Here is a 72,089-nt window from a genome sequence, read left to right on the forward strand (position 1 = left end):
TGATGGCGAGGAGCTTCTGGCGTTCAATATGGGTGCCAAGGTGCATATTACATCACCTGAAAGGCTTTGAATGGGGCAATTGATTTGCATTGATGCTGAGAGTAGAAAAAAAAGACATGGGATGCACTTGAAAGCAGTGCAGAAGTGGCAAAGTGCACACAAGAGTCTGTTTTTGATGCAGGAGGCTGGTTCCTACCTACACATCCACATGCAAAAACAATCCTCAGGGATAAAACGGTTTAAAATCTAATAAATGGACTTTGATTTAAGATTTTTTTTTATATTTAGATGATATTCTAGACAGGTATTATCATCTAAGAGTCTCAAGGTTAGTCAGGGTAGAGTTGGTTGTTACATGAACTGACAGCATGACCACGTTTACACTGTGTATTTAGTTATATCCCAGGAGCTCGGTGCTCGTGCCGCGTGGCTTGCACAGTCACGATGTAAAGTCAGCGGGTGTAGGTGGCGAGGTGAAGAATCTAACTCGGGAAAGCTCGCAAGAAAAGTGTCAGTTCACCCGGAGACGGCGGAATTGTTCGCGTGCTTGTGATAGAGGTTCTATTCTCAGACTGGAGAAGTGAGATGATTTTGAGCTGTTCCTGTCACCCACGTGTACAGGGGCCGTGCAAAGGCAGTGTGGAGATCTGAGAGTGATGTTCATCCTGAATCCAGCAGAGCAGGCACTGGTATGAGTAGCTCTTGGCCTCAGTTTCACCTTACCAGACAGTGTCACACACCGTAGTTCATATCTTGGTGTCATATCTAGGTAGGAAAGATTTACATGCATGACATACAGGGCGCAGTTTAAAGATTAGAACTTCATTCTGGGATCAGTCACTGACAGAGCTGTCCCTGTGATAGTAGTCAGGCTTCCTGGTAGAGCATACAAAAACCAGGGAGCTACTGAAGGGGAATCAATGGGAAGGAGGAGTAAAGGAGGAGGAAATTTAAACCTAGTGACTCAAGCTGGCTCCTGCCGATGCTCCTTTCAGACATGTGATCCCAGGCCTGTTTTAGTTCACTTTCCACCTCGCAGGCTTCGATGACAGACTGTCTCAGGCTGAGGCTGAAAGTGAAAAACCGTACTGTCAGTCCAGTCAGCCGGAGGAAGCGAAAACTACCTGAAGCAACCAGTCAAATGCTGTCCAGCAAAGGACTCCTGCATCTGTATGCTCTACCTGCACCAGATTCACAAAGCCATGTACGATTCCTTCATTTTTTACCGAGCACAGACATGTCGCTCCATTACTGTACGTACGGTAAAAGGCTCCCAGACGCTCTTAACCACATAACCCATCAATTAACAATCTGCAGTCTACAGTTTTACACATACATTTTCAGCCATACAGCCTTATGGTATAATAGCATGAGTCACAGCTTACATTTCAATACACTGCATGATATTCAGACACTTTTACAGACGTCTAGCATTAGAAGATCTGATAAAACTATGCTCACATGCCTGTATCGGCCAGTCTTTTCTGAACAGTGCAATTAAATATGAATGGATGTGAATGTGCACCTCAGTAATTTTTGCAAAACTGTATAAATAATGTTTTTCTGAGTATAATAATACACTGCTAAAACTGCACACTCAGCCGCTGAAACCCTGCAACAAGAAGCAAAGCGTAAGGAGTGCAATAGCCTGCACTTTACTTACCCCACCTCAATGGACACACTATTGAGAGGCTCTTGCTCAATCTTGTAGGATCTTGTAGGGACACAGACATTTCATTTCACTCTGAAAAAATTGGGGTATTTGTGTGGAAACACAGACGGCCTCAATTATCCGCCTCCTACTGTGAACAGAAAAATGAGGCCACCTTCTCGCCTGTGTTGGATTATGGTGACATTATTTCTAAACACGACTCAGCCTCCACTCTTAAACCCCGAGATTCAGTTATTCTACCCGTCATTGCATCTCGTATGAAAAAGGCTGGATGCGTGCCTCTAACAGTAAGACGTGAGAGCATTTGGTTCCTGTTTATTTCTAAAGGCCTGAATGGCAACTTGCCATTGTAGTCTATCACCTCCGTATTATACCGGTCCCATGATCAATATGACTCGTAAAGGTGATTGGCTAATGCTAAAGCATTTGTGAAAACTGCTTTGAGCTGCACATACAGTACCTGGATAAATCCACAACACACATTAAAATTTAAAACTCCTATAGGTCACTTTAAGACCATGATTACAAATGACTCTCCTATTGATCGTAGCCGCCTTTGACTGTGTTGTGTGTGTTGTTTAATTTCTCACATGTGGGCACTCGAGATCTAAATAAAGGTTGAATGAATTAATAAAATGTAAGGAGGCGTATTAATCAAGTGAATATGTTCCAAAGTCATTTTACAAAATTGGCTTATGTTGTTCCACACAACTTGATTTGACTTACTTGGTCTCCATGTAATATTGTGTAGGTCTCCCTTGTGCCTCCAATACAGTTGTGACTCATCAGAGAATGGACATGCTCCTTCTGAGGGCGTCCTGTGGTGTCTGGCAACAGAATGTTATTAGTGGGGGCTTTTGGGTCCCATGGGTTGAGGGGAGGGGCCTCTGTGGATCATCCCACAGATACTTGATCAGTTTGGGGTCTGGGAATTTGGAGGCCAGGTCAACGCCTTGTGCTGTTGTTCATGTTTTTTGAGTTGTTCCTAAACAGTTTTTGTGTGTGTGCTTATGGGCTGGGGGTGCCTGGTCTGGTCTAGGTGGGTGGTACATGTCTAAGTAACATACACATGATCAAGAAACTCTACAAGTCCAGTTGCCTTTGTTGCCGTTGTTGACTTTTGGATATACCATGACTTCGATGACGGAGAACCTTCACATGATAATCACTCCCCTGGGAATCACGAGGCATGTTGATGTTGCATTTGCTCCTTTTTGCAGCAAAGATCCTGGTTGAGAAACAGAGACGGTACAGCTGCATCCTTCAGGCTGTGTGAGCTAATCTGGACTGTCATAACAATTTGAGTGTCATATGATTTATGCAAACAAGAAAAGTGTGGGTTCACATCAGGGAAACAGTTTGTTTATATATATATATATATATATATATATCTTCCTTCCATACTGGTAAACTAAATCTGTTTCCTCCTACACCTTAAACAGGCAGTCATTCATCATGTGAACATGGCTGACAGTTTTGATAACGTCCGTCTTTCATTGTATCACCTCGCTGTAACCGTAACCCGAGGAATTTCAGATGGAGCTCCCGGCGAAAGACATGCGTCCAGATAATGGGATGTTCACTCCGTGTTCATTCAGCAAGATATTTTCCTTTTGCTGCAAAGTTTTTTTCTTCTTCATAGCAGACATTCCTCATAGATAAAAAGAAGACGCATTCATCACATAATACCATACCATCATTCCTGTGGAAGAGCTTCAGCTGCTAGAATTTCATTTAACATGATGAATGGGACATTTGAAACTATTTCAGCTGTCTGCACGCTGCAGAACATTTCCAGAAAGTTTGGAGCAAAATTGCTTTAAGAAGCCGTTTTTGCGCTCGTGGATTTTCTTTCCAGAGCTAAGTTTCAGTACAATGTTAGAGACGTGATAGTTGTAGGTTAGAACTCATGCTGTAGGTACTTAGCACTTAACTAATGCAGCTTAATAGTCATCTCACTTTCACACGTCATTTCACTTTGCAAGTAAAGTCTTGTCCCAGATAACTACACTAAATTTAATTCAAGACTTTTTACAAGCTTTTTATATCGCACATAATGAAATTTATATGTTTTAAGCTCATGCTAGTACATTAAGTGAGTCCTGCAAGCGTTCATTACCTGTGTAACTTTTGATCAGGTTTACATTTCTCAGCTGTGTACTGTATAACAACAATTCTGAGATCTATATTTAATCCATTTACATTTCAGACGTTATTTCATTAGTGGAAAATGGACTCAAATCACTGCCGACTTTTCAGATAACTTGAGATCACAAATAAACTTGATCCAAACCTGCCCTCTAGTGACAACAGTTGTTCCAAACAGCGACACTTTCACTGGGCCACCAACGAGGCATTAAAACTTTAGATTCCATTATGCAAAACATGATTTTAATGATTAATAATTAATAATTTGAAGCAGATAGACTTCCAATACATGAGGACTAAACATGCAGAGATCAACCACATATTAGCGTTTTCATGTACAAATAGCAGTAGAACACATTTACTGACCAGTTGAGCAATTAAAGCGGGAGACACGCTTTTTCAGTTACTCCCTTTTAATTCAAAGAAAAACTGGAATATAAAATGATTACAATCTGTATTTATAGACAGGAAGATAAAATATGACATGGATAAAAACAAAAAGTAGGAGGGTTGCATTTACATTGTGCATTTAAACTGTACATTTCATTATTCTTTTCTATTATAATCTCTGTTTACGCTCTATTACAAACTGGGTTAGTTCAGCTATTGTCTGTCGGTACCAGTATATGCTCCAAAGATGCTTTGGGATTCTTAATTTGTACAGAGTTAGGCAGTGGAAAAAATGGAGAATACCTTAGGGACTGTTTGAAAATGATTAGGGAGGGAGGTGAGGTCAGAGAAGGGCAAGGCTGCTGCATTTATTTTTTGAAGAACGCAGGCTAGTTTGTGAGCAGAGTGCTTAATTATTCAAGAACACATTTCCATTTCTGTTTACTCTTTTCTGGGAGCGACTAATTTAAAAATTACTGAACGTTCTCATAAAAAATGCCTTTTGTTGCGCACCATGACTCATAACTGTGTTTTGCCAAATGCAGAGGACAACAGTTGTGTTTCTGTTGCAGGGCCTTGTTTTCTAGAAGCCAGTAGAGCCGTGCATGCGGGGTTTTCATGCAGATTTTTAATCATTTCCAGGGAATGCAAAGGTATCTCAGTGGAGAGAGGGGACGACACATCACAGGCTGGAATCAAACCAACTGGGTACACGGGCCACATTAAATCACGTTTTATTTCCGCTTGCCTTCAGCCTTTTTTTCCCCCCTCTGTTGTCTCCGTATGTTTATGACACACATTCATAAAGTTTTATTTTTGTTGCTCACATCTTCCGGTGTGTATCAGTTTGTGTCCACATGTGCAAAGTTATATCACGTTTGTATTTGTATGCACTCCTGCTGCTTATAAAATGAACTTTGTGTTCTGTGTGCAATAAAGACTATATCATTTTTTTCCATGAGCAAACGGCTGCATAAACTTTTCACTACACTTTATAGAACTACAGTGAAGTTAAAGTTGGCAAAACAACTGGCTCTAAGCAGGTGGATGAGATCTCACTACGGTCATCCTTACATAGAGTCTATGGTTCACTTACTCATTAACAAGGGCAACTTTCTATTCAATAGGAGTTTGGTGTGTTTCCAACTCTTGATCTGCTAGTATGTAAGTTAGCTTTAAGGCTCAGTGCCCTCCATCCCAGCCACAGACTGTATATAATGTTTGTATTTATACAGTCTATAATCCCAGCCCAGTCACTTTTGTACAGTCCCTTAATGTTTAAAGGGTTTATAAGGAGTGGCTCACAAGGCAGTGATTTCTACCACCATCAATAACACAACAAAGAAAAATCTGCGAAAAAGGAACTCTGTCACGCGTTCAGTCAAGTTGCATAAGTCCAAATAAAAATGTCCTGTTGGCTCAAAGGAACACACCTCAGGTTGATGGTTGCAATATATCAGCAGTTATCTAAACAGCAGTCTTGTCAGGTTTACCTTTACCAAAACAGCAGCCTACTATAAATTCTTGCTCACTGCCAGGGAAATATGAAATATAAACACGTCTAAACTTTAATAAGATACACAGCGATCCGTTTTGTTAAGTTCCACAGCGTAAGCTGAGAGCTGGAGTTAGGTCTCTGCTTCAGTTTCTGCACACCAGAGTACTTTTTGTACTCACCTATGTGGTTTTAGTCAAGCATGGTATATTCTAGGGTGCTTTCACACCTACATTTTGTTCTGATTCAGGGAGTAACTGATAATATATTGTTACGGTGTTACGTTTAACCTTGGTTTGGGGTTCGTGTTCACAGGGCAATTGAGACAAAGTTCTGGCACCCCCTCAACACTATGTTCTTGCTAACAGATTTGTGATTGGTCATCGTTTTCCAGAGAAAATTGGATTTCGGGGAATAATCAAATCAAAAACAGAGCATTAGCAGAGAGTGGTGGCACTGGCTTTTAACTGTTGTTGTTGTTGTGGTTCATGTACCAGTGCTCTGTATCAGACACCTCTGTACACTCTTCCAAAGACGCATCAGGTAAACGTCTTGATTATTCAATTATAAGGCAGTTGTATCGGTCGGTGGGTAACCTGTGTTCACAACACAAACGAACCGCTCCGGAGTCCATCGGCCTGAAACCACCCTCAGCTCGGTTCATTTGTTCCATACAGAGTACGATGGCTGTGATCACACCAGCCCAAACAAACTAACCTGAGGGCTAAATGCTCCCTAGGTGTGAAAGCAACCTTAGAAACACATTAAAAAACAAATAATGGCAAATTACCTTGATTACATTCTCTGCTTGACTTTAAATGGAAAAATTATGCTGCTAAAAAGTATAGAATTCTTCGGTTTATGATTGAGTGCCTAATATATCAGAGTTGCTTTCTCATACATTCATGATAGCATTATCTAAACCTTTACCTTTACCTTTGAGCACAGTTTAAATGGGAAGAAAGGGTAAAGCAGGACACTGTGGCAACTGTTCTCTAGTATTGCACTGAAATATTTTGGCACTAAACCCTTATAGGCACAAAGCTAACTCACCAAACAAACATGGCAGTCAGTCCCAACAGCCTATAGGACCATCAACAGACAGGACTCAAGCATCTACGTCACCTCGTCACTAAACGTAGGCGTAATACTGTCCTTATTTAGGTTTGAAGTGAACTCGGGGATTAATGAGGTGTAACTTTCAGCATTCAGAAGAAAACTAGCAGAAGGAGGTCATAGTGCAAACAACAACAACACGGGGCTTCAAACTATCGGTGAAAGATGGTAGAAAAAGCCCCACAGCTCACAGGTGCCACATTTGTTTTAGCAGCAGTGGCAACACTTGACACAAGCCACTACCAACAGATGCATGTTAAATGCTTGTTAAAAACACAGATTTCTGTTAAAAAATAAATACTCTACAATCATGCCAATTTCTGATGAGAGCCTTGGAATGTATGAAAATATTTAAGCATTGTCTGATACAAAATGTATATATTTTTACGTTCATTTATAGAGTTTTTTTTGTTTTTTTTAAATCTTGCACTGATTTCAGTTAGCCAATCATTTTGTAAAATGAAGAGACAGAAGTTAAACACAAAGCAGTTTCAGCAAGGGAGAAAAATAACCTTAAATTAATTTGTCACAAGGCCGCATTCCTGTGAGGACACACACACACACACACACACAGAGACGCCTTGTAAAATTTTGAGTTCAGCCACTCATAAAGTTACTGTAACCTACAGTTTCTGCACAGCGCAACGTTCCAACCAGGTCATTTAAAGGAGAGGTTGGTTGTATTAGAAATACACCCGAGATGGCTCAATGTGTGCCACGTTATGTACATTCATTCATTCATACACATAGTATTTGCAAATTATATTCAAGTGCATCTAATAAGTGAAGTTTGCCCCACTGAGCTGGTTAATACAAGTCAAAAAATGAAGTAAAGCACTTACAAGTCAATTTTGTGCCTATTTTTTTTTTTTTTTCAGCTGATGCTCATTTATCAGACTTAGTGCGGTAAACTCCACCCAGCTGGTACTTCAAGGTGGTTAAAACAAAAACACTGAGATTTGCTTGTCTGAGCCTGGTCTGACTGGTTGTTCCCTTAACACACACACACACACACATACTGTCATATTTCAAAGCCTCTCACTCACTCACTCACTCGCTCTGAAGAACATTCGATCTCGAAGCCAACTAATCATTTTCACATTCAGATTTCAGGCTGACATTTCTGCACCGTCCTTTGCTCAGACACTCACTACAGGAGGGTGAGGTGCATGCTGGGCTCTAGCTGTCGTCTTCATAGTTCTGCGGCTTCTCTGGATGGGAGGTACCTTCAAAGCGCTGGGAGGCAATGGCGGCTTGATGAGACATACTCTTCCTCACGATATCGCCTTTCCTCCACAGAGTGATCTCCTGTAACGGTACAACACAAGACTAATTAGCAAACAAGATGGTGCGACGGAATCCACCAGTTATGATATCACACAGCTATCCTGCAGGACGCTGTAACTGTAGCTCAAAATATTAATAATAAATGTTAATTAAGTGCTTGCCATCATGTCCACTTGTGAATAAATCGTTCATTCTGGTGCAAACATATCTCCCACATGTTAAACCACTGGTTCCCAATATTTATTCCTTATTCCTCTTTATTTGTATGTAAGGAAAGCTAGGCACCATCAGGGAGTACGAGGTTGGATTCATTCAGATTCAGATTCAGAAAACTTTATTCGTCCCTGGGGGGCAATTTAAGGCACATGTGAGCAGCATGACGTGCAAGAACAAGACACTTGCAAGAACAAGACACCTGGGGGCAAAATGATCTTTTCAGCACAGAGTTTTGAGAGGTCAGAGACTACTATATAGCCTAGTTTTTAATGCGCTTACATTTGATTACCCAGTAAGTGTGTCATTATGATTTAATTTAACATGTGCATATCTAATTTTCCTTGTGGACGCCCTGTGATCTCTGGCGTGCTCCCACTTACAGGGGCGTGGACCTTAGGTCAGCGGTGCCTCTGTGAATGCAGATTAATTAATGCGTTCTCTGGTGTTCTGGCTGCATCCTCAGGACCATGATTGGAGACATGCCTACGTGTGACTGGCTGTAAGCTCCTCAGTATTTCATTACTACTTAGTTTGCAACCTGTTGTACAGACTAAACTGAAGGACACAAAGTGAGCTTTTGGTAGAATTTGCAACTTGAAAAAGGCACACTCTCCACACTCATTGCTACTTGACAATCACTTGTGGCGATCGGCCAGTTGTGTAGTTACGTGTCTGAGGAGCAGTATGTCAGTAATGGCACAGCTTGTAACCTTGCATTGGAGCCTTTGATTCTAAATGTTCCATAGCCCAGATCACAGTCTTTCTTTAGATCTCCTATATCTCTGTAATACTTACTTCAATTTCAAAATAAGAACCTCCATATTGTAATGAGGGCTCTCTCAACACTTCCTCCACTGACTCAACATTATACACCTGATTTGTTTTTCTCCTACTCATGATGGGTTAACTTGAGTTCATGAGTAACTTTAGTGCAGTAAACCTTTTGATTGAGGTGTCCACATTACCCTGGAATTATCAGCTAGGGAAAAAGTGTTTGTAGTCACTATGACAGAGCTCAGAATACTAACGGTACTTGTGTAAGTGGACAACAGAGCCACTTCCAATACTGCGGTCTGGGTACCTGCTGTTTAAAATAACGTCTTTCCTCCTCATCAATAAGGACCAGGTTGAGGTAGTACCGCACGGAGAACTTCTTGTTAATGTCCCTCATAGTGGGAGTCATCTCATAGCCCGCCAGAAACAGCCTGATGGGGATGGACTCTCCTGCAGCAAATAGACAAAAGCAGAATTAGTCGCCAATTCAACAAGAACAGAAACGCTCAAAAGACCCCAGACTGTAAAAAGCCATATAATCACCTCTGACTGGTGCACCGTCCATGATTTCATACTTTGCTATGGTGTCATTCTCATGGTAGACATTGGGTCCGGTACCAGTTGTCTCCCGCTTGATGATGTCAATCTCCATATGTCTGATCTTAATCCTCACCAACAGGAAGTAAATCTTCCCTACAATCACATCTTTTAGGTGATATCTGCAACCAGATGGCATGATCTGTCAACTCCACGATCTGTCTTTTGCTTTGACGTTAACACAGTTTTTAACTAAAAACATGAGCTCATGAATTCAGTTACTTGAATGAGTTGTACAAAAAAAAAAAAAAATCTTACTTGGACTTGTTGTACTCAAATTCTATGTGTAGACAGTCCTCGATACCCACTTCCATCTTGATGGAGGAGTTGAGCTCAGGGTAGGTGCTGAGTGTGTGAACCACAATGTCCAGCTCTTTGCTGATGTCGTTCAGTCTTCGGCCTATTGTTGCCCTCAGAAAATAGCTGGAAGCAAATGCAAAAATTTGGCCACAAGATCATATGGCTACAAAATAGCACTATAAATAAGAACTTCTCCTATCTAGCAGAGAGAGCTCTTTTCCTATTTAATATCCAGAAATAGTTGGGTCAGGTTCTTCTGACGTTTGATAAATATCAGCCACGCTGTGTGTGCACTCTGGATATTTTGCAAACTGGAATCGCCTCTACACACACCTTAAAAATCATATTTTATCAGTTTGCGTTATACTTTGCCAGCATACATTTAGTGTAGTGCACTCACATTACTTACAGTCAGCTGTGTGGTGACAAGTTATAAGTTATTCTGACGTCTGTTAAACTGTGGCAAGCAAGACAGGAGATGTTTAGTTTAGCAAGAAAGAGGGAAAAGCGGCTTCGCTGACTAATCAAAGCTCACAAAGTCAGCCAACCTGTACTCACTAATCAACACATGACAAAAAACTCATGTAAATGTAAATGCCTTGTGGTTTGATGGGTGATAGCTAAGAAACAGAGCAGCACATAAGGACAGTGGCCCTGATCTTCTTACCAATAATAAAAGGATGTTACAAGGCACATAAAGTCTATGCTGAGTCACTACTATGTGACGCATGCAGTCATGAGTGTTAGACAAGAGAAATTTTCCTTGTGCTGACATAAAGATTGAGGATAATGTAAATCTGTTGCTGTTTCTTCACCTTAGGCATTGTACTAATAATATGGATCATGCCATCAGCTGACGTCCCTTACGGAGAACACAGCAGAGCTTACCGTAATTTCACGTTTTGTCCAGTATAAGATTCGTAGGGTTTCTCCACATGCGTGAACTCAAAGTCAAACGTCTGTGACTGTGTGATCTCTCCGGGCCGAGCCAAGTCTTTCACCAGAGACACAAACTCATGGTGGTTTCCTCTGTCGTAATACAGCTCTGGAAAACACACATTGAGAGACATTAGTCATGAGGCTGCTGCGGCAGAAGTATTCTTAAATTCTGATAAAGAGTCTGTGCAAGTTTGTCTTTCAGTGCTGATAAGTACATAATACTGTTGTAAACGAGCAGATGTTTGGCTACCGTTTTGCACTCCACGGTAGTTACTTCAGTTTCAGGCTGGCAATTGCCAAGCTGCCATTTTGCTTTCCTACTCTCGATCCAAAGTACTTCTTCTTTTTTTAGAGACAAACAGCAGTGAGATAGAAAAGAGGAAAGGGAGGGGTGCAGCAGTGAAGGAAAAAGGCCATGATACATTCATGCTTTAAGCATCTGGAAGGGACGAAGCCAGAGGGACTCTCTACCATTGTAGCAAACTAACATCACAAGGCAGACTGCATTTTCAGAGATTACAAATGAAATTAACATCATCATAGAACAGTTTAAACTTCCCAAAGGGTGCACACAAGCTTCTGCTGGCCTGAATGAGTATGTTTTCTTAATAAGTTGGCCCTTAGGTTGGTTTTAGACATTGCAACCTTTGTGCAATTTAATTCAAAATGTGACCATTTACTAAAAGCTCACCATGTAAAACCAAACTCATTCTTTACACATACCGTGACTGTATAAGTCCTGACGCTATGAGAATACAAAGGTTGTATTGTTGTACTGAATGTATTCTTTTGTAACAACAATATCAGCCGACTAACTGTACATAGTGCAACCTGAATTCCAATAATGAAACAAACGGCCAAATCTGTGAGGTGAGCAATCAGTAAATCCAACTTTCTGATTTCTACTTATGTAAAACGTACTTTAACTTTATCCTTAAAATGCATGAAAGGAATATACATGGTACAACACTGGTCAGAGGGATTTTTTATGTATTGTCAGTGCGATATTATAGCTGAAATGCATTTTAGATAGCTGTTTACAGAGCTGTAAAGATAAATGCATGGAGTAAAAATACATAATTTCACTTTGAAATGTACTGTAGAAGACATATAAAAGCTGGTAAAACGTAGCTATTGTCCTCAGTTGTGTTTCAACACTGCCAAGTTTAATTTCAGTTTATTCTGACAAAACATCTAATCTAGTAGGTATCACTAGTTGCTACAACAACTTTTAATTAGTACCTGTGTGTTTATCTCAGTTAAGACCACTGTTTTTTTCACCACAGAGGTAACTTCATGTTTATTACCCAGGAAGCCGCCATCTTTGTTTTGATTCCGAGACCGAGCGCAAACTGGTAAACGAGCTAAAAATTATAAGTATCAGTATTTTTAGCATTTAGCATTATTTCACATATCAGCTCTGTCTCTCAAATGTATGCGAACCGAATACAAGAGGGATAAAAAAAACAAAAACTGTAACAACTTCTTAAAAAGTCGCAGCTGTAATTTGCGGAATATTAAAACCGGGGTCAAAGGTCAAAGCTCTCCGACGGCTGCCGTGTCAGCTGACGTTAGCCTGCAACCCACGTCGGTCACGAGACCTGCCACTCCAAAGTGACACTTGTTACGGTTGTTCAGTCTCCTGCTGTGTGTCCGTGGGAAGTTTAAACTGATTCACTCGTTACTTTTTGACGCACAACTTCATAAACTACAACACGCCGCCTGTAGCTAGCTCCCCAACACCTCCTCTGTCAGACTTTGGCTACTTCTCTCTGCGGGCTCAGTGTGACATGCAGGCCTAACAGCCGCTCACCTATCTGGCCGACAAACTCGATCTTGATGCCGTTGTGCTCCAGCCTCTTCCCCGGGTATTTGAGCGTAACGTTGACTTTCCCCGACACCGTTTCCCCATCGTAGAAGACGAAATACTTGTCCTTCCTGCCGTCTTCGCTCTTATGCTCAGCTTTCTTTCTCGTTTCGGCGTCATTCAGAACTATGTCGATCTCCGCACTTTGCCCAAAACCAAAGAAGCTCATTGCTGCTCGTCAGTCGAGTCAAGCCGTGGGACCTCCTGCTGAAATTCGCCCTCTTTCCTAATAAAAAAAAAACACCGTAGTTTGTTCTTCGTCTTGCAGCGAGGTGTCCAGCGACAGCAGCTTCCCAGATTATTGAATATTTCGAGTTACAACCGGGTGACTGCGCATGCGCCGGCAGTCACGTGAAGGAGAGATGTATATCTATCAAACGGTTTTTATTTTCTTGTTAACTTTTGATTCCCTCTGTGCCCGCAGAGCTAATAACAAAAAGACAATTTATTATTTATCCGTGAACTTTCAACAGACTGGTATCCTTTCTTATTATAATATGTCTGCACTTTATTGGCGCAGTATCAACAGGCGGAAGAAGCAACAAAGCCTGTAGGATGGAGAGATTGCAGCCCGGAGTACAGTCTTACAGGCGCTCTGGCCCTGCATCACAGGTTGAGGTCTTAATATGAGATGGCAACATTTCAAACAAAGCATGATGAGTGATATATCTTCTTTTTTTTCTTTTATCTGAAGAATTATTAGAAGCTGGTAAAGGCATATGAAGATGAATATGAATATAAATATGTCCTGGGCACTCAGGTTTGTGTACAGCCAGCTCGGCAGGATATGATCCCCTTTTATTCATCATAATAAAAAGGTCAAAGTTCAATTTATTTATTTATAGATTCATAAATGTATATTTAGTCTCACAATCGCTGCAGAACATTGTGAGACTAGAGGACATTCCTCCAAGACCACGGAGCTGCTTGAATCAGTGTGTAAGTGGGTTAATTTTTTATTTGCATGTTATCATGAGTCAGCTATATAGAATCAGTCACAAAGATTCATTAATTTTAAGTTTGAAACCTTAAGATATAATGAAAATTTAAAGCTGCAAGTTATTAGTCAGGCTGTTTTTGATGTTTGTTGAGTGTCTGAATATGTCGTGTTTCAGAAAATATATCAAGCATGATGACATTTCATATGTTTCTCATTGTTCTTATTTGTTCCTTGCAAATGAAATGCAATAACATTTCTTTTTGGACCAGTTTATAGCACATGAGGCCAGTAGTGCACAGTTTTAAGCACTCGTACAGTACAGGCCAAGTTCACTGTGATTTATGCAATTGCTGCAATGGCTATAAACACAAGTCTGCATCAACTGCATCTTTTGCGTTACCTTTAGATAATGCATTCATTTCAGCTCATTCTTTCAATCCCAGTCTTTCCTCTGTGCAGAAAAAGGACCAGTGCTGTGATGGCACTGCATCGCCACTAGAGGGCAGAGTTTAACCGCAGCAGGAGATTGATCAGCCTGAGTGCCTTCCTCGGTTCAACCCCAGCTCAGAAGGTTTTTGCAGTTAAGCTCCTGACGTTTTGCGCCATTATTCAGCATTTAACAAATTCCCATGCCAAGATAAATCCTCGCCCACACCCTGTAAGCACTGCGTGACTCTTATTCTTACCCCGGATTTTATATCTTGATGGGATGTAAAAGCCTCTCTCTTTGAACTTTGAAAAAAGGTTCCCAGTGACAAGCACGGGAGAGGTGCAGTTCATGCAACCTGCACAGCGTTGACTAAAAAGACCCCCTCAGGAAACATGAACCACGCTGTAATACACACACCACACTTCGTAACTGTATTTCTAATATGACAGTAATAGGGGGAAACGTTATTGCAAATGGCGTGTGAGCGTGTTGTTTTATCTTCTTACAAATTACAAGGCTCCAGCGGGAACAGATTCTCTTAACTGCCTAATTAGTTCTGGTGACTTATGAAAAAAAAAAAAAAAGAGAAAAAAAAGATTAGAACGATCCTCCTTTTGTGAATAGTTTTATGATCCAGCCTGACAACAGTTAAATGGCTTTCCTGGGGCTAAGACGTAACGATGCTCTTTCGTAACACTGACTCACTTTTGGGACCGTAAAACAAAAACTCAAAAACAAACAAAAAAATATATATATAAAGTAATAAAATTATCCCCCAACAGCATGCTGGAACATCTGAGAGCATCACATGAAATCCTACAAGCCCTTCCCCTGTTTGGACAAATGACTAAAAACTTTTAACAAGCGGGGCCCTTCTAGCTGTCCTGAAATGGCTGAAACCAATTATTTCAGCGGAGGTAGGAGCAGTAGGTTTAGCTGTGGCCCTTGTCAATGTGTCAGTTCGTCACATCGCCCTGTGATATTTTCCAAATGGGCGACGTCCTTTCTGTCAAGTGTGATATTTTCTCCCTCCTGTTTCTGTCCTCTCTGCGGCGTCTGCGCGCCCCACGCTTCTGCGGGCAGCTCTCTGCTCCGAAAACCCAGAGCGTGTTTGTGTGTGTTGCGATTAGAAACAGATAAATCAGCCAGTGTGTAGCAGAGATAACCTGTTAGGGGGGCAAAAGTTTGCCTAGTTGACCCCCGCTCAACTCATCACCCTGCTGCCTCCACTGATATTTTAAAGCAACCTTCCTCTGCTAAAACTCCTCACACGTCATATTTTTTTTTATCAAACACAACATTAATTGGCAACAAAGTTAGAAGAGAAAGCTCCTAAAACTAGATTTAGACTCCAGCTTGTATCGCTACATATATTTTATGTTTGTAACTAATCACATTTCCAACAAAAGGAGACGAATGCGTACGTTTTGGGGCCCCTCGGGGTCTGTGGCCTGTTTGCTCGGCTGGTAATCCAGCCTTGGCCCATGTCACAGTGTCGCCAAGTTTCCCTAACACTCTATAAGGTCAGCCCGCCGGTGCTAAGAACAGATCTGCCTGCCGGTCTAAATAAACAGTTTAGTCACATGTGATGTAATCAGACTGGCCTTTTACTGGCTATAACATACATGTATTTGCAAAAGTGTTTCTGGAACACGTCGAGAGTGAATCGGTCGAATGCACGCGTGACGCACGTAGCCATCAAGCACAAGAAGCCAGCCTCTTCTTCAGAGCAACGGACGCGATGAAACTCTGTCTGGCGGTAACTGAATATTGAACATTTATTTTAAGGAGATACACGTACGCCACATGTCAATCCACGCGGCTGTCACTGCTAATAGTATAGCTGCCTCAGCTCCGTATTATTAGCTGATTGCTGATGAAATTATCACTCTGATGATAATTACCTTATTTATCCATAGGCCTCCCCCCCCTTCCCTCCTCCACTATCTGCTTGCATTCGTGCCTTAAAAAACACCTTTCCTCACCTTAAGAAACCCTGATGACTCTTCCTAATGTGATTTTATTTACCTTAGTGTTTAATGACCCAGCTGATTGCTCTTTATTTATTTCTGTTTGTGAAAGCGTGCTGCATAAAGGCAGCCCAGCCCTCTAAAGAATGAAAGAGTTGCGAGATGACACTCATGCAATAGGCGTTAACGTCCTCTTCCTCAAAATGTGTTTTTCTTTTAGTTGGTGCAGACTAGAGCAGGTGGGAGGTTTGTTTTCTGCTTACCTTAAATCTCACCTGAACTTCATTTTTTTTTTTTTTTGTCACAGCTAGTTGGCAGTCGGCTGGGGTCAGGTGTGCAGCCTACACGAATGTGTGATGAGCACATGTGAAATCTCCACATGCACATAGAAGAAACTCACGGTGAGGTATTTCTCATGTACCTCTTAGTACATTTATAAATACGGGGTGGACTAGGTGAACGGTCTTGCGACAGTAAATGTGCTGCAGCATTTTACTGTCGCTGTACAGAGAAACGCTTGTTTCAGTGCTGAGCAAATATAATTGCTCGTAAACTAAAGACTAAACTAAGTTTAAACTATAAAAATGTAGTTTCTCTTTTAAAATACTGAACACTGCTTTTTTTTTTTTAGTGTTCTCGTTTCTTAAAAAGCATTTCAAATGGCACCATTAAAAATGACTTTATGGGCATCTACAAAGAAAGAAGCTCAGCTCCCATGCTGCAGCTTCACTGGTATTTGTATTGCAATTAATGTGCTCAGTGGAGTTAAGTTCTAATCAACGGCTCCACTGCACTATATAACATAAATAATACAACAGTTAGTATTATTAACACTCCCCAATTACAGTCTAATGATCTTCTAATCCTTCTATATACTTTACACATACTGGACCAGGTTTGAAGACAGGTAATGATGTGATTTGCTTATTAAAACACTTTAATGCTGAGAATAAAGAATTCGGCCAACTATCACTATCACCAGCCTGGAGGCCAGACAGAAAGCTGGTCTGGAACACCTCCATCGGGAACTGATAATGCTCCGCCAATCCGACCATATGCGCTTTTTGCAGTGATGGACAGAAGGAGGAGTAACGGTGACATACACATCTCCTGAGCGCTGATGGCTGCAGGATTATTTTCTCTCTATGTGTTGAAATGAAATCCACATGGAGTGTTACCATAATCTGATAAGAATTAAGTCCGGCTACGCCAAGCTACTGTGTGACAGCATAGCTCTGTTTTACATCATTAAGACCCTCTAACATAGGAATCATGCACTGCACAGCTTCCTGAAGACGGCTCAGTGGTCTAAGTTAGATGTTTGAGAGTGACCTTTAAATCACAATCTCAGATGAAGTCTTCCTGCTTCTTTAAAAACCAGCCTCTTCATTCCAAGTTAGCATCCCAGAGGAAACTGATTTTAATTAAATGTGTCCACTGGCCCCGCTGCAAAATACAATATATTATCCACTCGGAGCACATTGATTATAATGCTCTTCAGGAACTTGCTGCCAGTTGGCAACGGCAGCACAAAGGAGCAAGAAGGCTGTTAGCAGCGTGGAGAGTGGGGACGGCTTAGCTCCCACTAATAGATTATGGCTTTAGATCAACAAAGATGCTGTCAGTGGGATATATGATGGACCTTCATGCTCAATAGGATTTCTGCAAACAGCTGGAGACTCCGGGAGCTGTTGAGGCGGAGGGATTGGGAGGGGCGGAGAAATCATGAAATGACAGGGCCGGTAGTACACAGACAAGGGTTCTCATTTCACACACAAAAACAAACGTCTCCAGTGATATTAGAAGTGAGTTTTTATTAATCACAAATAGAGTGGTTCTAAAAGGAACAAAAAAAAAAAAAAAAAACACAACCCCAGCAGGAACCAAATGGACATTCTCCTGTCTGCACGTTCGCTTCAGATATAAATGATCAGCAGTCCTCAGAGGGATCACTGGAGCGCTACCGTCGCTGAGCTGATAGACAGTAGAGAGTGAAGCTTTCCTTAACACAGAACACACACTGGAAACCATCGTCACTCTAATGTAAATACCTTGCTATTATCCACTGGAAAAAAAAAAACAACACATCCTACAAACACACTGTTCAGGACTGCCTCTGGGGTAAATGCAGGCCCAGCACGGAGACGATCCACATGGATTCCTGTTTGTTGACTGCGGCCGACACTTTGCATGAACTCTGGTTTATAAAATGCACCGAACGGCTCCGGCTCCGTTGCGGCCGTGTGACACTTCAGTGAATACGGAGTCAAGTCTTTGTTTGGAACTTGTGTTCATTTCTGAAAGCACTGGAGCAGTGGTGGATATGAATATAACCTCAAAAACAAAAAATAAGAAAAAATACACGTTATAAACCAGAGCTCATAGAAACATCCCTGCTGTGTGTCTATCTTTTTTCTTTTTTTTTTTTGCCTAATAGTGCTATGTGTCTTTACCAAAAATAAGTCCCACTATATATAGGCACTAATATTTTTCATTTCTACTTCAATTTTTTTTCCTACACCTTCAACTCTATGAAAAAAAAAAAAAAAAAAAGCTATTTACAAATTTGCAGATATGTAAAGGAGAGAAGTGGAAATTTGCCGTGACATCATTCCTCTCAAACGCCGGGCTTGTGGTTAAATGAAAGGGGAAATATAAAGCCTCTGATGGTACTGTAGAAAGGTACAAGTGGAAGAAAGTGGACTACTTTGAAGGCAGAAGGCACTTAAGAGGAATGAAAAACTGAACTAATGAGGGAGATATATTGATGTGTGAGCAGCATGACCTGCAACAAGACTCCATCATGAGAACTCGCACGCGGCGCCTCGTGATTCCTTCATTCGACATGCTGACAGCTTCCTATGTGCAAATGTTGGGCAGATCCGTCTCTACCACGACTGACTCGGCTGACATTTCACTGCATTTCTGATTCTAAAACATTCACCACAGCTGAACAAGGGATTCGAACACTGATACGCGTCAGGTGTTTGCGTCTGGTCGGGGCTCAAAGACGCGGCGAGAAGAAGCCAAACATAACAGCTCCTTGGACCGGAGAGCTGTTGTCCCGGATGCCTTTTCGAAAACGGGCACGCGAAGCTCTTGTTCACGTGTTCTGAATGGTTCGATCAAATGTCACCTCTCTTTTTTTCTTTTCTTTTCTTTTTTTTTTTTTAAATCAGTCTAACAAATGGAAAGAGTTTCATATCGCCTCAAATCTTTACATGTTTCACCACTTTACATAACCTCGAGAGGGAAAAAAAAGTAACAAATACCTATTTACAATCAGTACAACTGTTAACCCTCCAGACCCCGGCTGTGTATCACTGTAACACTGATGTAAGGTCAGAATGAGAACAATATGAGCTTCAGTCAAACCTAAAATTTATGTTTTCCGCCCAGTTGAAAACATGTAGAAACAACTAAAGGGTAGCTGTAAGCAGAAGCAAAAAAAATAATAAAATAAAATAACATAAAAACGCTGTAGCCAGACTGGACATTAGTAAGTATCGACCAGGATTCATATCTGAGACTGTGATCAATGCGGTGTCCCTGACTGTGCTTGCTGTAATGTTCGGGCATTTTCACTCACACTGTGGGTACCTTTAGTAATTAGACGTTAAATATAGGCGACTCAGTAGCTAAAATGACTCAGTCCTGATTACAGGCTTTAACAGAGACGTCTACCTTTTCTCTCTCTGGTTATTTAACTTATTTTTACTTCATTAAATAGAGGTTTGAACTCAGTACCATGTCTAGTTTCCTCTGGGTCTGGAAGGTTAACTTACAAACCCTGTATTATTATTATTACTATTATTATTATTATATAGTGTAATACTGAACATATGTATGACAGCAAAACTCTATCCTGACAGCAACTTCAATATATACAAGATTAACAGCAAGCATGGAAGGACACTTAAAATCAAGAAAACGCAGCACTGATTGTGTACAGTGTTTCACAGCATTTGACTGGCACTCTTCAAAGCCTCTTACTAAGACTATCTACAGACATTAACATGGAAGTCTCTCACAACAGAAACTGGGCAGCCCCAGCGGAGAAGTTCAATATGTAAGACCGCTGATCGAGAAGCACACGCTGATATGCTACTACAAGCCTTTTTTTTTTTTTTTTCTTTTTCCATCCGTCTTTCTTCTGATTGCAAAGGTGTAAATGCTTACAGCTTGATGCAAAGTGGTTAAAGTGTTACATGTTTTCATCCACAACCCAAAAAAAAAAGAAAAAGAAAGAAAAGAAAAACACATGTTAGTATTTTACAAATATTTAAAAAAGTAAACCTTTATCTATAGGCATTTTAAAATATATTCCATCAAAAATAGTCTGACAAATTTCAACAGTAGAAAAGAAATGTTATACAAATGACAACAGGTTTGAAGCAAAATGTTTACAGTAGAACGGTGTCGTGATAGACTGACTGTAGAGGAGACAGGCGTCTCCTATTCTACCTGGCAGAACAGAAATGTTTCCTTTTTGTCACCATGATTAGTGATTAAAACCATGCAATAACTGTAAAGTAAGAACCCCATAATTTAGCAAAAGAACTCAGTTGAGGGTGATAACGTTGAATTATTCCATGTCCTCGTGTTTTTGTCTTGTTGTCCTGGGAAATCCTGTCACCTTTGGCAAACTTGAATAGTTGGACTTGGGTCATGCTGAGAGCTCAGAGCATGAACTGCGGCGGCTCCGTGTTCAGACAGGGCAGACCCGCATGTCTTCCACTCAGCACGACGCCCCTCGTCGTCCTCGTCCCTTTTCAGATCACAAACGACGACTTGTGTCGGAAATCGCCCTGCAGAGACCAGGAGCAATATTTGACTGTTCATATACTGTAGACATTTTAACTCCATTTTCCCATCAATATATTTGTGTTTATATAAATCTATATGTATATTTTTAATTAAATTTAGGATTTGTTTTAACACCGCATACACTGAAACATGTTTTGTGATCATATAATGTGCAAGACTCTTTCAATAATTAGTATTACATTTTGCCAGTATGCCTCAAGAGCTGAAATGATTTGTCCTTCATTTTCAACCCTCTACGTGCAATCTGATCTGACTGCCGTCTACAAACCTCATCCTCCGTCCTGACGTAGTCCACTCCGTCTCCCTTAGTTGGAACTTTGTAACTGAAACAAAAACCACATTGGAGTTTTATAGATGACAGGTTACGGGAGGGTTTGTTGACCATGCGAGTAGGAGGTTGTCTTGATTCCTTACTTGTTTCCCGTCTGCTTTTGGCTTGAGAAGTAGCCTTGTTTGTATGCGCAGCAGATCCCCACTGTTATACATAGGAGCACTATGACCACCACCAGCACTCCCAGTATAATCCCCACGATATCAATATCATCTGTGGAGTACAAGCAAAGTTAGACAGAAGAAATTAAACACTGATATGTGGACTGATCTCAGTAGACATATAGTGTAGGATTTAATTACAGTTAATTGACACAATAACAACATATTCCTGCGCCAATCCTGTCTATGTTTTTTTTTATTATTATCTGTGACACACTTACAGACTTCCATGTTCTGAGCAGGACACTCTGCGTGTCCTGCGTCGTTCTTCGCTCGACAAAAGTACTCGCCCGCATCTTCTTTTCTGACCGCGATGAACTTCTGCACATGGGAAATCACAAACATTTCGCCCGATGTGAAACTGATGCTGTCATTTTTTTTGTTCAGTCAGCAGATCAATAGTGGACATTTTCTGGAGACACAGAGACACAGAGAGGCGGCGAGCATGGAGGGGTCTGCACTGACAGAAACTGTGAGTGGAGACGTGGTGACATTCACGCCACATTTTGTGTTCTGCGATAACAAACCTAATGTCATTACCATGTCAGAGGATTTTAAATATGCAAGTGAACAGACTGGGATTCACTACTGTCAGTTTTTGATAAAGCAGTGAATGAATGGCTCAACTCTGGCCAGGAGTGCTCTTTGCATATATCAGACTAAATCCGGCGGGATTGATTGAAGGAAGGGTTTTACATCCCATAAAGGGCATAATGTCTTTTCTGACCAGTGCTTCATTTAGTTTAGTTTTGTCCTATACGTTTCCATTTTTCGTCTTTTCTTACTTATTTAATAGTTTTAGATGCGTCAGCTCCATAAAGGAGGCTTCTGTTTGGTCCAAAGTTCATTCTGTACCACGACACTCAACATACAGCCTGAGCCATGAGAGGGACGGCCACAAGAGGGACAGGGAGTCCTGCAACAGATGGTCTGTCCCCACAGAGCCAGGATCTCAGCATCAGTCTGAGATCTGGGATTACACACGTAGACAGAAGACACTGAGACGGCAGGAATCCACAGAAGAACTGTGGCAAGTTCTCAGAGATGCTGTAGTCAGCCTCAAGTATCTCATTACTGCACTTTGTATTAAATGATAGATTTTACTATTGCATCATAATAATTGAGTCTATTAATTGCGTAAATTGAGGCCTTTTGTAATGAAGTGATTAAAATTGTTTTTTTTTTAACTTTGGAAACTCCAAATAATGTAATTTAATGCGAAACAAAATCCTATAAATATTTCAATGGTTCCCGTCTGTAACTCAGTTGGCTGGCATAACTCTCCCACGTGGGAATACCAGACAAGAGCGATAAGTGAACGGTCTAAAAATAACGGTCAAAATGAGATGAGTACATTTGAAAAAAAAATATACAAACGACGTGTAACGCATTCACATCGACACAGACGCTGTTTTACCAGCGGAGGTCACGTTTTAGAGAACAGCATCAAGGTTGACGGGAGAGCGTTGGAGCCGTGCTGGAGAGCAAGCTAGAATTGAGGAATGTGCCAACGAGGACAGCAGATTCCCCTCGTGGCTCAAGCGCTCTCGCACCATCAACTGTCTCCCCAAAATATCTGCCCCCACCCCTGGGCGTCAGGCCACCGTCCCCACTGCCCCGCCCTTGCCGCTCATGCGTGTCCTTGTCCAAACACATGCGCACGCATACTAACCAGAGTTCCTGCTTCTGCGCTGAGTGTGTATGAGGAGTTGAAGAACTTGACGCTGGTCTTTGGGTCGTCGGGAATCTCCTCCCTGTTCTTGAACCACTGGTACTGAGACTTGGGGAAGCCCTCCTCCTCCACACAGCTCAGCTCAGCGGACTTCCCAAAAGGCACAGATTTTGGGACGCTGCATTTTGGCACCACCGGCTTCACTGTGGTGACACAAAACACATGATGGTAGTAACCATAGAGAGCTTTACACTCCAGATGTAACACTCTACAGTGGTAAACAAGTGCACACCATCCGCGTGATGCTGCTGGCTTATGATTGACTTTGATGCTTTAAAAAACACTCTGACCCTTTATGGTTCGCTGGACTGACAGCATTGACAGGAACGTGATTTTTGGCCCGTGCCAGAAAACGCCACCAAAACACGCAGCGCTTGCTTTCTTTAGCACTGCGATTCAGAGCAGATGCAGTTTCAGAGGTTTCCTCTTATAGCCCTGAACACGCCTTTGCAGCTGGGCAGGTCTGGTCACAACGCATCCTCATATGTATGCCAAAGGGCTGAGTGCGACCTACAACACGGTTTCATCTTACAGCATCCACTGTGTGAATCACTGTGTGTCTCTCTTTTAAGGACACAATGATGGCTTGTTTTCCGATTTTTCTGATATTCACAATATCTTAAATCTTCATACAATATAGGCCTTAAGTACAAGTACAAGTACCTCTTACGACAAGGTCAATCACAATCTCATCAAAGGACTTCAGGTCCTCAGCAGCGGTGACCTCACACCGATACTTGGCCGTGTCTGATCTTGTGGCATTGGTGATCCATAACGTGGCAGGTTCTCTGATCTTCGCTCTGTTCTCCAGGTCACCTGTCACAGGGAAAACATGTCGGTATGAGATATATCAACTGTAAAAAGCAGCAGAGACGAATACACGTTTGTGAATTTTATGCGTTACCTGAGATCTTCTTCTCAAAGTACACGTAGCTCGGTCCCTCGTTTGTGATTTTCTTCCATTCAATTCTAGGGTTGACTGTAGAAATGGACTCAATCAAACACGATAACTCAATACCTGTAGGACAGAGAGACGGGGAGTTATCTGGAGAAAACTCACACGGACTGATCAGCGTTTTTGTGTTTCTGTGCGTCTATTCATAAGCTCTTACTGTCAAACTCATTTGTCCATGGTGACGCTTCATTTGTCTTCAGCACCACTGCTAACACACTGAAGAAGCCTGCAAAACAAAAAAGAAAAAAGTGCAACGTAAGACTCCAGAGACATGAATTTTTTCATGATGCAGCGATGATCTCATGCTGTATGAACAATACCAGCTGACGTCCTCTGATGCTGGGCTCGCTTTAACTCTCTCCTCGGGGATGTCTATAACGCATCCGCTCATCTTAGATTTCACAACACAATTAAAGGGAGCATAAATGCTCATCAGTGTGATGATCTGAACACGCAGGCGCCGTTTGGCCTTGTTCCGCTGCTGTCCGTCTTCCAGCTTTAGTTGGGTTGGTTAAACCATTGTGTGTGTGTGTGTGTGTGTTGAGGGTGGGGGTGCTGTTTCTATGCACAGTGGATAATTGTGCAGGGAGGCATGTGGCCTTTTCAGGGCAAGCTCGCCACGCCAGTAGTTCAACCGCCTGCCGAGTCGCCCCCTCCTCCCCCGACTCACTCTAGGCCTGATGCTGCTGCCCATGTGGGACTAATGGTGCAAAAGCACCCCAGAAAGAAGATCTATGTTGGTATGTGGTGGTGGAGGGATAGGCCTTGGGAGGGGGCACTGCTGAATCATCCTGACAGCCCATGGTCCACAAACAGCTCCACGCAAATTTACTTCCACATGAATGTTAACTAAGGGACACGCTCGCTCATCAACACTTCCACAGATCTAAAACGATGGTCTGGCTCTTAGATACAAGGTCACTGCATATCTATTTTTGTTAAATCTATTTTTACTGAAAATACACATCATGCTTTCACATCTAGTATCTTTGGCTCGCAGGAGACGGGCCAAATAAAGTCAGAGCACATCTCAGAGCTCCATTGTTAATCAGTTTAGTGTGATATCAGAATATTTACTGAATAAAAAATAGAGAAGATGTAGTTAATTACATCTGATAGGTAGGCCTTTCAACTTTAGCGCCATTTATGTCTCATAGACGTTTTTATTTCTTTAAAACAACGCTTCTTCTCTCATGCCCGATTCGTCGTGTGTCCATAATGGTGCACACAGCAGGTCCAGTCTCTGTAGTCTTCCATTAATTAGTGGTGTAAGGAGTGTTGGGCTTCTCATTCAAAGAAAACTGCTCAAACAGGGATAACCTGACCTCCACCAACTGTCACCAGCGTGCACAGCAGTGTCTAGGGTCACCTGCTAAAGCAGACAGGGTAAGCTGATTAGCCCACGGTCTTTCTGGAGATCATAACAAGACGACAGCTTGTTTCCAGCTACTGCTGACAATAATAACGCTGCATGGGACGGGAAAGGACGTCACATCCCATCCAGCCTTTAATACTTACAGTCGCTTTGAGAGCTCGAAGTACAGCTCAGCGATACGACGATGGATATTAAATATAATTTCATTATATTTGGTGCTTCAACACGGCAACAGCAGCAAAGGCAGCAAAGTTTGTTCCCCAGTGGAATAGAGTTGTCTCAACAGGACGAGATGAAATGAAGAAGTGACTTCATGAAGAAGTTCTCAGTCAGGAAAAGTTTTCTGACTGAGAACTGCGAGAACGTATTGTACGAGTGAATTTGCACTTCCTTTCATGACGTGACAGTCAAAACCGCAGCGATCCAGTGGAAGCCTGTCACCTATTTAGCTTCAACGCTCCACAACGTAGGAAAAAAAAATAAATTAAAAGCTGCGTGCAGAGACGAAATTCTTTTCAATTTCCACGGTTACTGAGCGAGCCTCATATTGCAGGTACATTCTTGCAGAAACCTTTTTTTTCTCACACAGGAAGCTACGACTGTGACTGAATTCATGTTTACACAATGGAGGAGATACCCACTGTTCAAACGTCAGTTCCCCTAATTCATGCATACTATATTTACCGTTTCTGACAAAGCTTGTGCATGTGAGGCATGCCGGTGCTTACTTCTGGGTTTAAGTTTCATATGCACTCCATGTACTGTGTAACTTAATACCAAATCCAAGTAGGGCAAGTATGCCAACAGTCCAAAATATCAGAATATGCTTGTGTTGAAATAGAACCCAAAGTTGATAGTAAATTATTCCAGGTGATTAATTTAGTGCTGTAACTTTCCACTAAACACAGCAGTCAGTTTCATCTTTGGTCTAACAGAGCTAATGGACCCCCCCCCCCCCCCCCCCAGACCCTGTCCTCCTCCTTAATTTAGACGGTATTAGTGCAGATTAGGTGCCTAAGTGAGCTTGACGTAGAGATAAAAAGCTTGAGAGGTCTGCCATGGAAACAGCTGTCCAGGAAAGTACATTAAACCCCCGCTCCGCTCAAACAGACGGGCCTCTGACGTTCATCTCTGACTAGTCATCAAGACGAACACACCGGTAGACACTCCACAACTGTTGATGTGTGGACGAATAAAGCAAATCAATACTTTAGTCCCCTGCAGATGGACTGGCGACCTGTCCAGGGTGTACCGGCAGACCCCCGCGACCCTTAACAGGAATAAGCGGGTACAGAAGATGTGCTCGCTTCCACACAACCCTAAAACAAAACAAAAAACACGCCACCGGTGAAACAAATCTGTGCCTCGTTGACAAACCAGACTGGCTCCAGAATATTTGAGAAAACCATTTAACAACTGCTTCGTCCCGGGTATCTTCTTACCGAATCTGCGACAACGAGGCACATCTTGACGGGCCGGTGAAGTATCAGGACGTGCTGACAGTGTGTTATGAGAGCGACGTTTCCCATACATGTCTCCTCCAGACAGTCACAGACACATCCTTCCCTGATCATGTCAAACTCATCCTGTCTGTGTTTCTGATCTCCTTGAGTAGCCTGTTAAGACTTTCCCTCCTCTCTTGTACCAGCGGAGCCAGAGTGATAACTACGTGTGTGGTCATTAGGGAAAAAAACTTTCACACACACACAGTCAAGCAATGCATGACTGGGTTTTTGTGTAAAATGGATGTGATGTAGATTATTAGCTTTTAAACCGTGCAGGTGCTCAGTGACCTACATATGCCATTGTCTTTGTTGGACACAGCTGTGTGAGATCTGGCAACCTACAAATCTGCATCAAAGTTTTTTTTTTTAATCTTCCTTGCTGCCTCCGTGATAGGTGCAGGGTTTTCTCTGTAATCTTAGTGTAATGCCCTCATAAACCTCCCACGTTTTACATCACTGAATAATACAACAGACACGGAGGAGCTGGGTATTTCTCGCACTGTGTAATGAACCCCTCCTTTCTTCTGCAGTTCCCCTCGGGAGGCCACACTTGCTTCCTGCACCGCTGCTGCTCGGTGAATCCAGCGGTATCATAAATAGAAAGGTTCAATTAAGCAACCAGTGATATTCCCTGTGGAGCATCTCCACCTTGCGCCTGTGGAGATTATTCCCACGCCCCTTTGGAAGCTCAGACATCAAAGTGCACACACCCAGTTTTGCGCACTATCAACAGTTGCTGTTTGGAAACTCCTCATGTGCTTTAGGAGCTGCTTGGCTCGCACGGAGCGGAGACTCTCGGCGGAATCTGTCTTCCTGTGGGCAAACAGGCCACCCATGCAGCTTTTCATTTTCTTAACGTTTACACATTTTAATCTGCTGGATTCAGTTGATTCCACCAAGAGATGTGCTGCCTGTTCAATGCAAGCAGTCCTCTCAATAAAACACTCTCCTGCTCTCTGACCACGCCTGTCACGTCAAACGCTGACATCTCCAAGGCTGTGTCCTCTACGTGATGTATTTTTAACAATTTATTAAAACGACAGCAAGAGCGAACATCACACAATATTTAAGAGCAGTAGCAGCTTTGAGGCCATCCTTTAAACGAAGAAGATTGAACATTCAAACATATATAGCCAGGTGCATGGCTATGAGAACATACAGTACATGCTGCATAGCGAAGGATACATAAATAACATGGCCTACATACCCCTGATACGTATTCAGCACCTTGTTTCCAATTTAAACATAGGTAAACAAGCAAACCAAAGAGGCAAACAACAATATGGTGGATGAGGAGGAGTGAAGGCATGCTCGATCGCAGCGGCGGGACTAATGAAGAATGCAAATTCTGAGGAAGACTCAACTGGCCGCGCGGTTAATCCACAGTCACAAGCACATCATCACCCTGTGCTGCTTATTCTCAAACTACAGGACCAAAAAAACAGGACCAACACATTCATCATCACTTCAAAAGCAAGTCAACACGGATACAGCATGCAAACAGACAAACAAGCGAGCAGATAATTAGCAATGTAAATGTGGGTTCAAGTAAGTGAAGTAAAGGAAGCGTGAACCTGAATCTAAGGCTTTACAAGTACTGCACATAGAAACGTCTTCTTGTTCAACACACTTTTTGAAATATTAAGCCGTCAGTGTGCCGCACGTTAACTGAAGAGTTACCAGCTTTCATCGGTGGCTGCCCAGCTACAAAGATACTGTTGCTCTGATGACAGTTAAACTTTAGCTCATATTTTAAAGACGTCATTCTCCAGCGTCGCTGTGCCCTGTCAGGGCAGTGACGGCTGCTGTCGGTGTTGATTAATCTGTGGTGTTTTTGTAATTACGTGTGCGATGACAGCAATGATTTTGATGATCCACTATAAAATTATTAAGTGATTGTTTCAGTTTAAATATTGACATCTTGTCTAAAAAGAAAAAATGTTAGGAATTAAATTAATCTGCGAATTTCCTCGATTCACACTGACACATTATTAGATCTCACAGTTATTTAATCAATTTAAGAGATTAGATCACTGCAGTAATTACAGCCCCTCATAATGACTAGATGACTAGGGTCTTATGACCCCCAGATATCTGGGTAAAGGCCCGCCCTTCTCAGTTGAGCCTGTGTTACGAGGTTGCCAAGTCTCCTGTGGGGTTTCACGTGTGCATCCCTTTAAGGAAGTCTCTGTTGGAATTTCTCCGCTGAAAGCACACAGAACCGCTTTTAAGAGGTGTAAATGTTTATGCTCTCACACAAACTAGGTTGCAGTTTTTGGCACTGCACACACGACCGCCAAGTTTCTGGTCACAGGGCGCAAAAGTTCAATGTGAGCCTGGAGGACAGCCAAAGCAGGAAAGAGGGACATTTACAAAGTGCTTTGAGAAAAACGAAAGGAAAACAAGAAATATGACAAATGCGCTGCGAGAGTTACAGAATTACGTCACAAATATTTAAAAATAACTGCGTCGTCTGGTCATTTCCTCGTGGTTTCTATCTGGCATCTTTAAGTATATCATGAATTAAGTATTTCACGTTACGCTGATATATAAACACACATCAGTGAAAGAGTTCTTTAATTATAGACATTTAAACCATGAACTAAAACTGAGGCTCCGACTGAAGACAAGAAAAAAGTTGAACACTGTACCGCTAAAGCACTCTCGTGTCTTGCCTGCTTTATCCCGAGGAGAAGCTAATTTCCATTTGATAAAAGTCTATGATGTCAGCTGGGACACAAAGCCTGACAAATTAATTCATAAGAGCATCGAATATTACCATAAGCTGCTTTCTGAGAGACGATTACAGCTAGATCCTAGACAAAGCGTGCTCTGGCGCTCCAGTTCCCATAGCAATATTGGTGATATTTCCATAGTAACTGGATTCTCTTTCTGTCTTACTTGCTGTTTCCCTCCAACCTCCAACCTCCCCCCACTGATGTCCAGGGCCAGACAGGATCCCACCTGTTTTGGTAGCTGTGGGAGAAAGTGACTAAACAGACAGCTTCTTCCATGAAAATAGAAACCTCGTGTCACGATGACAAAGAGGGAAAAAGTTTTAAGGCTGAGCTTGCGCAGGAGAATGACCCCAGGTTGTATTGTCACAGCTGTGGTAATCCAACAGGGCCGGTCTCTCCCCTTCCCCAACTTTCTTATCCCCACTCACACCTATTTTTACCTCCCTGGTCTCCGTGTGTTGTTTAGTCGCTTTAAAAACCCACGGCCATTTTAGAGGAATAATGTGAAATCGAGTCGGCTGTGTAATCTCTTTGTTTGATCAACTAGGGAAATCAATTTCTCTTGGCTAGAAAAAATTATATTTCTTGAACAAACGCTAGGTTTGTTGTTGTTGTGAGTTTGAACAGGGGAAAAAAAAAAGATCACATTACGGAAAGCATGTCCCCAGGTTTTATCCTCATGTGATGGCACTGTGCCGCCTTTCACTTTATCTACGGTATATCGCTCTGTGGGTTACGCTGTCAATCTGCGCGGCGTACATTACAAAAATGTACAAAGACTGTGTCAAAAGGAAACAAGATAAAGAAAACTGTACCATGCAAACGTGCGAGATGTCCCTTCAGCTGCTTAGCAAATGTCACATAAATGGCCGGACCCAGAGCCGCTCGTCACGGCGGGAGCAGCAAGTTTCAAGTGTATGTAAAATATGCAGCTATATTAAACCTACATATAAACGTATTACATGCTGAACACGGGTGGAGTTGTCCTCTGAATTCAAGGTTTGCTGTGGTATTTGGGTCATAGTTTGATATGTTTCCTGTGAGCCGGGGCAAGGAGGCTGACAGCTTTCCAGACTCCCATTTTAACAGAATTGGTAAACACGATAACTGACCATAAAAATGAATACGAGCTCACAAGCTGTCTTAAATTAGATTGTAGTGTCTCCCAGCACCTCATATAAACCTCATATACTAACTGACAGTTCACTCTTACATTATATTTACCTTGCAGGCATGAGATCGACACCACTACTACAGTGTATCATCCAGGAGTTTGGATGGTTTAACCGTGTCAAAGTGGCTTTTGCTGTGGAAAGCAGCGTGGAGCCTGCAGAATTACAATGTTTAGAGATGAAAGTGGCATGGCGAAGAGTGTGTCCAGACTAACAAGTGTTCAGCATACTCTCAGTTTTAATAAGCACAGGAGCAAATGAAAGAGGTGGAAATAAAGAGCAGAAGGAGGAGGTAAAGGAATATCCACGTACATACAGTAGTATACAGTAGCGCAATGGTACTTTAGTCCTGATTATCATTTTTATTATCTGAACCACAGCATTAAAATTCAATACAGCTCGAAAAACTAACGCCTGAACTTACATCTGATATCTTTATACCAAACCAAGGGTGATGTCCCAGACAAGGTTTCTTTTCGACGCCTGGCAGATAAACTAATTCTGTCTGACAAAAAGTTGTATCCTGGTATCAGGATGAATTCAAACGCATCCCATCTTTTCCAGGTGTACTCAAACACAGTTCAGCTTCCCCTACAAGGCCTGCTTGCGTATTCATTTATTCCGCATTTACATATGAGGCTGCTGCGGGCCCTAATCTGTGAGCCCGGTGAGGCTGCACAAACCCATGTGCCTTATTGCTGGTGAGCCCTCTGATCTAGGAGGGGGTCAAAGACTCAGCCCGAGCCAATGAGAGGATGGATGGGGCGGGGGGTATGGTGGAGGAGCCGATGGTGTCACTGAATGCCTGGGAACCTGTCACTTTGTGTCAGTGTTAGCGTCTACATCTGGCCCGCTCTCACTTTAACCCCGAGCTAAGTATGACTAGCTCACAGGACTGGACCAGAGAGGAGGAAAAGCAACTTTTACTCTGCCACCTTACGCACAGTGTCTTTCATTCGCCACAACGCCAGTCACAACGCTGAGCTATCGTTTCATCGGGGGACGCCACACTCACTAAATGGCTCTTTAGGACACACTCACATACTCACATACCACCTATCATGAACTTTCATATTCTCAATAGCCTTAAGAACAGTAAATAAGTCATTTTTTTTATTTGATACATTTCCTACATTGCCACAAATATCATTGCCTTGATATACTTGATCCCGGAAAAACACACACACACATACTGACAGCATTAATGGCCATTTTGTGTACTTTTCCTGCAGACCCTTCAAGGATGTTAATCAGACACACAACAGATGGCTCACAGAAGACAAGATGTATGAAAAGACTAATGATTACAGAGCATCTGCCTCACCGTGATTAACGATGGAGCATTATCTCATCTTTTCTGATTATATGCTGTTATTAACTAATAATGCTTCTTTTGCGTCAGCGTTACCAACTAGGTGATTCTACTGGCAGCTGATGCTCTTGCATATCAGGGTATTTGGTGTTTTACTATCAACAGTCAAACACTTCCTTAACCTGAGGCTCCTTCTGTTTTTGCCGAAGTTGTTCTTGTCAATAAACCATTTAGAAAAAACACATTATATTCACTGAGAGAACTTTTAGTGATAACATCACTCATTCATTAAGTCATGTGAAATATTTTGGCCCTGGAATAATCAGACGGTTGTTGTATAAACATAGTGCAGTTGTTTGGTGTCACACTGCCTCCACACATGGTCCCAGCCGCCGCGCCGCGCCGCCAATGGAGGCCATTGTTATGTGACACAGTTTCAGGCTAGGGAGTGAATGAATACTTAATTAAACGGAACAATAGCTGCTGGCTGCTGTGACTGTGAGGACACAATAGCCATCAATCACACACACCGTGGAAATGTAAACGTAAATCACCAAAAACCCAGTCATAAGATTCTTATGGAAAACCTAACACGGAGATAAATTCATTCACTATTGCCTGACACACTGTGCCCCCTCCTCCTGCCGTTTCAACAGAAATGATTAGATACATGACTACATCTGTTTTACACTCCTAGCGTCAAGGCCAGTAAACAAAATTCCCAGTGAGTTACACTCCAAACTGGAACTGATGTCAGCAGCAGTGTTAGCAGTCACAGTTCCTGTAATATCATACAATCATGAGCTGTTCCTCTCTACAGTGGGAACAGGTTAACATTCAAATGCCCAGACACTATTTATGGCGACTGTCATCACCAGCCAACACCCCCACGGCCTACTAATTGGGATCACCTCCCAGGTAGGAAGTGCAAGCAGCGGTGGCTCTCTCTGCCTTACACAGGTACCAAGAAAAACCCTTGACCACTAGATATGATGAAATAATTGGCTGTTCATTTCTCTAACCCAGGTCAGCCTCTTGAGGGAGACAGCGTGAACTGTCAAAACAGATCGAAGCACAAGGCCAAGAGGCTGAGCGGGCCTCCCCTGGCGCAGCATCTCTGCTATGCGAACAATCTGACATGCCACACATGTTGGACGTCCAAATGAATTGGGGAGCTCCATGGCGTCAGCTTAAAGGAGATCTAACGGGAGGCAGTTGGGGCTAATTCGACTCTGCAGCCGTTTTTTTGTGAGCAGCAGTCCGAATTAAATCCTATGCTTGAATTGGAGTTACTACCGCAAAAAAAATTTGTGTTAAATCGCACCACACTCTGTGCCAGAATTAGCTCCTCACCACACTCTGCACAGATGGCATCAACGGCGCTCACTGCAAATGCTTCACATTCTAGTCCAGGCTGCCTGACCCCTTCCTTAATCCTAATTAGGAATGCAATTTCCACGCAGGCCCTTTTCAACCGTGATGAAAATAAACATTTGTATGGCTAAAGAACTGGCTTATGACCAGTATTACTTCATGATTCCATGAGTCCCCTGATTGTGACAACATTTTAAACAGATCACGAGCGAGGTTTTATAAATGACTATTGCTACTGTCCACTAACCTACTCTATAATAATGAACGACATGATGCTAAATCCGTGGTTAACATTCTGCTGCCTGTCCCTTCTACCAGATACGCCCAAACCTCCCCCACCCGGCATACTTTCACCCACACACACATTTGATCCTCAATAGAAATATTCGCCCTCTTCTACAGCACACCACAAAGGATTTACCAATAATTCCCCTGCATCATACAGATTTGGAAACGCTCATATCTGCAGGTATCAGGCTAATCTGGCTGCTGGATATTAACACAGGTCTTTTTTTATTTTTTTTTGACTAGCCAGCACTTGCTTTACCTAATAATGCCCTATTTGGCCAGCGCAGTGACAGAGGGATGGTGGGGGGGGGGGGGGGGGGGGCAGCTGAGCCACTCTGCCACAGCCTGCAGAGATAAGCGCTTATTGTTAAGTGCGTGGACGCTGAGCGTAGCTGACCACGATGAGCTAAGGCTCAACTGACAACTGAACAATAACACGACAGCGTACAGCAGAGACGTGTTGACTTTGCAGGTCCAAAAGGTTTAATCTGCCTCACTTCCTGAGTGCTCCAAGGATGTCCGCTGAGTGCTGAAAAGAGCACAACTGAAAGGGTGCAACGCAGCTTTTAGGGACACGTCAACTTTTTTGTATTTTGTTTTTTTTAATACAGCACCAACTCTGCTGTATTTTTATTTATTTGTGTTTCGTGAGAGGTTTGATCATTGACTGCGTTTACATGTTCTTTAGTATCCCGATTTTGAGGCTTATCCCGGCTTTGAGCATATTCGGGATATGGTGTTTACATGGAACACAGAGAAACCCGGTTATTCATATCCCCGTATACATGATAAATAACAGTATCCCGTTTTCCGATCGCTGCATCCTATCTGCGCATGCGTGTTTTACGTCTTTTTCAATGTTTTCCAACGCGACCTAACTTGTTCAACGGAGCGAGGTGGAAAACCAGCGTCACGTAGCTTTTCCGCAACAGATTTGAATACATCAGCATGTCGGTGTTTTCTGAAATCTAAACACGTCGTTATGTTTAGTTCTTTCATTACTTTAAGGGAAAATTCTGTCTCTTCGTCGCTCCAAAAGTGAGACGTTCTCGTTGCCGCCATGTTGTTTGTATAGCTAGTGCGTCACTTTGCGTCACTCGCGCCTGCGCAGACAGTGGGCAGCCGTCAGAAATCGGGATAAGGTGTATACATGCTTCAGTATCCCGGCTTCTATCGGAGTACTCCAGGTAGCAAAGCCGGGTTTCTTGAAATCGGGAAATGGGCATATCCCGATTTCTGAATTCGGGATATGGTGTTTACATGGACAAACACGAAAACGGGATACTTCAATATCCCGATCAAATTCGGGATACTAAAGACCATGTAAACGTGGTCATTGTAATAGAGTAAATAAAAAAAAACTGAATGCCAACAGACTAATCTAAACCTCAATTAAACACACACAACCTGCTTTGAGCCGTGTAGCAGCACACTTGTGAGCACAAAGTGTGAGATGGCGGTGGGAAGCTTATAACGTCTTCATGATTGGACCTCACAGCGGAGTTCAGCTCAGTCATCAAGATACTATCAACTCTAAAGCAGCAAACCCAGGACAAAATCCCAGAGTTTATAAAGTCAGTTACAACAATTGCTTCCCCACAGCCCAGCCTATTAACTCGCCATTGTTTTCACTCTTGAACAAAAGCCACGTTGTTTAGGAAGGCCTGAACACAGGAAAAAACAGTTTATTGGGAATATGTTGTATTTCACAACATTTTGCAGGTTTTTTTTTTGTTTTTGTTTTTTTCAAAAAATGACTCAGTCTCCCACAATCCTGTTTATGTTCTAAAGACCTACCGCATGCCATTTGACTCAACGGATTTCCACAAACTCCGAGCTGCACAGAAATCAGTAACAGCCTCTAAAAGTAAAGGACAAAGCAAAGCCTTCTAAAACAGTCACATAAATCACAATCAACAAACTCCAGATACAGTTAAGGGATTTGTGAAGTATATTGAGCATTTGATTGTTGTTCATTCAAATATCGGGCATGAGAGAATGCCTGCTGACCGTGCCGAAGTCAATCAGCACGGTCAAACAAAAATGTTACTGCTACAAAGAGTTACGCTCTCACAAAGATTTGCTTTACAGCAGACCCTCACGAACGATGGCAACTGGGCTGTATGTAATGCTGCGGGAAGCAATTCTGACCCGTTTCATTGTTCCTTAGTAAGCAGTAACGGGGAGTAAACGAAGAGGAGGGCAGAATGTGAGGTCGCCAAAAGTGAGTGACTGCGTATAGGGATGACTGGTCACAGGTGAAATGAGCTTTGACAGGCAGGCGTGGAGGAGGGGACGAGGGTCACTTAATGCCCTCTTCATTTCTAGACTTTAAATGGAGAAAGTAATGGCTCAAGTGTGTGATCATACAGAAAAAGAGACACAACTCTCTCCTCATTGTTTTGGAGTCCTTTTGGAAAGCTCTTCTTGGCCGATTTGCAAACTTACACAATTAAGTACAACTAATTTAACTACAATAAGACAGGAATGGAAAAGAACTGCAATTAAACACTGAATGATTACTGAAACTCCTGGCTTCACATACAACTGAAACCACATAAATATAACAAGCTTGATTTCAGTGTTTTCCCATCTGAAATGACTTTCTAAATAACTATTTAAAAGGGTGGGGACGTCTGCTCTCACAAACCACATTATGAAAACAAATTCCATTCGGCAAGACACATAACTGGGACTATATCATGACAGAGACGCTTATTTATGAAAATTATGTGCTTACTATGTTAAAAAACTAAGCTAAGTATTGAGACATCACAAGTGTTCAACCCCAGCAAGAATTTCCCAACAAGCAGTCCACTCAGACAACAAATGTGCATAAAGGCATACTCTGGACTCAAATAGTTTGCACAGGCTGGCTGAGCTGTAGGACAGGGAATGTTGCTTCAACAACAGCTGGGGAGGGAAGCCATCTGAGGCTCCTGCTCCTGACCCCCCGCCCCCCCCAATGGAACCGCACTTCCATCACCTGCTCAGGGAGGAATCCTTGATGGGTTTCCATGGGAAATACCAGACAAAGGCAACAGACAGCCAAACGACCGGCCGTTTCATGCCACCCATTCTGTTTCCGAGCTGTTACGTGAAATATGCCACCATGCCTACAGTCACACCGGAAGTAAAGGTGTGCAGTGCAGAGTTACAGTGAAACCTCCCGGTCCGGGAAACAATGGCTAAGTTCCAAAGTGCTTTCCCGGTAAGAACAGAGGACAGCTGGTGACCTCAGTCACCTGCTTTGACTGCACCAAACATATCTGTGATGGGGTTTTCCTCCTGTGTCATGGCTGAGTATTGTACACTTACGCTGCTCTATTCAATATTATCTTTATTGAACAGAAAATTGTGTTGCTTTTTTAATTATATCTTTGTTATACTGTGTAAAAATCTCATTCAAAAGCAAAAAATGAACACACACAATTGAACACAACATAAGAAATAGACAAATAGACTAAACACAGATTTAGCCTCTTTTATCGTTTAAGATTATGCCTCTTTTTCCTTATAGATGAAAAAAAAAACAGTTTTTCCTAAGAAGATTATAACGTCCTGCCTCGTGTTCACATGTAAATCCAGAAAGCAGAATTTGCACACATCTGGCGCTTGATCCGACAGTAGAAACTATACTGAATTTATTTTCTGCCTAACTTTTGACTGACAAAGTGATACAGATTTTGCCGCTTTACATTCAGTGTAAATGTGGAATGATTGAGCTGTGTGTAAGGAAAACCAAACTGTTAACTGATTACAAACGACCATTAGTCAAAGTGAGGAGAATATGATCATATATCAGTCATTTAGTCTGCTTCCTGAAAGGAATATTCAGACTGCACTAAATTTTGTGGAAGTGTCCAGCAGGCTCAGCTAAGCTAGGACTATAAGTGATTGGACAAATGCCAAGCCCAATCTGCTTAAATGCGCTCAACACTGAAATGAAAATAGGATTATAAAGCAGGCGTAAGTGGTTAATAGCCGTTCATAAGGACTGCTATACTCAGATCAGACTGGGACCTTTAGGTTGGATACCAGCCCGCCACAGCAGTCCTTCAGAGCTCATCACTCTCTGCAGAGTTATTCTCACTGAGCAACATTACCACGCTAGCAATCGCCCCAAAGGAAGCCGCCCACAGATGTGAACGCTGATGATCTTGAGTGTTGATGATCTGAGATAAAACTGTACACTCTCTCAGTTCTGCATGAGTGCGTCTGTGCGAGGGAAGGGAAGGACGGAGGGGTGAGTGGTGGCGGGGGTAAGTGGGGGATTCATTACAGCCGAGCACTGGCTAGATGGAGGCCGTTTTCATAGGCTCGTCAGCACGGAGATACAGATTCCTTCTGAAAGTGTGGTGAAAAGCTCATGAAACCATAAGATCATTGTTCCAGCTCAAACCAGATCGGGCCAGAAGGAACGACCGTGAGGGAGCTGCGGCTTCAACTTTAGGGTGGAGTGCTGTGAGTGTATAAGGGTTAGTGGCCTGTTGTGTGTTCTTCCACTTGTTCAGCTCCCACTAAAGGCATACTCACACTCTAAGGCACACTGTAAACCTTCCCCTGCTGACTAAATGGCTTTTGTTCTCGTGTTTTCTGCTGTTGTTTTTTATTTTCTCAATAAATTATTTGTTGGCTCTTTGCTTTTCTATGTTGAATATTTTAGAAACCACATCATCGGTGCTCTTTGTATTCTTAGGTTATAAAGAATAGCTGTGGAAAGTGGCTTTGTTTTTTGTTTTTTTTGGTATGAGAAAGGCAGAAAGGGTATGCAACTAATCAAAAAAACCTAAAAGATCACTTTAAAGGACAAGGTAAAATGTTGCTTGATTGTACAGCAAAGTTTTAGTACAGCTGGTTCTTTCTTAAACTAAAAAAAAAACACCCTTTGAATGTTTTAGTGTCCTTTTTAAATGTCTTACTTGTTGCTGTATGTCTCAGCGCATGGGGAATAAATTTAAGTCTTGGAAAATCCATTACAGTAATGTGTTGTTGCCCTACAATCTACCTTTATAGTGCCGACAATGACCAGTGTATAAATATGCCAATCTGACTTTAAAAGAGGAGCAGTCTTGTGAAAGGAAATGGCAGAGTAGATAACACGGTAATTTTGGGAATGACTGTGCTCCTTTACAGGATATGAGGTTTAATGTAGAGAAACTGGCAATTTAGTTTAATTACTATCTTAACTGTAAAAATACAGGAAACACAAATTCCTTAACACAAATTGCTTTCACAATACCCACTGGCTCATCCTCTGCTCCTTTCCTCCTCTTACCATTTTCTTGTTTTCCATCATTCAGCCTAAATAATATAAAGTACAGCGTTTGAAAATACACTGTATTGGAAACTCTGTGCTCCTGAAGTGTTTGATGTCAACACTGAACTCTAAGTTTCTGTGGCTAAAATTACTGAAACGTCTCAACTTAGTATTTAAGTCTCTGATCAGCTTTGAGGCTAAAGCTTGGCCATTTTGAGTGACCTGTTACAATCATGACAAATGCCTGACAAACCACTGAGTCACGGTGAAATCCACTTAAATTACTTCCTCCTCTTTCCCTTCTGTTGCTTTCTATGACGCGAAAACCGAGCAGACCCACATGCAAAGCCCCCCCTCTATTGGAGCTCAGACAGGGGCCAGCCACCATGTTACAAACTCGTCGTCTATGCCTGGCATCTTGACAAATATCTGAGGCACTCACTTACCCTCACACACATGTGGCAACAGCGCTGCGTATGCCGAGCTTCGACTCTAGCATGATTCGCAGCAAGTCCAAACAGCACGGACGGTCTGATCTCAGTACTCGTGATCATATCTGACAGAATCAGGAAACTCCATTAATCTGCCTAGATATCAACCATTTCAAATGTCTTTAAGTATTTATTCCTGTTAAAAAAATAACACTTTGAGAGAGGGTGATTTTTACACAGCCGATGTGGATGTTTTAGGCGATACAGGAGAAAAAGCACCAAGAAGGAGGTTGTCACCATTTGACCTAAATCCAGCGGTGTACGAGACTGACACCACTCAGATCAATGCCATTTAGATTGCTTTCCAGCTACAGATATCGTGGTAAACTCTAAACAGCTTAACAGTGCTATCAATTCCAGATCAGTCTCAACATATTTACCACTAAATAGCCCAGAAGGGGCAGTCCTCACACCATATGGCCAGATGGTCTGGTTACAATCTGCCAGCTCAGTCTGTCCACTCAACTGAATGCAAACTGTACTTCTGTCAGTGCTGGTGGGCTTTCTACAGGAGCAGAGCAAGTGATCACAACTATAATGCAGCTTTTGGAATTTGCATGAAAAACTATCACTTATATATGTCTGTTTACTCATATTAACTAGTTCAAAATAGTAGTTTGATATTCAGAGAAATCTATTGTTAGCTTCCTGGTGGAGCATTATATGAGACGACAGATACCACTGAAGCTACAGCCACCATCTGAGCTTAGCAATAAGACTACTGCTGAACAAAACTCACCAACCAGCATCTTTGAAGTTTACTCATTGAAACATTTAATCTTTCTTTCACTCTGGGTTGCGGGCCAAACCAATTTTGGGCTGTGAGCAGTTGCCAAGCAACGCTCGGAAGCGACTGCTCCCAACCATCGTATTACCTCCACCTAAATTGAGGATTGTTTTTACACAAATGCTCGCTCGGTGTGCAAATACGCAAAATGAGATACGGCATGTTAATAGAGCTCAGCGTGGATGTGCAGGGTATTTTGTTATCTTTGTTGAGAGACCAGCAAGCTAGTTCCAGTTTTTTTATGCAAAGCTAAGCTAAACAAGGACAGATCTGACTGCCCGTCAGAAAGTGAGTACGCTTATTTCTCTAAATGTCTGCCTATGTTTTACCAAGACAGAACATATTTCGGGTCCAAAAAGAAGAACTTGTGCTCTTCAGTTTAATATCTTGTGACATGTACGAGACAGTAGAAGTAACATCTGAATTCCCTTAGGTTTGAAATACTCCATGACAGCAGATGACTGCAGCATTTACCTTGTACTTGAAATATAAAGTCCTTAATGGACTGATTTTACTCTTCACATGCATGAACACACACACACATGCAAATTAATCATTACTAATTAGTAATTTGGATGAACACCAAGACCTCTGAGTCATGTACCTCAAGCACTCTGAAATGTACTGTCTGCAGACCGCCATGCCAGTTTTTTCTTTTAGAGATGGACTGTTTTTATTCTTAACAATGCCAGCTTTACTTGCGGCAATGTAATAAATAATTTCCTCACTTTAAACCGAAAATATCCAGATCTTACTCACTGACTGAGTCCTATCCATCATTTCCATGCTGCGTTGTTTGGTTCCCATACCAACCCATACCAGGTGCAGACCAAACCCTACATCCTAGAATGTGCCACTAACTCACATGAAATCCTCTACGGGACATTTCTCTTTACTGGCTGGATCGCCCCCACAAACAATCAGCGTGACCTCCTGCCAAAGAGCGTTGTACGTGGATGTTGCAGAATGCGTCTGTTTATTTGCTCCCAGTGAACCCCATTAGACGTAGCACGCTTTTTGTTTTGATGCCACATATTTGGCAGGTGCAACCAGACGCCTGTGCCGCCTCCACAAGTAGCGTCAAGCAGGCCTGACATGAGCCTGGAGGGTGTAGATGGAGGTGTGGAAACCACCTTGTAATTACAGGTTACCAGATGTAAGAAAAAGAAAATGAGCTTGAAGAACAACTACTCCTGATTAGCAGAGGGTGTTCCTGTGGTAATAACGTCTCATGGTGTACCGGTCTTATTTACAGCACAGACGCATCGCCTCGGAAAAGTGCTCCTATACACCGCAGCCTGCATGAGAAACGTGACTAATCCGAAACCACCATATCCTTGTGCTGCGTTCCAAATACTCATACGGACTAAAGAGTATAAACAAGTAGCATTTATTTGTAAATGTTCCTCCTGTACTGAGAGGCCCAAGATCAGGTTCAGCCTTTCTGGAAGCTTTAAGTGCAGGGTCTGGGTTTTGTCTGCAAGGCGACACAAACACACAGTTTATGAACAAGACAGAGCTTCAGCATAATCTTCTTATTATCGTGACATGTGTCATCAGATGAGTTGAATACGGTTATACTGGATTAGTTTAATCATGTAACTTACAGTAAAACAAGAGAATTAAAGCAAATGCATTTCTGACGAACAGAGATCTTATTTCCTCTGCCAAGAAAGATTTAAAAAAATAAAAATAAAATAAACTAGTGACATCCCGAATCCTCTGCTTTATTTCTTTTCAGTATCTGAAATCTTCCAACTCCAAGGAAGCCTGGCCTGTCTCCCGTCCCCTTCCTATTCAAAATGTGACAGTGAAGCTTTTAGCCAGGCTCAGGCTACCTTTTGAGATGATTTTAATATTTTAGTTAGATACCATGGTTCACCTAAGTTTGGCTCCTGTCATTATTAGTCCCACTGCTGTGCCATTCTTTAAATAAATAGAGTTCCCACGGACTGAAAGAACTTGTTTCAGACAGTGTTAAGCTTTTGTACAGAAGTTTTGTTCACAATCATTGACACAGTACATGCTTTTAATAGTAGGGGCAGTGGTTTGGAATGAACTGTGATCAAACACCTGAGGTTGTCGGATGGCTCTGCCTAGTGGCTATTTTTAGACAGTAATTGCCCTTTTGTTACAGCCTGGTAAACAAAGGATGAATCCGGAGCGATTATCTGGTTATGAGTCTCAGCAGGAGCGCAGCCTCAAGCTTTTTCCTTTCGGAGCGACAGCGGCTCAGCCACATGTAGTTCATTGCCTGCGCCACGTCATTAATGAACTGCCTAATTATTTCACTAAGTTGACAGCATCCCAATGTTTGATCGATTGGCGGTCTCTTTTGACCTATTGATGTACTCCATCAGCATCCAGTGAACACACGAGCACGTGAACTGCACGGTGCTTCCTCCCTCCAGGGGCCATGTGACCACAGATAATGATCATTAAACAGGAAGCTGCTCTTGTGCTGCCCTAAGCCCAGACAGTCAGTACACAGGCATCTTGGAGATTATCCCATTGATCTAGAGTAGCCTAAACATTGAATAATAATGTCTTGTCAAAACAAGCAACCAATTTAGCTCGCTATTGAGGAAGAACCATTATTTCCAAACATAGCTCATTAGCCCACAACTGACATTCTTTTCTCATGAATCTCTCTGTTGGCCAAAGTCGAGAATTTGACAAACCTCACGAGAAACATTCACTTTCCACACCTACGCCGTTATGATATTTTCTTCTGCAGGTTGGTTAATGTTTTTCACATGTTATGTTTTTCACATACTAGTCTTATTGACATTTGAAGAACGCACATGTCATGACCTTTTCTGAAATGTGAGCATGTTAGTGTTTGCCTGTCAGCATCAGCGTTTAAAAAAAATAAAAATAATCTAAAAGCAGGACAGCGGTGCTGAATCTTTCTATGTGTCACGTTAAAAAGGATTTCTGTCCGAGGAGATGTACTGACACACCCAGCTTGTTTTCTTAATGCCTTCAGCCAGTAACACCGCTCGAAACTTTCTTTCTTCACAACTCCCCCTTTCCGCTGTGACCTCAGCCAGCTCATCAGCAGGGGTTCCTTTTATCTCTTAGGGAAAACAGGTGGTTATGATTGTTAGTCAGTGTGCTCACATGATGTGAAGGTTTCTGCCTCCATGTGCTTTCTATTTGGAATGCTGCATTTGCTAACTCGCACAGTCAGGTTTGGGAGGGATGCAGCAGATATTTCGGGTTACGCCTGCGAAGCTGCTCAAAACACCACCACCCTCTTCTGCTCAGCTGTTTTGGGTCATTCCACAGTTAAGGGCCATGTGGCGCTTTGACTTATTCTACGGAGGGACTGCTGTCACACAGACTGCAACAATTTAAACTTAGGTGACTTCGTAAAAGTTATTACACAATTTACAGTCACTCGGCACAATCAGAATGCATAATTTGTTCCTGCAACTATGGTAATGATGTCATGTGACTGGCATCTCGTACTCTGGGGTATTTAGATATGAACTCTTGATTTGTAACAAACAAATGCTGAGCAGCAAGGGACTCCTTTCTGTTTTTCTGCCCGTGTTTTTCTGCCATTTACTGTCTCTGCAGTGAAATGTCAGACTGTATGTGACTTGCCCACAGGGGTCATGCATGCCATTCAGAGAGGGCTCCAAACATTTGCTCGCAAGCTTTTGGTGGGTAGGGAAACATTTGACAATGAGCACCTCCTGGGGGAGTGCCTATCAGGCAGTTATAGCAGTTATCTTGGGCTACACCGACTCCTGACATGCCAAACGGCTATGCCACGCATGCCAAACCACGAGAAGAACACTTGGCTTCCATTTAGACAAATGTTTGAAGAGCCTGCCGGGTAACATCATCTGATGAGCACCCCAGTTAAGTATAAGTTAGCGGATGTTCAAAGCTTTTTGAGTGATGCAACGACTTATCAACAGAGGACACTCGACAACAATCTGGTGGACAGATTTCTCCCTTATCTTATCCATTCTGATAAACAAAGGGCTCATACTGGATCAGGCTGACAGCCATGAGCAAAACCAAAAAAAAAAATGTCAAGTCATAATTTCCTTTCACCGCTGTCCTGTCAAGCCCTGGAAGAAAACTAAAGCTTGCTGCTTTTTTAACCGTTGCCTTGGAATTGTGATGGGAGTTAATATCAGATATCAAAGAGACACATCCCCCAACCCACAGCATATTTTTGTTTTATGTGCTACAACACATGGGGCTGCTTCTTTTAGTTCTAATATATTTTACACAGCTTGGTAGTGTGTTGTACCTGGAACCAAGCATTTCCATATTACTGAAGTAACATGACTTCCTTTCTTTTCTTTGGTCTTCAGTGGCTGCAGCTGCCATTAGTGAAGCTGTTGACTGTCAAAGCTCAGACATGCAGGCATCTCCAGGGAAACAGCAACAGCCCACATTATTATTGGCTACAGAGAACGTCTGTTCTTGTATTTTGAGTGACAGCATGTGAAGGACTGATCTCGGTTTCGCAGTTACGGCTTTTCTTAATGATGACCAGTTCTCTTGTCCACGACATTTCATTGCACTTGCACTGAATCTGAATCTGAAAGCACAAGACTCCGCACATTCTTCCAGAATAGAGCCATACCATATGATATGTCCACAGGTGCTTCTTATGAAAGTAAAAGCAGTGATCTCAAAGTTTATATTTGCTCGGTACTAATCCACTTTGAGCATCTTCCAGCTCCCACATATCTTGGCTGTGCTGTTGGCAGTGAGGTACTGGCAGATGTCAGCTTCAAGTCTGTGCCACTTTCTGCGGAATATTTTTTAAGTGAAATGGCTCAGGTGAAGCCAACAATGGGAAATGTCAACGCATTCCATTAGCTCAGATTGGAAAGTCTGCTGTAAGCATGTGTACTTAAAATAACAATGGCCCTCGTCTTTCGCTCCACTGACAGATGACTGGCCTGATATTTGCAGCGTGCTCAGTCATACTGGCTTTAGCCTTCACTTGGAATGGCTGCGGCCATTAAGATGATAGCAACCCAAGGAATGCCATGAATTGAAAATAACAAGCACATCTCACAGTTACAACAACAGCACTGAGAGTGAGCTAAAGCAAAGCAAGCAAAGCAAGCAAAGCCCGTGACGTACTCGTTCCTCGTTGAATTTCTTTACTGAAACATCTAAAACTGAATTATAAGCAAAGCTTTTTTTAAAATACAAGAAGCCCTCTAATTACAGTCAGCGCCTATTAGGAATCAGTGCCTATCAGCGCCAATTAATAATTCATAACACGGCTTGTGGCCAGCTCTAGTCTAGCCAGATTTGTCCTGTTTCTAAAGACAGTGGCCGTGCTGGCTGGGAGCCAGTTGACCACATGGCTAAGCCCTGTCCAGGCAACACAAAGGAAATTCTTAAATTTTTATCCGCTCACTGCCCCCCTTGAAAATGTCAATTGTGGTACTGTCAAGCCCTGTCACAGATTTACTCAGGGGAACATCATTAAGAGTACTGACTTTGAAATGTAACACTTGAAAAAAAAAATAAAAAAGCAGCACACAGCCTGGAGCTATGTCAGGAGAGACAGAATTAAAAAGCACAGCAACAGATTTCAAACAAGCTCCATGCTATTCCTAATTAAAGCAAAGAGAATAAGCCTATTCACACACGTGAGAGATCACAGGAAAGGTTCTTATGTCTGTCCTTCCCTTTGATCCGTCTGTATGTCTGTCCTTTCACACCTTGCTTAATCTACGTCCATGTGGGGAAAACCAGAAGCCCATACATTTCAAGCTGTTACGTAGTCGCAAATGATTAGCAAAGCACAGCTATTCATGTGTGGACATATAAAAAGCACATTTTCTTGACTAAACCATGTCCTTTAAACTTCATCAACTCTCGCATTAATTATAGCACAAATCAAGGTCATTAAACCTGACACTACAGGGCCGAAAATAAGCCATATCGCCTATAAAAGAGATAAACCGTACATGCATTCATTGTAAGTTTATAAGTAAGTTTCTTTTTAAGCAAAGAAGATAGAAAAATCTGCAGTAACAATTATATTCGTTCCTGTAATACAGAGCAAAAAGCCAAAACGAGTAAGGCAATCTGGGTTTACTGGGGAAAAATCTCTACACAGCAACAAGTGTTGCGTTGCTGTTGTGTAACACGCTAAAACCGCAGTAGCGATTTTAATAAGATTTTTTTTTTTTAAAGTTGTAGAAGTGTGGCACGTAGACATATCATAAATAAAAAATAAAATATGATAAAATAAAATAAAAATAAGTTGTTTCGCAAAATAAGCATCAAAACGCGGAAGTAACTTCCTGTGAACGGGGTTTGGGGCTCGCGCTGGAATATTTAAATTAACTGCTCTTACAGGTGTGCGTTTATCAAGTCCAGCTACGGGACAGATGAACAGGGGATGTGCGCTCTTTAAGCGGGGTGGTGGTGGGGTGGGGTGGATACTGGAGCGAATTGATTCCCCGGCCTCTGTTTCTGTTTACCAGCTCTGGTGCGCTTTGAAATGGTTCGACTGGAGCGGGTGGAAGAGGAGGATGATGAGGAGGGGGTAGAGGACACTGACTGGGCTGCCTGGCTGGCTGCCTGGCTGGCTGGCTAACTGGCTGGCTAACTGGCTGGCTGGCTCCTCCCGCGGTCAGCCTGCTTTTATTCCGCCGCAGGAAAAACCGTTATCTCGCATCACTACTTCCAACGTCTCTGCCATCACCGCGGCTCGAACTCCGCGCTGAATAGTTAACGGCGCGACCAACGAAACCGCAGTAATTCATATTTAATTTCCCAAAGTTCTTTCTCCAAACTTGAGAGAAACTTTTTCAGACTCTCACACACACACACACACATATACACAACGTGGTGGTGGCTTAGTCAGACTCTGGCGAAATGCGCCGCTAAAAAAAAAACTAAAGAGCCGTACAAAAAGCTGGGGCACTTTTTCGTGGTTACATACAGTTTGTTTGCACACATTATTCCTGTTATAAAACAGTAAAGAAGAGGAGGCTAAGCGATGGATTTGAATAGCGGCTTAAAACCATCGCTCGAGCCGCACATTTTTTTGCCAGTCGTGTTTGACAGTAAATTGAATTAAAAATGGCGACTATATTTTCTCATTTGTTTTCGTTTGGTTTTTTTTTTCAGTTTATCTCCGGTCGGTTAGACTTTAGCTCGCGTGTCAGTCCGGCTCGAGTTTACCGTTAGTTGCGTACAGATAGGGTTACTCCTGAGTCTCAATCTGCTCCACACCAAACGCTGGTGTAAAAGAAAAAATCGACCAAACTGATGCAGAAGTACACAGCCTTTTGACGGCCACCTTTCTCGAGGAGATAAGAGGAAGAAATAGTCGCCGGGTTGAGGGATTTTAGCACTTACAGTGAGTTGAGAGGAGAGTCAGGAGGCAAGCCAGACGTGTTTTCGCCATCTTGGAGTCGATGCAATGCTCGGTTTGGACTGGCTGTACATGCGCAAAGTAGCCTAAAGAGCTTTGGTGGGGATGGAGAGAGAGAGAGAGACCTAGAGAGAGACTGGAAGAGAGAGAGAGAGAGAGGGAGGGAGGGAGGGAGGGAGGGAAAGAGGGAGGGAGGAAGGGAGGGGGAGCTATTATATTGGGTTTCCATAGCTACCGAAAGCATCACTCACACAGACAAGAATTTATAGTTGACACTATGTGGGAGGCTTTTTTACTACTGTGGCCTTATATTGTAGGCAAGAAGCAGCTGGGAGCTCAGATAGGGAAACACTAGCCTCCAGTTTTTATGCTGTGGGACGTAAGTGAGATTAATTTAAAAAAAAAAAAGTATATTTAAAAGAGCACCTTCACACTATCAAAATAAAAAGGTGGGAAAATGTCAAAAAGTAATATCACAGTAAACTCCAACGTGTACTGGTGAAAACTATAAGTATTAGGTGTAATAAAACATTTAATCTGGGGTTACTACTAGGCAATGCTAACTCCTGTCGAATTGAATGATGTGCTGAAGGCTGAGCTGTGACATACAGCATATGGCAGGCTTTCGATAAAATATTCACTCACCAATTTTTTTTTACTGGCTGTAAATCATAGCCCTGTCAAGGATCGTGGGCCCGCTCACACTGTACGTCTGATGCCAGTGACAGGCGCAGCGGTCATGTCAAACCAGGGATCTCTTACCTTGTTCACATGAGAGAGCAACCTCAGTCTTGTGAAGTCCTGTTTTTGTCCCGTCATACCGGATGCGATCTGCTCAGCGAGCCTCCAGTCGAGGGGACATGCATTGCTTACATCGAGCAGTTTTCTCCCTCTGAGCCCTGCCACAACTCTGTGAAACCAGCTGGTGCAGCCTGGAATTTTTTTTATTTTTTTTTAACAAAACCATGCTTGTGTGACACACTAGTCAACCTCAAACTGTTCCACAAATACACAAAATAAGATCACATACCTGCGGCTGTGTGTTGTAGAAATATCTAGCATCCGTGACTGACATGATCAGCCAGTGTGTGTCAGTGCTGGATCAATGCTTCTTTCACAAAAGTCAGATCTGAAATGATTGCAATGCTCACTGCATATCTAAATATAGAAGTATGTCAAATTATGCTATGTAGATTACGTAACACATTTGTAATCCAGGCAATATTCTAATTTGAATGAGGCGTTGTTATTTTAACCACACTGTTGCCTTAAGGTCCTGCTCTCTAGGTTTGTATAATGAGTCAGTGTGTGCAATTGTGTTGTGTTAAAAGACCGATGTAGACCTATTCCTTTCAGAAGTATAGGACTTTATATAAATGACAAGAAATCTGAACTATTTTTAAATAATTCAGTGAAGCAAATATATGCAATTCAAAACCTCCCTACACTACGACTGCAAACAAATAATTAGAATATAAATTGGATATGGAATTGCTTCATGAATGCAAAGAGCGGATGTTTACTAAAAGCTGCATCTTTCATAACAGAGACTAAATGCAACACACTGCAGCTTTTAAGGCTAGAAAAACATTTTTATTAATCAGTATCATTAATCTTTTTTAGGAGTTGACTGAGATAAAGCAAGTTTAGCCTTGGCTGTTTAAGTTTGACTTTATTTATTTATTTGAAAGCTTCATCTCATCACTGTCATCCTGCAATAAGAACAAAAAAAGTCCAACAACAACGCAGTAATAAGTATTTTTACCACAACATTTTGGTAATGGTACAGCTTCTAAATGGCTGTATAACACGCACAAATGTAAAGAACATTTCACATCTATGACAAGTCGCCTGAAAAACATATTACAATACAGTATGCCTTTTCTTCTTTTCACAGTTTTTAGATTTTTTGTTTGTAACCTCCTAATTAACACTTAAATTAAAAAGTCATCATAAATCAAACCCTCTTAGATATGTAAAGACAGGAAAAGAACGTGTGAAAGTAACAGGGTTTTTCCTCTTGAACTAAAGTTTGATACACGTACTGTTTATTCCTCGCAGTGTCTGAACTTCTCGACTGTCATTGTTCCTTGTAAACTTGTAGACTTCAACACTTCACTCTGTAATGCTAGGTCTACTTTCTGTGCCGCAGTATATCTTAAAATCCTGGTGGAAAATAACTGTATGATTTTTTTCCTCTTCATCTCGTTGAGGCAAACAGAATTAGACCAAAGGGCTTTCATGTACTCTGCTCCCTGCTCAGAGGGAAAGGGAGCTGGTTTCTCTCTGTGACTTTAAAATGATTATGGAAGATGTCAGGAAGGATTTAATGAAAAACGGATTACTCTTTGTTTAGTTTAAATCTATTCCACACTTAAGTTTTTTGTTGCGCTGCTCTCTTTCAACCTCTCGTATGTCATGATGCTTCTTGGTAAAACGTTTCATAAAGCTTTTTAAACCAATTAGACCCACCAGTTAAATAGAGGAGAAGATGACATTTGTATTTCAGTAGGGACAGGGACATTCATTCAGCTGTAAGATGGGGCTTTGTTGTTCAAAACTCCTGTACGGTATGATCCATGGATCAAACAACCAGATGGTAATATCTAATGGCATCCCTGTAGACCTTAAATTCCACCCTCAGTCTTTTTCTGCTGTCATGCCAAGTTAATCCTGCACTACAAATGAGTCATGTCAGTACCTTCACTCTACTACAGTACACTGCTATGTGCAATAAATACACACACAAAAAAACACATTTGTATTACATTGTGGAGTCAATCAGATGTCGGTGTTTTTGCATGCATACTTTCTGGCAGCCAAAAGTGTAAACTCTCCGCAGTTGTTGTTGAGATGAAAGATGGCTAGAAGTCTCTGTGCAGTAAGCCAGCAGGGCTGCTATCACCACTGCCAGATGCAGACATCACTGCCATCATGTCAGGCAGTTATAGAGCTGAGTCCTAAAAGAATGCTTTCCTTTCAGTGACTAAAAAAATGGTTTTAGGAGGGATTTCTTGTTCCATATGCGTATCATGGAGTAGATAACCATGTTACCATCCCCACAAAAACAAACACAGCAAAAATCTGATTAATTAAACGTGAATCATCCAATTTCTATACAGATAAGCCCATTGTTGGTGACATTTACCTGAGCTGATTCTGCCCTATGATGATGTACTCCAAATCTTCAAGGAAATTCGAAAAATATACCATTTCTGCAAGATCAACACACTTCCTCCATGTCGCTAACCTAGTCAGTTAAACTTGAGGATGTGACGGTGATGTCTTCTTCTCTGGATGTTCTTCTAATGCAAGATGAAGTAGGGTATTTCTTCACCTGCTCAGAATGCATGTCCTGACTACAACAAAGCTGCATTTATTCCAGTTGAATTCCTGTTGCTGATGAGGATGTAAGGTTGATGTCAGCTACTTAAAACAACCTTGTCCTTTTTCACCCTCGGCTCTTGTTTTGTCCTAATTCAGTGTTGGAACTTTGCCACTGTAAATTTGCGTGGAGTTTCCTCCACGCAAATTTCACCAGTTTGTAGAAGCATGTAAACATTAGGTGATTTTGGACTAATGTGTTTAGTCCATGCTGAGTCATGTCACAAATATGAATATCATACTGGAGGAAAAGTTATTAAAACATTAATATTTATACAATTTGTTGTTACTGTCATTCCATAAAATGTTGAGATTATTCAGCGGAATCATCTGACCTAGTGCTGATACAGGACAGAAGTCAAAAGGAGTCACCCTCATGGTAATAAATCCAGTTGTTATTGAGATATTTCAGTCCTCCAGCATAAATGTCCATATAAGCGGTTTCCCCTTCCCCTCTGGTATAACTCATAGCAGTGTGCCAGTGTCAGGTTTAACCAAACATTTGAAGTGATGAAAATACAATTATAAAATAAATAACCAAACATTTAACCACGTGACAATGCTATGGAAATGGTTTGGTTTGTGGCATAAAAATAACTAGTTAGTTTCAGGGGAAAATTGTCCACTCAAACCATGGTTCTGATTGGATTTGGTTGTGTCCTGCGCACATAAACGTTTTATTCTGTTTTCAGAAACCTGGATGTGGTGCCTGGAATACTGCCATGGAAACCTGAAACCTGCACTGGAAGTTAAGGAGGTAACTTCAGGTTTGACCAGCAGTTTTCAAGGTTACGATGGGGGTTCACTTTTTTTTACCAGGGTAACGTATGCTGCACATCTAACCTGCTCTGGAGAAGGTTACGTCCCAGATAAGACATCACCAGATGGACTCACAGCCTGAGCGTCTGCACACAGTGTTTTAAGTTATTTATAACTTATTCGGAATACCTCATGTTATGGGCCCCAGACCGCAACAGCAGGGGCGTTTAGAGACCATCTACACCCTTGGCTTTCCCTAATGAGGAGGACAGGAGATAGTCTACAGATCCTTTGCTTTGGCAGGTTCTTGAGCTCGGATGAGTGGTGAAACGTTTTCTCAAAAAACTCTGCAAGTCTTTTTGCCTTTTTTAAATGCTTTTTTGTAGACCTGGATGACTGAGAACCTTCACAGACTTCTTAAGCTGTAGGTTCAAACAGTCTCCCCCTACCATCAAAGGAAGACTCCTATTAATGGAAATGACCAGCTGCTCAGCAGGAGTGCACTCCTGGGGAGGGGGGTCTTGTCTTCGTCATTTCATATTATTATTTCTGTTAGCTGTAAGTAATTTTGTTCTGTTTGTGTGGGGTTGAAGAACCAAAGCCTTATTCTTTCTGTAGTTCAAAGATATGAAAGTTAGCCAATTTACTACTGCACTTTCAAGCAAGGTTTGATTTACTTTCAATTAGTCTGTTTGACAACGCTGAAGTTGCAACTGAACGGCAAAGCGACACATGCAAGCGACAAGTTCAGTTACTGAAGTAGATAAATGTCTAATCTAATCGTTGGCTATAAACTTACACGCTCACACAGCCAGCAATTTCTTGGCGTAATTCTGCATTTGGCACCTGGAGCTGTGTTTCTTTTTGCCCTGCCAGTAGATTTGTCCAATGGCTATATTTGGCAAACACTGCCCCTTTTACATTTACATGCTCATAGTTAGATTTGGAAAACATGGGTTGACTTAACAGGCTGATAACCACTGTTTGTGTATGTAAAGTATGTTAGACTGAAAGGTATCTTGGCTATGTTGAAGTTGTTCGTAGAACAGGCCTCTGGCTACTCTGGCATTATAACATCTGTCCTAGACTAAGGATCATTCTCTGCAGATAAAAAGCATTCGACGTATCTACAAGGACTTGAGTATCCCTGTGAAAATTCTATGATGTTTTTGCGTTTGAGCTAATGTGGGTGTAAATTGACATGGAATCAGTTTGAAACATGGTCTCTAGAGAGCTTTGTCAACAATTTATCTTGTTTTGGGGCATTTTTGTACTTGTGTTTTTTGTTGGTCACCCTCTAGCTATGCTGCCCCTCAAATGTCAACAACATTCCAAACAAGCGTTCAAGCACTTTCGAGCATAATTTGAGGCAAAACTAGTTAAGGAAAATTACTGTAGTCGATGTAGTGATAGAGAAAGAGAGCTTCGTGAGACATCTACCCAGCGAGTGTACATAACTGCACATGTACTTCTTACAGTTCAGTAATTTCCAAAGAACAATAATGCCACGTCCCACCGAGAGAAAGTTACAACACAGCTAAATTATGCACCAAATGCACGAAGCTTTCTAGGGTGACGTGGGAAAAAAATAGAACCAAGCTACGCACACACACACGCGCGCGCGTAAGCACACACACATAAGCACGTCCATACACACCATATTGCCTGTTTTGTTTCCATTGTGTTCCTTGTGTCTTTTGAATAATAGAAGTGGCTGGAGACTTCTCAAAACAACAAGTCTCAGATTTACTTCCAGTACTTACAACAACACGTCCCATTTCTCCATTTACTCAGAACTCAGAAACTGCCTACACTGGAAGTCATTTTTTCCTTCTTACTCATCCTAGCTCACTCCTTTACCGTACATTTCAAAACTTGGGCACAGATAAGTGAGTAACAGATGTTGGGCAATGTAATATTCTTCTATAATTCCTAACACATTATGCATTACAACTTTTTAAAACTCTTTCTATCCAAAATCCCATTAGCAAATCACATATTTATTTTTTATAGTAGTTTAAAGCATTGACAATTGAACCATTAAAAGAAAGTAATATTACCGTAATCACTACTGTAGCTGTTAGAAGTATGCTTTCAGTGCAGCATTGGTCCACTGCAACAATCATGGCAGACTTTCTGTCAGAAGCTCGTTCCCCGAGCACTGTGGGTGATTGTATTATTTTTGTGATAACGTGCGCTACAGGAGAGTTCAGCATCACACAAAAGAACAGCAAAAAAGGATTAAAAAAAACTGAACGAACAGTTATAAAATGTATTTGCCCTCACTGAAAGAGCCGTTTATTCTACTCCACCATCATTTCAGCTGCTCCATTGTTTTCCTGCATATCTGAGAGGAAGATTCTGGCAGCGTAACTCAACTGATTGCGCCAAGTAGAACTCCTTATGTGAGCCCTGAGCACAAAAACAATTTCTGACATGCGTTTAACCCACATCTCTGGGTCAACTTTAAAGGGATAGTAGTCTTGTCTTTTAGCATTTCTGAATCAAAGGCCAGAACTTGACCAAGATAATTTTTCTACTTGTGATTGAAAGGAGCACATCACTTCTCTGGGAAACAAGTTTCGTTAGTGAGTCCACTGATTTAAACACGAGCAGAAAAACACAAAACATTCGCTTCTTTAGTCACTCCCATTCCTCATAGTTAGCTCCTTGTGACCTTGCGGTCCTCCAGCCTCTGTAAACACTACAAACTGTGACTCTGTGGTGTTCTCATTACAGCCAAAGCCAGACACGTGTGCCACCAGACTGCGCACAAGCAGAGCCTTCTGCTGGTCTCTCACCCCAGGCAAGCCATTTGTTTCTCCTCTCACACTAGCATGCCTCTTGTGTCGCCGCTTGGAATTTCCCACAGTGATCAAACACAATAATGCAATATTGTGACTGGATCCACAGCTCAGATGTACAGCTTTTCGAATTCCAGATGGAAGCGTTTTCAGGGAGAGGGGGCCAAATCCCATCAGCTTGCTTGGCTTGTGGGAGAGTCAACATTCACCAGAGCAAACATTTATATATCCAAAATAGCTGTTTAGAGTTATTGTCAGTCTTGGCGTGGAGTGCCTGTTTCATTTTCACACACAGACAAAACCTTTGTTTAACTCAAAATGTCTTGATCTTTTGATTTAGAAACACCAGTTCACAGACTGACACTTTTGTACCCTTTGCATCAGTAGCATTTGCTGCACATACATTAATAACATAAACTTATTTGTTCTCCATGAATTACTGTGTAAGCATTAGAGCACATCAAGATATTTCACAGGATAATTGAAAACTAGATGAAAAGTCAGTAGGCTTCATTTTCTGTGGACCGCAGAAGTCTGTCTAAAATTTCACAGTAATCCATCCACTATCCTATTTCATTCTGGGTAAATGGCCTTGACCTTTCATTTATATGGTGCTTTTGGTACTCAGAGTGTTTTACAGTCACAATGTCACATCTACCCACTTCACTGGGTTTAGTGTCTTGCTCAAGGACAACTCTACCTACTGAGCCCCCACTTGACCCTCTACCTGTGGGGCTAAAAGTCACATAAATCCACAGGACTTACAAACAATGATTCATCAAAGTACACTGGGTTCCATTTGGGGAAATGGAGACTTGTGTGGGTGGCACAGTGGGATAGTGGTTAGCGCTAATCCCTCATAGCAAGAAAGTTCTAGGTTCAAACTCACTGGATGAATCATTTCTGCATCTTCGTCCTGTGCATGTCTCCAGATGCTCTGGCTTCTTCCCACAGTCCAAAGACACGCTTGTTGGATTAATTGGTGACTCTAAATTGGCTGTAGGTGTGTATGTGAGTGTGAATAGTTGTCTGTCTCTCTGTGTTAGCCCTGCGATAGACTGGAGACCTGTCCAGGTACCTGCTTTGCAGTGTGTGACAGCTGGGATGGAGTCCAGTCCTGCCCGCAACTGTCCAGAGGGACACGAATGAATTCACTTGATATAAAGTACCGTTCTCGCCCGATGACAGCTGGGATAGGCTCCCTTAACAAGAATAAGCGGGTACAGAAGATGAATGAATTAATGAATAAAGTACCGTTGTTGGTCAGCCATATGCTGTTACACTGGCTCAGCAGGAACCCAGTGTAACAGCTTATGGAGGCAGATAAGCTAGTACCTGCTGGATTCTTGTTTTTGCCAATAGTGTATAGTAGGAATGAAGCATCTGGTCAAACATGTGGAGGGAAGCTGACTTTCGACTGTAATACATTTGGCGCTGAGAATACATTTTTGTCTGACATGCTCTTTGCCCCACATTCACATCAAAGAAATCCTAGCAGGAGAATGGAAAGTAACTTCAGCTGCTTTTTACTGTATATTGGTATCAGGTTTTGCAAAATTTGACACATCTCTAAAAGCTATTAAATGACACAGAAAGGTTCAGGATTGACCTGATTCTACAAGTCATATTTACCCGTCTGTGTGTGTTACAGGAACATGTGCCATGATGGCCCATAATGTCAGACTGAAAAGAAGCTGTCATCTTAGGCTTTTCTCCCATTTCTACTCACTCCTCTGGAGAGAAGTAATATAAAATAAATACGTGTAGAAGATGTATTTCTAGATATATAAGCAACACTGCAGATTGATAAAGATGAGGAGCAGCCTGAGGCAGTGATACATGCCTCTAAAGTTTAGCTATTATTGACTGGTTCGCATGTGAAGCCATTGCAGGGCGAATAAAGGAGCAGGAAGTAACGCTGGCTCTTAAAGCCCTGTGGACTTTGCTGATCCAGCTCCCACCCTGTGATTGATAAAGCTTTAGGAGCTGAGTGATTTAGTCATTTGTTAACTCGGGGTGGCATGCTTTTTCACATGATGCCGCCTCACTCCATGTCTTCTAACCCCAGAGGTATAGTGTGTGATAGTCAGTAGTCTTACACCAAGTGTGCCAATCAACAAGCTGGATGGTCTGGTTCGTTCTCTAAATGTGTGTCTGACTACTCTGAAAGTATACTGTCATTTTTGCACCACACTGCATTAATACTTCAGGACTTTTTGCTCTCAGCAAGCATATTTCTGTGAAAAAAAAAAGAAACCTTGTCTCCAGGTTTATGCCTAAGGGAGCGAAGTTGTCAGTTATCCAGGCGTGAGTCTGCCAGATCTCAATTTCATTTAATTTATTGCTACTCTTGTGGTTTGTTAGGGATTGTATTGCAGGAGGTACTGAAATATTGATAGTTTTACAAATTATAATGCGTCTCTTGTTCCTGCTTTTATGGTTCTTTGATGTTTTGAAGTAATTTGACTAAGGGCAGTCACAGACAGGCACATAATGCAACAACGGGAGCAACTTGAGTGGTTTTATTTCGCAAGACAGCAGAAGGAGAGCCACAACAAGTGGGAACATTTAGCTCCATGGATAAAAAAAAAAGGTTCAGTGACCAGGTTTGTTATTTTTATACCACCCTCTAGACCAGGGTAACATGACAACTGAAAAACTGAAGTGTTGTAGAAAGGTGTTGAGTCTATGGAGTGTTCCCACACTACTGTTACATCCTTGCCGAAAAATCTTGGCATGGTTTAGCGGGACAGACACATCTGTGTTTGTAGCAACTGTTTGCTCATTACATTGTTTTATTATTATTTTAGCTATTGATATTAGCTATTGATTTTTAGCAGATAAAGTCCAGATTAAGTTATTTGGTCATTTGCTTTGGTCAGCTGTAGCTCAGATGGTAGCGTGGTGTTCTAGGGTAGGACACTGATCCCCGAATTGCTCCCGATGGCAAAGCTGTGCATTACATGGCAACTCCACCACAACTGGTGGGTGAATTTATCAAATGTTCAATGATATACATTTGTAAAGGCCTACGTATCAATATGCAGTACACTCCATTTGCTAGAAAAGTGGATAAGTGGGTGAACTATAATATTAGAACAAATATAATAATTCATCCTAAAGGGAAGGTGAATATGTGTATCAACTGTCATGCTAATCCATAAAATGGTCATGAAGATATTTTGATACATATATGGATCTCAAGGTGGTGTAACAGGAACACCCATGGGCACATCAGACTTATTAGGAATTATTCTCCAGGAACTATGAATGAACAAACTTTTGTGCCCTATATAGAGTGAATCAGCGGCCTACTGGAGTGTCATTCTCTGAGCACTATGGATATTTTTTTTCCCAAATGTCATGTCTGTCCTTTTAATACAAGATATTTTTCCTAAAAAACATCACTATTTACCACCAAACCCCCCTCTGGGGACAAGGAATGCCCATACAAAATTTCAGCAGCCTCACCATCAACATTGTACATAATCAAAAAATATACTGTGTATGTACCATTTGCATTATTTTTAATCATTTATTTTACAGCAAACAAAATTTTAATTACCCATGGGTAAACATAAACTAGCCAACTCACAATATATCCCCCTCACTCTTCGGTTAGATAGTTTTTTTGTGTGTGTGTGTACTCTTTTCCCCTCTGGACCTAGGTGTTGGATCTGGGTCACTGCATCACTGTGTGCAGCTGAGTCTACGCAGCCAAGACGTTTGCGTGACCAGCAAACTAGATGTCGTTGCAGAGGCTGAACCGTGCTCCAAGGTCACATGTCTCCTAAAAGGTGTAATTCCTATAATCAGGCGGACTTCCAGTGCACCTGCCGCTGTTCACAAATACCTGATGTTACCTTGACGTAGGGCTCCTGGCGGATACAAAGGCAGAAGAGAAGAGCGGGCTAATGCATTAAAAGTGCTGCATCTGTCCCATCAGTGGTTTTGCTCATTAGGTTGCAGCGGTTGACCAATTTGACAGTGATGGGGGCTTTTGCTATTTTGAGGTCCTTATCAGAGTCACGGAGGGCGAAGCAATTGTAGCAGTCAGGCGGACCTCAAGCCTCCATGAGGGGCCACGGGAGGCGGGCGTTGTGCAATCAGAGACCACGTGAGACAGAGTTGGCGGGGGATGGAGACAAGGGTATCCAGGCAGTGTATTTATATCCCTCATGTCTCACATCTTACAAAGTGATAGACAGGCAAACTGAAAGCTTGTGTCACACAAAATCCTCCATGGCAGCATCTTGCTCCGTGCCCCCCTATCCCCCTAAGTGAAAAAACAGAAACATAATCTGCAACATAGAGGGGACTCTTGGATTTCTTTTGGTTAATAATAGTTTTTCTCCAGTCTTGGTAATTTACCACTTAGGCCCATAATGTCAGGCTTGGGGGAATCAAAATACAAAGCAAGGAAAATAAATGAAAAGTATAGAATAAATCCAGATCAAAGAAATAGGACATTTTTACTCAGGGGGGGCACTGTGCGTCTCAAGTAATCATTTCTCATGCTTGGTCAATCTGTCACAGAAACATCAACTATGAGGCTGCTGTGCTTTTATCATTCACTAACTTAACTACTGTATTTAACCCTATTTATACAACAGTCACCCCCAAGGCAAAATCTTGATTCTCAAGGGGTGAAAAGAAAGTCAGGGCTAAAATTAAACCTGTAGGCTGAGTTGTGAAGTGGCGGAGCTCCACACAACCGCCACGCATGTATTGTTTAAAGGTTATTTTCATGCTACACCCTCTACAATGTCAGCTTCAAATCAGGACATCAGGGCTTGAAATATTTATAGCAATACAAACATAGTTACTTCTTTTTTTTCTAATTTATCATTATAGAATGATGTAGATAATTATATGGTGACATTTACAGGCCTATAAAAGATTCAGTGACACACATCTGTGCGTGTAGGATTTGATTATATGGCAAGCAAACTGAAACAGAGGTTTGGAGGCGTTCCTACATTTGTTTACCTGTCCAAATAAATCAACACATGAACAAATAGCGGGTGGAGAGGAAAGCATCCAGGTTGCACCCGTGAGATAAAAGGTGAGAACAATAAATCACGGCGGAGCAGTGTTTGCATGCATAATACTGGGAGAGCTGCTCCACGGTTCGGTGCGCACACAGGCAGAGCCGCACATTCACATGCACTCAAATAAACAAGCGAGCACACGCAGAGAGCAGGCCTCCGTCATCTGAAAAAAAAAAAAGGGTGCCAGATGGCACCGTGGGAGGTGGTCAGCAAGGATGAGGCGGGTGAAGCCCCCTCTGCGGGCTTACGTGAGATCATCCAGGCGAACACACATTTACCCTCTCGCACAAGACAAGTCATTACGCAGGGGTGGAGGGAGCATGTCGAGGTGAGGCGCAGATGCGTGTTCAGGAAATTTGTTTAGGCCTAAGTCTTTAAGCAGGTTTAATTTTCCAAGAGACGCCGGTGCAAGACATCACTATGGCCATGTGATACAGCAAATAACTTAGACAGAAGGTGTCAAAGTAAAAATACTGGGGATTACACCGGCCTTGACGGCTAAAACTCTTATCACCTACTGGACCCTCCTCACACACCAGTTTTAAAACACCATAGGAAGCCATCGCCATGCTAACCTGTTGAGGAAATGGATTTTGACATGTGGAATAGTATGAACAGATTAAAATCAATGTTCTTTTTTTACATGCCATTTCAGAGAATGCGCACAAGTGTACACAACACGCTTGAATGTACATTAATCAAACATGTGTCCCAGCAAAGTGCGGCGGCTACATCCACCTCAGATGGAAATTTTCCAAAGCAGCCAAAGTGAAGTGTAAATACAGTGATCGCAGTCAATGAGTCAGGCATCAGGTAATGACGCGCTGCCCTGCTGCTGCTCATGGACTCCAGCAGTGATAACCGGTGAGAAAATGGAAACTTAGGCCCGTCCTCTGGATAAATGGATTTCTCTGACAGAAACCAGAGGTGGAGAGAGTCCCAAAATAACTTGCACAAGTCAAAGGGCGCAGCTGAAGTTTATCTCCCCCACAAAGAACACATCAACAAGGGAGGAATTAAACAGGATAATTCAGTGATGTATTAAGCCAACACGTCCTCTGGCACAACGTTTCCTTCATCTTAAGGTTTAAAATAAACGGCTCAGACGAGATTGTTTTTCCATGCACGGAAATATGAAAGGATGTTTCATTACAACCTGCATGCTGTATATCATGCAGAATGTAATTAGAAGTATACAGTATGCAGATGATACATATCAATATTAATTTGATTTTTTTTTTTTTTCAGTTAAACTTTGAAATGGGGCGGCACAGTGGTGTGGTGAGTTATGTCTCACAGCAAGAGGGTTCCTGGTTTGAATCCAGGCCAACTGGGGCCTTTCTGTGTGGAGTCTGTATGTTCTCCCTGCAGGGCCGCCCCTGGCCAAACTGGGGCCCTAAGCAGAAATGTCTTTTGGGGCCCCCCCACCATACACGCGCACACACACGCGCACACACACACACGTGTAAAGAAATGACGAGCACAAAATGCCATTTAGGTTTACAACCTTCATTTGGGGTAACAAAACAAAGAATTTTCAACTATGTACATGTATTTACAAGCATTTACAAGTTAACCCGTCTGCATTTTTTTGAAGCAAAGTCATCAATGAGGTCATCGTATGACAGCTGCTGTGCCAGTTCAGAGTTTATGCTTATCACAGCAAGGCCACTTAAGCGTTCTTGTGCCATTGATGACCGGAGGTATGTTTATTGGATTGGGAGGACCAGCGGAGCGCTCGCGCTGGTCTCTCCGCCGCCGGAGCGCTGCGCGTCCTTTGCGCATTTTTAGAAAATGCGTCATCTTGTGCGACATGGGGCCCCCCATGGATCGCGGGGCCCCACGCGCTGCGCGTGTTCTGCGTATAGGGCGGGGCGGCTCTGTCTCCCTGTGTCTACGTGGGTGCTCTCTGGGTACTCCAGCTTCCTTCCACCATCCAAAGACATGCTCGTTAGGTTCACTGGTGATTCTAAATTGCCATAGACTGGCGACCTGTCCAGGGAGTACCCCGCCTCTCGCTTGATGACAGCTGGGATAGGCTCCAGCCCTCCGCGACCCTTCACAGGACAAGCGGTTACAGAAAATGAGTGAATATATGAACTCTGAAATGTCTTTGCGGGGAAAGAAGAAGAAGCATTGAAACTATGTCAGGGAGAAAAGACTTTACAGAAAGTATGACAACGAAGAACGGCGAGCAACAAATAACAATTTCACTACACAAATGGGATGTGCCGGTGTTGTCTCCCATTGCATTATATGATTTAGAAATACATGTAACATACAATACATGCACTATACGTTCATCGTCTGAGGAGAAAAGAAAATCAAATAATAAAGTCACGTAACAACACCCTGTAGATGCACATGACTGTGACTGGTTTCAGTAAGACGTATTAGCGTGGGTGTATTATCATCAAATGTTCAACACTTTTCTTCTTTAATTAAGCAACAACAGCCTTCCACTTTTGTTTCTCTCTATTTATTTGACATGCAACACTGTAAAATGACACCTTTTTGAAGAAAATGTGTGGCGATCATATTAATCAATCACCTGTGACAACAGACAAGAATAAGCAGCCAGTAGTACCAGGTGTCTTGTAAATATGAAAGTGGTTCAGTTATTCTGCTGAGGCTGTCAGTTGCCCCTGTGTATAATCAGACTTGGCTTCATCCGGATGCATTGCATTAACTGCTCTGCCAAGGTTGTCTTCCTTTCGTACGTCTGGAGGAAATTTGTTTTAAATCAGCTTTAGGCTTGTTTTTAACCTGAAATTTCATTTGTGCAAGAGACAGATTTCAACGCACTAAAAATAGTCATTTTAAAATGATTTGATCCTGCTTAGGAAGTGTGATGTATGTCAGCGTCTTAGTCCAGCTTTAATGTACTTTGTCTCTACAGATTAGTCCCAAAACATTGTACCACTGCTGCTGTGAACTGGAAAGCTTCTCCAAGGACCATTCTGCCTTTTGTGCTAGATAAATTATGTTGGTCTTTCAGTCTCATCACAGAGGAGCTGCACATTTGTTCTCAGGGAAAATGAAAGTCAGATATCGGCCGTCCCTCTCCGCTCCTTCGGCATATCGCTCCCAGGACTGAAGACCATTCAGTATTCAAGGCGAGACTGTAAATCTCACTAAAGCTGTCAGCATTACCCTTTTTCATTGTCAGAGTATTTCACATCCCCTTGTGTTAAGAGAAATGGACAGAACCACTGTGGCAGGGATGAGGAAAAATGTTACTGTCGGCTGTTACTGGGAGTCGCCTCAGACCAGACAGATGGATACTGTTTGCTTGCACAAGGAAAGAAAATAAATGAACACACTCCCATCAAATGTCTTTTACAACTTGTGTATTCTTTCTAAAGAGTCAATATTGCATTTGCCATCGTTTGCATATAAAGGAATTGAAGAGTGGAATAGTTTTATCTCTGACAATTAACGCTCTCCCGTTTGTTTCTGAGCTCTCATTTTCTCACAAAAGCTGTCCTCAAACACTTTCAAATTTGGGTCATTTACCAGTCTTTGATTTAATGGATGTTAATGAACTATAATCCATTTGATGTGACAAGCTACTTAGATTTTCCCCCATGGAAGAAGGGATCCTTCCGCCTGGGGTATGGTGAGAAAAGAAAATCAAATATGCGATTCAAGATTTTAGCCCATCCAGCTTCATGACGCTCGGTGCTATGAAGGATGTAAACATAGAGATATAAGGTCACTGAGTCTTACTGATGGAAGAGTTTGAAGTTCAGAAGTGGTGGTAATTTTATTTTTTTATTTTTTTAACCAAAACCCGAAGAGGAAGCCACTGTAGCATGACAGATCTCATGAATTAAACAGCAGTGCTCTTATTAGCTGTAGCGAACCACAGGAGCCGGCTCCCTGCAGTCAGCTGTGATCTGTTCAGTGCCATCTCTAATTTTTTCGTAGCCATGTAAAGTGATATGTTTGACCACATATCGGGAGGGAAAGAAAGCCCTCTCCCAGCAGGACTGCACAAATAAGTCCCAGTAAAGGAAGGCAAGAGGGGGGAGAGGCTCGGGGGGGTGTCTCCATCAGGAGTGCAGCGTAGACAAAAAAAAAAAAAACACGGGCCAGATGCATCTCAATTCCAATTAGGTAATGGGAGCTGACAGCAGGCATGAGCGAGCCACACGTGGACTCTGAGCCACGGAGCGGAGGGCTGGATGGATCTTTACAAGCTGCGTTTCAGAGGCTCCTTGACCCAGGGTCTCTGGCATATGAGGGCAGGTGGTTACATTACAATCAAAAATTAATAGCGGTGAACAGAGGCCGGAGGAGGAATGTGTGTGTGGGAGAGGACGGAAAGAATGTAAGAAGGATGTAGTCATTTGATAAAAGGATGCTGGTGTGGGTAAAAAATTTTGCAGCAGAAAGAGGTTGGTGTTCCTTGCACGTGTAGCTGAGGATGAATGAGGCTGCATTCTGGTAAATTCAATTTATAAATGTGCCTAAACAGCACCAGCTGTGTACAGGCTGTTATATTTTTAAAATTTAGTGCCACAGATAAAAGATAAAATGTCAGTCGTGCAGTAAACCTCTCTCTCTCTCTCTCTCTCTCAGTCTCTCCTGCACACACACAGACATCAACACACCAGCACATGTAACCCTGAACTGACAGGCTGAATGAACCCTGCTAATCTGCTCATAATTCAAATCATTCAGGCCATCCGAATTTTGAACATCTGTCCTCCCTGCATCTTGTCCAGTCTGTTAGCGCGGCGAAGCTGCATCGTATGCTTCACCACGACAGCACAAAGACTGGGTCAGCCAAGCACGCTCCGTCTTATTATAGTCTGACCTGCACATACAACAACATAACCTGAACCTTGTAAAACATTATTTTTTAACTCGTTAGCTTCGACATTCTACCTAAAGGAAAAGATAGCTAGTGCAGGTCAATGGTAGAAAGCTGAACATCAAGACACGTTATTATATTCTGTCTAGTTAAAACCGCTCCTATGTTGGGTCACAAAAGCCAACGCGACTGCTCTGATTTCAGCATGTTGACATTCCAATCCGTGAGTGCTCAGCGAGTGCTTGGACCACACCCACGTTTTCAACTTCTGACTTTATTTTCATCTCACACATGCCAGTAAAATTTGTCACTGCGCGTTGTGACGCAGTCGTGCAGACAGTATCTATCCACAGGCGGACAAACAGTACAAACACCTGCCAAAGTACTGACAGGCCAACTGTCCCCAGCACCACCAAAACCAGAACAGTGCTGGGGACATTCCGACCCACTGAGTACTGAGTAGTCCTTACTACATTATTACGTGGTAGGTTTTTATGGTGCCAGACCATACGACTCCTCAAACTACACCTTCATTTAAAACCCAACCGCAAACCTCAGAAGTATTGTGACGTAATCATGCATGGTAGTGATGCTAGTTCTGGCGAAATCTGTCCACAAACAAAGAGCCATAAAACATCTGCGAATGTATTCAGTAATGGCCTTTACAGTAGTTCCCACTACACCAGGTGTCAGTAAGTGGTGCAGATGTTCCTTTCTCCTAAAAACGGTTTAGGAACAACTAAAAAAACATGAATTACAGGACAAGCTGTTGACCTGGCCTCCAAATTCACTAGATCCCAAACTGATCAAGTATCTGAGATGATCCTCAGAAGGCCCATGTCTATTCTCTGATGAGTCCCAGCTTTTTTGGAGGCACAAGGGAGACCTACACACTATTAGGAAGGTGGTCATAACGGTATGCCCAGTCAGTGTATATTGTGTTAATCCATGCCGTTTTAGTGTGGCGGAAAACGGCAAGGCTTCATCCTAGACACCAATTCCAGACAGCCTTTCTTGAATGACATGTAAAGAAGAACTTCCTGCTGGCATTAAGTGCAAACACCTTAGCTTAGTGGACACAACTTCCAAATGGGACCCCTACCTACACCTACAGCCCATGGTACATGGCAACACGATTATGTATGGGAGGAAGGACTGTTGTTGACTTTTCCGTGTAGATAAAACAGCTGGCTGGAAGTCATGACTCGACAAGGAATTCATGAATGATTAGTCGAGTTTGGTAAGCTGTACGTAGCGGCTAGTCAACACTGACTGCTTGGGCCATAGACGCAATAGACATGGACAACATGTCCCCACTTCTGGGACTCATCATTGGCCAAATTGATGCTGTTTTCCCATTGATACAGGTAGTGCCATCTTGCAACTTTGGAGCCAGAGTCTGCGCAATACGGTCCGAGAGTGGAGGCACGCGGAGCCCAATCACGCTTCCGCCAGACTCTACCTCCACCAGTTACAAGGAAATGTTGGATTATACACTATACTTATTTTTTAATTTTCTTTTTACAACTCTCACTGTCCCACTGGACCGGTTTACAGAGCGGTTGGCATGGCAACTGGTAATGACCAGTAAATGTAAATCATTATGTTACATCCTGTTTCTATAGTGTCAAATAACTAACTGACAGAAACCAAGGCTAAAAAAACATGAAAAACAGCACAAGGTGTGGAGCTTATTACCTATACTGCAGCCAGCCACCAGGGGGAGCTCTACTTGCTTTGGCTTCACTTTTAACCAGCAGTTCCGCTGTACATCTTTATACAGTCTATGGTTTGGGCAGATGGATAGAATTAGTGTTAATTCTTCGGTCCAGACGAACATTGGAATATACTCCCAAAAGGCACCCAAAAACATCGCAGGTCTCTGGACCGGAGCTCTCAGTTAAAAAAAACTGGGGGAAAGCTAAACAGTCTGACTAGTGTGATGAATATTTCCAGGCTTCAGTCATGATTGCTGTGGCAGAGAGAGAGGGACAAAAAGCAATGAAGAGAGAGACGTAGGAGAGGAGAAGGAAAGCAGTATCCACCATGCTGCTGTAGAGGAGTTGTCCGGGGCAACAGCAACAGGTGATACTGTATTAAATTAAATAATGTTGCTTGTAAATGTCCCATTATCCCTTAATCAAAAGATTAAGCATTAGTCTACTCAACTGAAGATAACTAGTTAAATGATAAGTCAAAAGATGAGAAACTAAAAGGAAATGTTAAGCAGAAAAGGCTGGACTCTTTAACAACATTAACGACTGGATGTTGCTCAGCTGATGACCGCACAGCTGTGAACGATTCAGTGATGGTGAAGCATGAACGGAATAACTAATTCCAATCAGTTAACCCAAGCACAACGTCAGTGCTCTTTTATTACATGAAATAACCGTAGTAACAGGACCAAGTATTATTTCTCAACTCACGGCTGTTTTTCTTGATAAATTCAAACAAACATGGATTTGTTGTCAGGATCTCCTATGTTCCTTGTTGGGTGTGTCTGTCTCTGTTTTTTCTCTGGAGGTTGGTCTGGAGCTGGGCGGAGCTGGAGCCACTTACATGCACACCTGCAAGCAATGGAGCCTCATCAGCCATCTACTCACCTTGTCCATATAATCCCGGTTCAGTCCTCCACTCGTCGCCAGATCGTCTGCTTACCTTTGTGGTATAGAGCTTTGGCTAATGTCTTTAGTTGTTAATACTACTGCTGCATTTGCTTATTTTGGTTTTCCCTGTCTTCAGCTCTTGGATCCATCAACTGACCTGTTCCGTCGTTTTCTTCCCTGGAATCCTCACCCAGCTCCACCAGTCCGCCAGCCTTCTACCCCTGCTCTCCCTGGATACCCCACAACCTGGCTCTGGTCCATCTCCGCAGACCTGCAAATCTGCTCCCACCTGCTTCCTCTGTTTTTGACAATAAACCGGTTAAATCACCACGACCACTGGCTTTTGGTTTGTGTCTGAATTAGAGTGTCCGAATCATATCGGCAGGTGTGACATTTTTAGCAGCTGACGGTCCTGAAACATGTCTGTAAATGTTAGAAAAATAAAATCATGTAACTTTGGGAAAGGCCGGGATGGTTTTTACTAGAGTCCAGAAGCTGTGAGGTACAAGATGATAATGAATTTACAATTTAAAATATTAGGAAATCCCACTTTTTTGGCTGTGTTGTCACTCCCTTTTCCTTTCTTGCTGTCGTCGTGATCGAGGCTCGGAAATATTCAAAGGAAACTTACCCGAATAGCGGGCAGCTTTCCCATGTGTTTTTGAAAGTTTGATTTTTGCCATAGGTCTAAATTGGTTCTGGTTCCCATCCGCAAGGGGTAGATTATTAGAAGATAATGATTATGTTAAATTTAATCAGGATAACGTAGTAAAATGCATTTGGAAGGATATTTTAATACTTACAGCGCTTCATAGAAACCCCTCATTTTTTTTCTAATCTACAGTAATAAAGATGTTTTATTACACTTCTTCTAATGATTCTCAAGGCAGTTTGTGTTTGAGTCAAGCGCTTAATTAAAGGAGATGCAGGAAAGACTACAAACCTTTCCTTCTTTCTAATGATGAAACCCGGCACCCTGAGGGCTTAGTGAAATGGAAATAGGTTAATTAAATACTTCTGATGCACCACCCAAGGTCAGAATTAATCAGATGTGCAGCAAGTGTGAATGCAAATACATCTCCCAAGAACAAGAACTACATGTGACTTGAACTCTGATGCGCATGGTTTAATGCTCAGGCTGTGATAATGATGTCTGTTTTTATTGTATTCTCTCAAGACATTTTTTTTTTTTCTCCCACCATTAATTTATGTGGCTATATAGTGGTTTCTCTTTTCACCGCGTGTTTTGCCAAAACTCCATTAAAATAATTTAAAAACCGAGCTATTTCAGTGTGGGGTCAGCAGCTGCGTCATGTCTTGTGTTCTGCTGGGTCAGTGTTTTTCTGATGGCTTTACTCTTTTCAGGCACCAAAGTAGAGATAACATGTTGACAGGGATCGCGTACTAGATTTCTGCATTATGACGATAATATGAGGCTTTGGTCGACTCAGCCCCCTCACGCATGCAAGACTCAATCGGATGAGCTCTGGCCCACCTGTTCCTCCTTTCCAGTTGCCAAGACTGACCGAATGTCTCTGCTCTCTGCCCACAGCTGTCACAAATCCCAGCATGCCTGGCATGCATGGTACACGGGATGCTCAGGCCAACAAACTGCCCGGTCGGTTTGGTTGGAGGAGACACGCCGCAGCGATGGAGAGCTCCCTTGGCACCTCCGCCGTGGCACGGCTCCAGAACCAGGACTGATTTGGCCCCCCCACCTCTTGTGCTCTGCCTGTTGACCTCACTTACGTGCTCCTAACGTGCCAACATCTGTACAAAAATATCCGTCAGCTTCAGACATGGGCGGAAAGAGAGAAAGGACGGACTGGCCCCGTGCCATCCTTCCAGATGCTCTACCACAACAGGCCAGGCTCAGTATCACCTCGACGTGCTCCACTGCTCCGGCTCTGATCCCTCTCTGTTGAGCCTTGATGAGGCGAGACGCTCACCGAGCCAATGCTAATTAACATGGATTGGGACCCGACTGCATCTGGCTGCTGTTTTCAGTTTTATCGAGCAATCTCACCTCCTTCCCCCCCAAGGTGAACTAAACTTATAATATTTTGAAGTTGTTTCTTGATGCCTCCTGCAATCTCAGTGCCAAATCAGATATTATGTGGTGATATGGGAGCTGGTATTGATCTGCAGAATGATTCTATGGGTAATGCATTTGATCTCTGTCAAATTCCTGTAAGACTAAACGTAGTGACCATATCATTCAAAGCTGAAGTGGCAGCCTTAAAGTATTAAATTTGATTAGTTTTCTGAGCGTGCCAAGTACTGTGTAGCATTTCTGTCTCGTGTACGTTCATCTTACTGTAATTACTCTGATATAGACAGAGTAATTACAGTAACCCTAACCCTAACCCTTTTAACATTAAAATAGGCTGTAGGCTATTTTGTATACCACCTTTAAGTAAAGTAAAAGAAATGAAACTTTCACAGGGTTAATAAAGCAGATATATTGACATACCCTCTTTCTTACTCTGACCACTGGATTCTTGGCGACGTTTCTTCCGCTAAATGGCAGGATGATAAATCTCAGATTTCCATTAGACGAAAACGGAGCAGAGATGCTTCTGCAAGACAATGACCATTAATGGTTAGACTAATGAGAAAGGTACATGAGTGGAACAAAGCTATCCACCTTCATAAGGAAAACTGTAATTGGACAGCACGAGTGTTTTCACTCACGACGGGCCCTGTGCAAAAATAAATAAATAAAACAAATTAAACCAGCACACATAATCTCCAGCCTAATTAAAAGCCACAGACATGTTTGAAATGCTTCAAGTGAAAAGCAGACGCTCGCTTTCCGTCTTCCTGCGTGCATGTCTTCTGATTTCATTAATTCTTAAGGCCTGCAAGACTGGAAGTGCACTGTGCACCCCTCACGAACCGCCGTGAAAGTACATATTTAATGAGGTTATTTAGAATCACAAGGCCGAGTCATTTCAGAAGCATATTGCTTTCCAATCTACGTGTTACTCACATGCTGCTCTTGCATGGCGACGACGGCAGGAAAAGCCTCGTTTCAAGACCAGTGAAAAGCCGCTCTGCCGCCGCATTCAAGCTTCTGCGAAGAGTGTGGTTCATGAGAAGCAATCACAGTTGAGTGATTTATTTCTTCTTTATTTTATTTTTTTTAATCTATGCCACCATACTTTTTCATATCTGCACACCATCTGTGGGGAATCTAATTACTTTGCACTGTGTCTTATGAACCAGATATGAATGTGAAATGTCACATTTGCATGACAAAATTTTTTTTTTTAAGTAAATTTCACAGAAACCTCTTCAACCTCTTCAACCGAATACAGTATTGGTAATACTGTATTTGATCTTATGCCCTGAATCACCTGGGTCCTATTGCAGGCAATATTTAGAATGAAGTAAAACTTTTTGTAGTGTTTCAGCATTGCAGTGGGAACCACACTGAGTCCAGGTCTGTGTTATTGGTGTTCACTTTGAAAGATAAGCATGTTCAGTCTGTCTTGGACATAATATCATTACCGGGAAAATCATGAAACTAAAGGAGCCACAGTTGGTGTCACCTAATACTCTAAGAAACTAAGTTTGAAAGCAAATTGAAAGGTTTTCTAAACTGTCCACAGGTTCACCAAAGAGGTCGATATGGCTCCATTTGAAAAGGTAAAGAGAGTTTTTCAGCTGCCTGTGGTCAAAGCTTTAAGCAGAATCTAACACAATTCGACCCTGTACCTCCTTTATGTGTCTTTTGACTTTTTTTTTATTAAAGGCACTTTTTTTTTTTTTTTAATATTATTGTTCAGTATGTCTTATTCCTTTGAACAAAGGTCAGTCTTAGTCTGAAGTTCCTTTAACGTAAAAAAGTGATTGCATGAATGCAATACACCGGGCCAAAGTCATTCCACAGATCATATAGCCACCTATCACCAACAGGATGTGCTGGACTGTTTCTCCGGCAGGACCAATAAAACAAAGAGTTGGCACATGTAGCAGTGTTAATTCTGACCAGACCAGACGTTGACGCCCTAAGCCTAACAATAACCCTTGACGATCTAAAACTAATATCTGATGATAAAAAGTATAACGATATTTGTTCCTTTTTCTGTTAAGATGTTACTTGAATATGCAAAACATTCAAAATACGCGATCTCTTAGTACGGGCTGGCTGTCTTATAAAATGTGCATTACTGTCATTGGATTAAATGTGATCTGATATTAGTTTCTAAAATGATGTAAGATAAAAATTACTTAAATGTTACTGAGACTAATAAGCATTTTCATCTGAAGTCTAAGACTAAATCAAAAATGGCTGTCAGATTTGACACTGTCATGTAGTTAATGGAGAGTGTGTCTAAGGCCTGGAACTGTCCAATCACATCATCCAAAAATATAAACAATAACCATACATTACCATTGAAAATGGGCAGAGAGTTGTGTCCGGTTCATACTTTTAACATACTTTCTGCTTTTACTGCAGGTGTCCACACAAAGTGCATACTGTTACTGTTGCTTCCAGTATTCTTACATCATCACAACACTGTGCCTTGACCTTTGACCCTCTGGCTCACGACCAGTCTCCAGCACCGTATTTGATAGTTGGCGACAAAATGGTTTGTGCTACATCTCTTGTGTCAGAGATAAACAAACGATACGATAAAATGTATGTAAATATAGTTTGTCACTGCTGACAAATTTTTCTCTGAGGTTCAGTCATGCAACATAACCTCCAGTTTGAAGGAAACTGTGTTGAATACCCAGAAACTGAAAGAGGTTTTTACTATGATGCACTGGAACGTACTGATTCTTCTACAGTACAGGTTATAGACGCCATTTGACCAGCCCCGCTCACAC

At 42.2% G+C, this 72,089-nt stretch overlaps 2 protein-coding genes across 2 annotated transcripts; both read right to left on the minus strand.

The window, feature by feature from the left end:
- Positions 1 to 4,261: 4,261 nt before the first annotated feature.
- vps26bl (vacuolar protein sorting 26 homolog B, like) lies at positions 4,262 to 13,482 on the minus strand. The gene is made up of 6 exons (XM_084565382.1): positions 12,748 to 13,482; positions 10,884 to 11,040; positions 9,954 to 10,118; positions 9,642 to 9,817; positions 9,406 to 9,548; positions 4,262 to 8,129 (listed from the first exon to the last, which is right to left on the minus strand). Exons 1-6 carry the CDS (start codon positions 12,968 to 12,970, stop codon positions 8,001 to 8,003), a joined length of 993 nt encoding a protein of 330 aa, XP_084421508.1. The 5' UTR covers positions 12,971 to 13,482; the 3' UTR covers positions 4,262 to 8,000.
- Positions 13,483 to 17,935: 4,453 nt separating this feature from the next.
- Positions 17,936 to 47,895, minus strand: LOC311502296 (junctional adhesion molecule 3B-like). Its single transcript, XM_084564462.1, has 9 exons — positions 47,812 to 47,895; positions 24,305 to 24,373; positions 24,097 to 24,210; positions 23,856 to 24,008; positions 23,133 to 23,335; positions 21,682 to 21,781; positions 21,383 to 21,512; positions 21,237 to 21,291; positions 17,936 to 20,949 (listed from the first exon to the last, which is right to left on the minus strand). Exons 1-9 carry the CDS (start codon positions 47,858 to 47,860, stop codon positions 20,914 to 20,916), a joined length of 909 nt encoding a protein of 302 aa, XP_084420588.1. The 5' UTR covers positions 47,861 to 47,895; the 3' UTR covers positions 17,936 to 20,913.
- Between the last annotated feature and the right edge of the window lie 24,194 nt (positions 47,896 to 72,089).

This window comes from Chelon labrosus (genome assembly GCF_963514085.1).
Source record: "Chelon labrosus genome assembly, chromosome: 17".
In the NCBI taxonomy this organism is placed as follows: domain Eukaryota; kingdom Metazoa; phylum Chordata; class Actinopteri; order Mugiliformes; family Mugilidae; genus Chelon; species Chelon labrosus.

What these genes read in the sequence shown, in the direction of transcription:
- vps26bl (XM_084565382.1), bottom strand. Translation starts at nt 12,970, where the DNA reads ATGAGCTTCTTTGGTTTTGGGCAAAGTGCGGAGATCGACATAGTTCTG. An exon ending in GGACAAAACGTGAAATTACG is followed by an intron (nt 10,119 to 10,883) that starts GTAAGCTCTGCT and finishes ATTTGCTTCCAG; the next exon opens with CTATTTTCTGAGGGCAACAA. An exon ending in TTTGAGTACAACAAGTCCAA is followed by an intron (nt 9,818 to 9,953) that starts GTAAGATTTTTT and finishes ATCTGGTTGCAG; the next exon opens with ATATCACCTAAAAGATGTGA.
- LOC311502296 (XM_084564462.1), bottom strand. Translation starts at nt 47,860, where the DNA reads ATGGCGAAAACACGTCTGGCTTGCCTCCTGACTCTCCTCTCAACTCAC. An exon ending in CTTTGAGAAGAAGATCTCAG is followed by an intron (nt 24,009 to 24,096) that starts GTAACGCATAAA and finishes TCCCTGTGACAG; the next exon opens with GTGACCTGGAGAACAGAGCG. An exon ending in GATTGACCTTGTCGTAAGAG is followed by an intron (nt 23,336 to 23,855) that starts GTACTTGTACTT and finishes GTGTCACCACAG; the next exon opens with TGAAGCCGGTGGTGCCAAAA.